This window comes from Anopheles cruzii, chromosome 2, assembly GCF_943734635.1.
Source record: "Anopheles cruzii chromosome 2, idAnoCruzAS_RS32_06, whole genome shotgun sequence".
Classification (NCBI taxonomy): domain Eukaryota; kingdom Metazoa; phylum Arthropoda; class Insecta; order Diptera; family Culicidae; genus Anopheles; species Anopheles cruzii.
The window spans coordinates 12,928,309-12,989,256 of record NC_069144.1 but is presented as its reverse complement, the minus strand read 5'-3'; the positions used below and the strand labels follow the sequence as shown (position 1 = coordinate 12,989,256).

At 48.7% G+C, this 60,948-nt stretch overlaps 4 protein-coding genes across 4 annotated transcripts; 1 reads left to right on the top strand and 3 right to left on the bottom strand.

The window, feature by feature from the left end:
- Nucleotides 1-718: 718 nt before the first annotated feature.
- Nucleotides 719-982, bottom strand: LOC128277297 (uncharacterized). The gene has a single exon (XM_053015740.1). The coding sequence runs from the start codon at nucleotides 980-982 to the stop codon at nucleotides 794-796; it is 189 nt and encodes a 62-aa protein (XP_052871700.1). The 3' UTR covers nucleotides 719-793.
- Nucleotides 983-1,030: 48 nt separating this feature from the next.
- LOC128277295 (uncharacterized) lies at nucleotides 1,031-2,484 on the bottom strand. The gene is made up of 3 exons (XM_053015739.1): nucleotides 2,217-2,484; nucleotides 1,276-1,403; nucleotides 1,031-1,206 (listed from the first exon to the last, which is right to left on the bottom strand). The coding sequence occupies exons 1-3, from the start codon at nucleotides 2,360-2,362 to the stop codon at nucleotides 1,031-1,033; spliced, it is 450 nt and encodes a 149-aa protein (XP_052871699.1). The 5' UTR covers nucleotides 2,363-2,484.
- An 829-nt stretch (nucleotides 2,485-3,313) lies between these two features.
- LOC128277294 (protein argonaute-2) lies at nucleotides 3,314-12,721 on the top strand. Its single transcript, XM_053015738.1, has 12 exons — nucleotides 3,314-3,332; nucleotides 7,002-7,076; nucleotides 8,924-9,533; nucleotides 9,623-9,717; nucleotides 9,804-10,026; nucleotides 10,094-10,339; nucleotides 10,420-10,585; nucleotides 10,801-11,140; nucleotides 11,206-11,372; nucleotides 11,449-11,967; nucleotides 12,065-12,234; nucleotides 12,321-12,721. The coding sequence occupies exons 1-12, from the start codon at nucleotides 3,314-3,316 to the stop codon at nucleotides 12,457-12,459; spliced, it is 2,769 nt and encodes a 922-aa protein (XP_052871698.1). The 3' UTR covers nucleotides 12,460-12,721.
- Nucleotides 12,722-17,752: 5,031 nt separating this feature from the next.
- Nucleotides 17,753-52,795, bottom strand: LOC128278463 (lipase 3-like). The gene is made up of 5 exons (XM_053017193.1): nucleotides 52,463-52,795; nucleotides 20,441-20,611; nucleotides 19,984-20,366; nucleotides 18,109-18,590; nucleotides 17,753-18,042 (listed from the first exon to the last, which is right to left on the bottom strand). Exons 1-5 carry the CDS (start codon nucleotides 52,793-52,795, stop codon nucleotides 17,753-17,755), a joined length of 1,659 nt encoding a protein of 552 aa, XP_052873153.1.
- Between the last annotated feature and the right edge of the window lie 8,153 nt (nucleotides 52,796-60,948).

Genomic DNA, 60,948 nt, shown 5'->3' with positions numbered 1-60,948 from the left:
GTAAAGTTTTAAAAACCATTGTGGCCACTGGATTCACCACAGCCACATTCTTTTGGATGGTGGAAAAATATTCGTAATTTTGCAGCACAATCGCAGCAACCGTGTAGCGTGCGATTGTGGTGTGCGATTCCGCCATCGCCGTCGTCGTGTTGTGATATTGGTCGGGTCGGAAAAAGGTAAAGTTACAACTCTGACGCACCATTAGTTATGCTTTTTGTACACACTTGCCGAAAAACCAGTCCTGCCGGACACCTAGCCTGGTGGGAGTAGGAAAATCGGAAAAAGCATCATCGAGTGTGCTGAGAAAGTGAAAACTAGAAACATTCGAACACTGGACAACAGGGCCTCTGCCTAACCGTATTCGTGAACCGGGAGCGTGTGTGTGTGTTGGGAAATTGAACCAAAGGAAGGAAAAACAATGAAAAGTTTAATCAATAGAAATCAATCGATAGTCTCCAGCCACCGACGCAGGTGTCAGGTAAGATGTGATGCCCAGGTACCATTTTGTTGCACCATTTTCAGGGAAAACTGTGGCTGTGCGCTAAATGTGTCCCTTTTTTGCTGCATGGGTGGTTGCTCCCTTATCGCACCCCCGATAAGGAACTAAGATACGAGTTTCGTTTGCCGATTACCTGGGACTGGGAGACTCACGTCTAATCGACAGGTTTCGGCAGTGGGGGTAACGCATAAAAACACAGAAACAGGGTTTTTCGGGGGGCTCACGTTTCTCTTATTATTCGCATCCTTTCCCCGTTCGGCGTTTGCACTGCATACTTATTTAAAGAAAGAAAGACTAATCCACCGGCTTGAGGGTGATGAACCGCGACAGCACCAGCACGACGGCGATCGTAGCGAGGACGAAACAAACCGCAAACATGTAGAAGCTTTCCTCGGTGAACACGTCGGTAAAGGCCGGTATCTGGTGGTACCAGTTCTCGATGATGGCCATGTGGCCACCCTTTCCCAGCTTCTTGTGTGTCATCGCCTCCGTTTTGTCGCTTGCGTGTGTGCACTCGTGCGCCCGGTTGCCCTATCGCCGCTTGCCGCCGCCACCCGCTCCTGCCTTCTTTTCCGACTTGGTCTTCACGGCGGCCGAGGTATCCTCTTTCGGTGCGAGCGCACTGACGTGCTTATTGCATAGCTTCAGCAACTCGAGTGTCGTCAAATTTTCGCTCTTCAGTTCGATCTTTTTCAGCTTCGCCTCGGCTGCCCATAATGAAAGCAAGAAAAGGTATTAGTATCCATAATATTGTTTGCCGGCGCGCACCTCATTACCTTGTACCGTTGGTATCAGTTGAAACACTATCGAAGGGGGTCGCCGGTCACAGAGTACTTCCGTTTTGAGTAGACAGGTTGGGTTGGTTTGTGAGATTTTGGGCGCCGAAAGGTGGTGCAAAAATTCCCTGCAATCGTGTGGAAAAAAGCAAAACACAAAACATTACAGGTTGGTGGCCAACGAGAAGAACGTTCTCGAACATGTTTATGTTGTTTTCTCTTCGGTCAACGAGGCGGATTCGGGTCCTCTCCAGTGCGATGGGTTAGCCGTTTTATGTGTGTAATATTCAACGTCTCTCTCTCTCTCTTTCTCTCTCTTTTGTGGTGGTTTCAGGCGACGCATGATTGAGAAGCATGTCAACGGAACGCGAACTAACTCCGGGGACAACGCAGCAGCTCTCTCTGGCGTACTCTGATATGGCAACACACCACATCCAACTGAACGGAGTAATAATGGGAAAATCATTCAATGGTAAGCTACTAGCTGCCGAGACTGCTGCCTGCTGTCATATGGATTCGTGCCGCCGATTAGGCGTGCACCCTGCCGTGCTGCCCTTAATTTCCTCACATCCTAAAAATACTTCCACTCCAAATTTTGCACAATTTTCCGAACACCGTTCCGTCCTACGTCCAACGGCAAACCATACCTGAACAGATCGAGATCGATGATTCGAGGAGACCTGCAAAACGGTCTATTTTGGGGCCCAATTTGTGTTCCAACTTGACGGCCAAACCCGATAACAGAACACTTCGAAATGGATGATGGTTCCTGCTCGGACACGCAGCAGTGTGCGCTTTCGGTGCTCAAAAGCATGTCGAAATTCTCTATTTCTGACGCGCGCATGCGCCCCAAACGGTGGGTCCATTTGTGTGAAGCGTGAGGGGTTTGCTTTTTCACCCCGCCGGTCACTGGTGGTGCGCATTCCCAACATCCCGCTTACCTTGTCGGTACGGCGCTGTCATGGAACGGATCGAACGAAACGGTTACCCGTTGGACCGCCTTGAGGTTCACCAGTTTCAGCTGCTTTCCGATGGCGGACACGACGCCTCCCGACCGCCGGAATGCTCCACCGACTTTGATGGACATTTCCTTCCCTTATTCGCTCTGCTTGCTGTGTTGAATATGTTTTACAATCTTTGGAGCGCTTTGTCCAGCTTGTTTCATAACAAGCCACCCGGTCCGGTGCTATGTTGTGTGCACTCTGCCTCACGTTTGCAACCCGTGTGACGTTTGACGGGAGCGGTCCCCCGAAAGGCTGAGTGTTTGCTTCGCCAGCAATTGACAGCTGGCTGCGTACTTTGTGCATCGTACACGTGTGAGTGAGAAGCCGTTCCGCGTGAATCTAGTACTTCGGTTCGGTTCTAGTAAATGTGTTATTGCCGCGCGGGAAAGTAAAATAATGCACCGCACCGATCTTGATTACAATCACAAATAAAACCAACGATAAAAAAGTGTCCTGTGGAAACGGAACATTATTAGCCACTTATGGTTGCAGTTTATTGTGTCGGGTTGAGTGCGCCAGCGTCTGCTCGATGCAATTCAGTGTGCGAGATGACCGAGAACAGCTATACGCGCCCGTTCCATTCCATCAACCACCGAGCCCGGCGTAGTGGTGTGCGTAAGTTCTGCCGCACCGAGGCCATCTTGACTGTGGCTGGTGACCATAGTCTCTGGGTTAGGAGCTGTGACGAGTCGCGCGCTGCGTTTGCGAGATCCGCACAGTTGGCGAAGAGTGAAAAAACAAAAGTTATACCTTACCAGCAGTGCAGAAGGACGCGCTACGTGCAGGATCGACCGCAGGGCACCGTAGAGCAAGTGGGCCGAGTGCGTCTGCTGGTGGTGGCGCGGGTGGCAGCGGACAAAATCGGTTGTTGGCCGTCGTTCCGTCACCGTCTCGTGTGTGAGAGCCAACCATCGTTGCCTACAGAAAAAAAGTGTGCGGTCTAATTGGGGTACAGTAACGAGGCAGCAGCAGCAGCGCAAGAGGCAGAGTAGCAGTAGCGAGTGCGATCAGAACAACCACACGGCCTCAACATCATGTATCCTGTAGGACAACGTAAGTAATGGTGTCGGGGAAACGTTTGGTCGAGTCAACCGCAAAAAGGCGCTCCGAAAGCCTCGCCAGCAGCAACAGCGCAAAGCAGCCTTCGACAGCCTTCGTCGTCCTCGTCGTCATATTGTGCGCGGTGTGTCGTCGCTGGCATGTGGTTATTAGGAACGAGAGTAACGACCACGGCGGAGTAATGTGTGACGACAGTGGTCGTCGCGGTGCTCTCCGCCACCTGTGACCTCTTCCGCGGTCCCGCTCCAATGCGTAGTGCACAAGAACGAATTGGGTGCACACGAATGGGGCGACCAAGTGCAACCAAGAAGAAGACCAAGAGGAAGAAAGACGAGGTGATAGGAAATCTAGTGCGTGATAGCACATCGAGAGGGCGATTCTCTGTGAAGAAAGCTTGTTTCTTCACACGTTTCTCAGAAAGATTAGTTGCGCTTCGACGTTTTTCATCGCCTACTTGTGTGTGTGTGTGTGCCTTAATGGTGCTTTCTTGTGCTCCGCCAGCAGCGAGGGTTCGCTCTTCTGGGGTGGTGCGCGAGTTTTGTGTGGCTGTGTGTGCAAACGTGATGTGGTTTTATTGTTTGCTGTGTGTGCATGTGTGTGAGTGAAAAGGGTAGAGATGGAGCAATTTTCGATCAGAATTTGTGATTTGGCAACGCAAAGGTGTGGGAAATTGAAAACAAAAGGCGCACACTTGTCAGCCGGCCCGAGGTTGTGATGAATTATTAACGCCAAAAAGTGTCACTTGCTTCGTTTGCTGGTGGTGAATTGTTCTACGAAAGGACTGCCTGTTACTTATAATGATGATGGGATTTCCGATGAAGTTGCGTGCTTTGCACAAGCGAGAGCATGCAGACGGCTGCTATGTTGCATGATAGTGTATGTGTGTGTTTGTGCGCGCGTGAAATTCATTATTGAAGGATACGGCGGTGAAGAAAACATCGAATGCACTGTGCATACGCGCGCGCTACTACACTTACTACTACTACGAAAAAGCGAGCTCGCTCGCGCTCTGCTGGGGGTAACGGACCACTACACAGACACACGACCGATGGCGCCGCTTTGACACAAGCACACCACCAGCGAACGAAGGAAGGCAGTTGTGTTCTTTTTGTTTCTTTTTTATGTTGATGGTTTTGTTTCGGTGCCGGATTGCCTTTCGCCGAAAAATGTCAACAACCTTTTCATCTTCTCACCGACGACGACTGGCTAATGGCGCTGGTACTATTTCGCGCCATTCGCCGAACTGTAGTTTCTGGAGAAACAACCTTTAATGGTTGCTTTTATTTGTGAGCAACTCACGATGAAAATGACTTTGCACTTCCTGGGCAATGATGGCCAATTGATTTTTGAACATCAGTTCGTGTTATGCTGGAGCGAAACAATGCACCCATGTGCAGTTTCATTCAATTGCAGTACCTTGAAATCCCAATTTAACTTTATGTGCAACCAGCACTTTTCACCAACACCCCTGGAACACAGGTGTCTAAGCTGTAACAGTTTACAAATGGCGGCATACTTTGTTGCTATTTGAATGTTGAAAAGCATCAACGAGAATCGGACCTATGTGTTTACTAAGCACGAATGCGGCTTTTGGCATTGTTGCTTCGCCTGAACCTGCTGAAAGTCGAATGGTTTGATATGGTGGCGTTAAACAAAAAAAAGGCGGAACGTCGTCACAATCGTCGCACGTCGTAACCTAATTTCGGATTTTTTTCAACGTCGGCAACAGCGACTCCACCCCCCGCGCGGATCGGCGCTCCAAATACGTCCGAAAACGTCGCACACCTGCTGCCACCGTCGGAACGAAGTTGCGCGATGACATTTGACTCCCGCAGCCCCTCCGACAGGCACCGCAGTAGGCGATGTTTTAACAGTTTCTCATCGTTTACAATATACACCATTTGTGCCCCGATACTTCCTTGTTCCTACGAACCTCCTATACTCGCTATATTGCGTTTCTCTTGATCCGCGCGCTCTTTGTTTTCCTTCTTCTACCGTGTCTCCTCTGGGGTGGCGGGAAGCGGAATGCTCGATTTTGTATTGGTTTTCTAGCGGTCCTCTCTTGCGGTGCCTAATGCTTCGTGCTCTCTCTCTCTCTCTGTTTCTCTCCGTTGATACCGTGTTTTTGTAGGTCATCGACATCTATCTTGTGCGGTGGTGGGACCACAGCTAGACGACTGTGGTCGCCGCGGCCGTGTTAGAAGAGAAATGGTTTGTTGGTAGATTGAGCAAAGAAATGGGTGGCTCACCCAGACGTCCGCGCGCGGGGAGGGTTACTGCTCTTCGGAAGGAATTTTCCTCGAAGACAAAACGGACCGAGAGAGCCAGCAGTTTAGCTCCGATAGTTATGTTGCCGCTGCAGAATTGGGCTTCACCTTTCTCGAGCCTTTTGCGCGTGACGATGGTGGAATGTGGGACCAGCGGGAATTCACTGACCCGTTGTCGATTGTGGGTACACGAGAAGAGCGTGTACAGCATATTATAACATCACATCTGTTGCGTTTCGTGGCATGTGTCTGCCTGGTGTGGGGGCGCCCAGTTGCCATGGTTTTATGTGGCGCTTTTCAAGGTTTTCGCGTTTCGGCGCAATTCCTTTAAATATGGGTCCCATATTTCGCACCGAAATAGACGCGCAGATTACTTCGATTACACCAACTTTCAGCATCTTCGGGATTGGAACTTGGTTTTGTATGTCGCGCATGGAGTTGAGAGGATGTGGCTGTGTGCGTGATTGTTTGGCGGAGCAAGTTATGATGTTTAGCATGACTCAACGAAATACACGTTTTCACGGATGTGGAATGTTGTCGCAAGGCGTATCTGTCATGTTTTCGACGTCATCACTTCTTGTTGACACCTTGTACACACCGTTATTTGGGGCAATCGACGACGGTATCAATAACTGATTAATAAAATTAATTGGGCGACGTCGTCGTCCTTTTGTAAGTAAATTTTGTATAATAAGATTAACGATCGGACTACGTCAGAACATTGCAGAATGCGTTCCCTTCGTACTAAGTGCACTTGTACCGCTAAATGACTAATTCGCTAGCATACGCCGCCATGCACTACCGGTATTAGTCATAATACATTTTCGCGACGATACGAGGGGAGGTATTGGCAAGGGCAAGTGCGTCATCGGTTTGTTCGTAAATATTTATGCAAATAGTTCGACGGATAGTGCATAATGTACGAACTCCACTAGATTACAAGCGCCGAGCGGATGCTTTACCCCAACATTAACGTGTACATTTGCTAACAAACGAACGCGTAACATGTTTAATGTGCTCAGTAAATCGCTGCCAGATCGCTTAATAGTATTATCTTCGAGTTTCAGGTCAACGGCGCAAGTGGAACGAGTTCGGAAAATTGTAGTTATTTGTAGTTATATGACCCTCGCCCTATCCTTGCCCAAAAAACTTTGTTTTGTTCCCCCAAAACTTCAGTATCCCAACGCTTTCCCACCGGATGGATGGATTATTCCTCCTACCAACCCAGTGTGTTGTCCCCAGTGTTGGGATTTTCCTTTTGTTTCGCTTGTCGTATGGTTTTCCGTTTTATTGTTGTGTTGTGTGAATCCAATTTGATTTCTCGGTGTTGGTGCATAATTGTGGCGCAAAGAAAATATCGTTTTTCCGTTCTTTTTTTTCTTCTCTTTATTTTTAGAATCACCATGGACTTCTTCGCCGCCAAGGCCTCCAAGTCCGTCTCAGTCGCAGACCAGCTTCGATACACTCTCACGTAAAATACCTGCTTTACTTTGTTTGACAAATTTTCGAATCTATTGTTCATAAATTATCACACAATCAGCACAACATCGATCGATTGGCGTAATAATAGTATTCCCAGATCAGCGAACCGCGACCCATTTCGATTTCGTAGGTTTGATAGGAACAAGTTTCTAAAAGATAGCGAAACAGAAATTGTACCAATTCGAACTGCCAAAAATTAAACTCTCTAGCAGCAACGTAAGCAAACCAAAGAAGAGCCATTGAAAGCAGAATAACACAAAAAACGAGATCGAGGAAATCACTAATTTATGAATCGATAAATTCGAAAATGCCAGAAAACAAGAAATCGAAATTCAACTTCAAAATTGCAAAGTTTTGATCACACTACAAAGTGCCTTACGAAACAAAACGCCCCGTCGGAAACCATGTTAGTTGTTGCCCAGAACGAAGCAGGATTTTGCTCACAAAAACCGTCTTTTGCTTTTGGTTTTGTGTATTATTTGGTTGTGTACAAAAGAGGAGAGAAACGTGGCTTCTTTTCCCGGCCGACGGCGCCGGGTTAGTTTGTTTTTCTTGTCTCATGTCTCACGTTTTATTTTTGTGAACCCTTTTTTGTTCTGTTGTCGTGCAACGAAACCAAACGATCGATCGAGAGGATCGAGAGAGAGAGAGAGAGCCACTCAGTGACTTTTCTCTGTGGCTTTAAGAATTTTTTTTGTCTGCTGTTTTGCGTCGGTGCCTTGCGAAGTATTTTGAATAGGCTTTACCTGTTTTCTAATGTGATGTCAATGTCAGTGGAATAACTATTAACTCAATCAAATCAATCACTTTTGTAAATATACAGTCCTTTTGATCGTATGATTGGGGGCTAACCGTTCGTAACTAACAGCATAATTACGTTAATCATGTTAATGTTTACTAAATTTCTCTGTGCATTATTCGCTTCTGTATCACTTACATGCGTGTATGGCAGGGAAAACTGGTTGAACAGAATATATGGCATCGTGACGGTTCGTTCTGCACACTCAGCTCGTCGACTAACTATACGTTTTCCGATTGCTTCATTGTTCATTTGAACCCCATTTCTTTTCGTTTTCCGTATGTTCTGAATTTTCGTTACATTGTTTGATAAATTTTATCGTTTCGAATGGATTATCCATCGTTGTGTTATTCCACAACTCTTTCATTACGCATATCGATAGAGGGACCAAAGCTAGGAAGGATGTGTTAATAAATGATGAAAAGTAAATTGAAATTTGTTTTAAAGATAATTGGCGCTTAATGGCAGTAAAAGCGACTTCAGATTGACAGAATACGATGTAATTGGCAGGATTGGTAGTTAACACTTCCCGTTCGGAACTTACCGCATAGCCAGGAGCATAAAGTGGCAGCTTTTTTGGTAATCTGCTGCTATCTCAACTGTGTACATAGTTCCAGGTTGCAGCATCACCCGGCAGTGTAGGGATTACGTAGGGAAACATTTCAGGTTTACTTTCAGCGCCATTCACGGGGAAGAGGAGCGCAATCTGCCACGTTCCATCTTTCACCTTCTCATTCCAGCCATAATAGGATGATTAGGAAACCGCGAAGCAAAGAGAGAAACCACAGAGAACTCTATTCTCTCGATTTACATTAATGGCCTTTTTTCTTTCTTTATTTTTTCCACATCTTTTTCATCATATCCCCAAATATTCGACGTTGCACGCGCGCAACACTCGGCTGTGAACGTGTTGGATTTTTTCTGCGCGAACTGCGGAAATTGTCATTTTCTTCCATTGGTTGTTTTTGATCTTTGTACAAAAACGAAACATTATGATCCCCTTGTCGCGCGCGATCGAAACCACGAAACTCAAACAGCACCACCAGCGGGGGCGACGGTTAATCCGACCACCGTGGCGACCACAACCGGTACGCAGGGTGCTCAAGCGCTGGGAGTCGTCCCGGCCACACCACCGGCCCCGCCAGACCTACCAGTCTTCACATGTCCCCGCCGGCCAAATCTTGGCCGCGAGGGGCGGCCGATCGTGCTGCGGGCCAACCACTTCCAGATAACGATGCCACGCGGCTTCGTTCACCACTACGACATCAACATCCAGCCGGACAAGTGCCCGCGCAAAGTGAACCGGGAGATCATCGAGACGATGGTGCACGCGTACAGCAAGCTGTTCGGTGCGCTGAAGCCCGTCTTCGATGGCCGCAACAACCTGTACACCCGCGATCTGCTTCCGATCGGCAACGATCGGCTGGAGCTCGAAGTGACGCTTCCCGGCGAGGGAAAGGATCGGGTGTTTCGTGTCACGATCAAGTGGGTGGCGCAGGTTTCGCTGTTCAATCTCGAGGAAGCACTCGAAGGACGCACCCGCCAGATACCGTACGATGCGATCCTGGCGCTCGATGTTGTGATGCGGCACCTGCCCAGTATGACCTACACGCCCGTTGGCAGAAGTTTCTTCAGCTCGCCGGACGGGTAAGAGAGCTTGTATCTGATTAGTAGAAACGGAAACGGTGGCCCTGAATTTACCGCTCCCTTTTTGTCCTTCGTCCGTTCGTTTTCAGCTATTATCATCCCCTGGGTGGTGGCCGTGAAGTTTGGTTCGGTTTCCATCAGAGCGTTCGACCGTCGCAGTGGAAAATGATGCTCAACATTGACGGTAAGTGCAAACGGCGAAATTATCTGCGCTCTTATCGTGTCACTAACCTTGGGTTTGTTATCCTCTTTTTTGCGCGCCACTGGTAGTGTCGGCAACGGCCTTCTACAAAGCACAACCCGTCATCGAGTTCATGTGCGAGGTACTGGACATCAGAGACATTAACGAGCAGCGCAAACCGCTGACCGACTCGCAGCGCGTCAAGTTTACCAAGGAAATCAAGGGGCTCAAGATCGAGATCACGCACTGCGGAACGATGCGGCGCAAGTATCGCGTCTGTAACGTTACGCGTCGACCAGCACAAATGCAATCGTGAGTAGTTGGTTCGGTCTTCGGTCTTCGGGTTCGATGCTAATCCCAATTACTCCCCGGTCGACAGCTTCCCGTTGCAGCTAGAGAACGGTCAGACGGTGGAGTGTACGGTGGCCAAGTACTTCCTCGACAAGTACAAGATGAAGCTCCGCTATCCGCACCTTCCGTGTCTGCAGGTTGGCCAGGAACACAAGCACACGTACCTGCCGCTTGAGGTGTGCAACATTGTGGCGGGACAGCGGTGCATCAAGAAGCTGACCGATATGCAAACTTCAACGATGATCAAAGCGACCGCACGATCAGCACCCGATCGGTAAGCTGCAGATGCAGTCGCCGGAAGAGAGAGAGACACGTAAACTAATCTTCGATCCATTGCGATCGATTCGTGTTTAGTGAACGTGAAATCAACAACTTGGTGCGGCGTGCCGACTTCAACAACGACGCGTACGTGCAGGAGTTCGGGTTGGCAATTTCCAACAGCATGATGGAGGTCCGTGGCCGGGTGCTGCCCCCGCCGAAGCTTCAGTACGGTGGACGCGTTTCCAGCATGAGCGGGCAAGTAAGTTATCCGAGTTGTGTGGCAGGAACCGAGGGGCGAAGCGCATTCACTTGACCAGTTCTTTTCGGTCTGAATAATTACAAAACGAAAACTATTCTTTCGTTGTAAAAAGATTTAATTGGCATTTGGGTGCAGTTTCGTCCCTCGTTTACCTATTATGTCACTTACCGCCGATCTCGCGTCCGTTGGTAGACGTATTAAAATCAGCAAACAAGTTACTATCTGGTCCACAGAATAAGGTGAGCTTAGCATTACCAAACCAAGGGGTTTGGGACATGCGAGGCAAACAATTTTTTACCGGCGTCGAGATTCGCGTGTGGGCGATCGCCTGCTTCGCGCCGCAGCGCACCGTGCGCGAGGACGCGCTCCGCAACTTTACGCAGCAGCTGCAGAAGATCTCGAACGATGCGGGCATGCCGATCATCGGGCAGCCGTGCTTCTGCAAGTACGCGACCGGTCCGGACCAGGTGGAGCCGATGTTCAGATATCTCAAGAGCACCTTCGGTCATCTCCAGCTCGTCGTTGTAGTGCTTCCCGGCAAGACCCCCGTTTACGGTAGGTGGCGGCCAATTATAGAGTTTCCGTTTTGAAAACGTACTTATCCAACTGCTTTCCGATAGCCGAAGTAAAGCGTGTCGGTGACACAGTGCTGGGCATGGCGACGCAGTGCGTGCAGGCGAAGAACGTGAACAAAACGTCACCGCAGACCCTTTCAAATCTCTGCCTGAAGATCAACGTCAAGCTGGGCGGAATCAATTCGATCCTGGTGCCATCGATCAGACCAAAGGTAAGATGATGGTAATGGAATGAAACAATTGTGTCACAGCCGGCAAAATCAATCAATCAAATGGTCGCGCTTTTAGGTATTCGACGAACCAGTCATCTTCCTCGGAGCGGACGTTACTCACCCACCGGCGGGAGATAACAAGAAGCCCTCGATAGCGGCGGTCGTTGGTTCGATGGATGCGCATCCGTCGCGTTACGCGGCCACCGTGCGAGTGCAGCAGCACCGTCAGGAAATTATCCAGGAGCTGAGCAGCATGGTGCGGGAGCTGCTGATCATGTTCTACAAATCGACCGGTGGCTTCAAACCACACCGCATCATCCTCTACCGGGACGGCGTTTCGGAGGGTCAATTCCCGCACGTGCTGCAGCACGAACTGACGGCCATCCGCGAGGCGTGCATCAAGCTCGAAGCTGACTACAAGCCGGGTATCACGTTCATTGTGGTGCAGAAGCGCCACCACACGCGACTCTTCTGCGCGGACAAGAAAGAACAGAGCGGCAAATCGGGCAACATTCCAGCCGGCACGACGGTGGACGTTGGCATTACGCATCCGACCGAGTTCGACTTTTATCTCTGCAGCCACCAGGGTATTCAGGTACGTACGCTACCGACGGTTGGTTGCGGTTACGGTTGAGCCCTCTGCAGTGGACACCTTTTGAACCCTGATCGAATTGCTGTTTACTTGTGCGCAGGGTACGAGTCGCCCGTCCCACTATCACGTCCTCTGGGATGACAATCACTTCGAGTCGGATGAGCTGCAGTGTCTAACGTATCAGTTGTGCCACACGTACGTCCGTTGTACCCGATCGGTGTCCATTCCAGCCCCAGCATACTACGCACATCTCGTAGCATTCCGGGCAAGGTATGTTTGGGAATCTTCCTGCAAATGGGAGGTCGTCACGCTTTAGACAAAGTTTAATTAATTTCACGCTTCCCACCGCTTTACAGGTACCACCTCGTGGAGAAGGAGCACGATTCAGGCGAAGGATCTCACCAGAGTGGGTGCTCCGAGGATCGGACGCCGGGCGCAATGGCCCGTGCCATCACCGTGCACGCCGACACCAAAAAAGTTATGTACTTTGCTTAAGTCGTCTGCATCTCAAGCCACCCGAATCCGAATGCACACACTACTACAATGACAAAATTTTCTGCCATGATGGAAGAAAAGAAAGAGGAAAAAACGCCAAAACGATCATGAATACGGTTCATCGCCACAGGCCACGGGCAAACGGACACGTAATTGTACAGAGATCTCCTTACCGACACTCTTGCTTTAGTGTGTCAAAATCATCGATGTTCGCAGTATCTCACATCCAGTGCCGATTGCAGTAAATTAGACTCGACATTAGTTTTCACAGCCAAACGGGGCCCTGAGAGCGAAACAAAAGTTACTTCCGACAGAGAAGTAAACTCACGCTTCTCCCCGAGCCCAACGAACGATGTTACTATATCCTCTTTGCTCTACCTCTGTCCACTATCCTTCAACATTTTTTTTTCTTAACAAATCATTATGAAAAATGGTCTCCATTGAAAATAGGCTTAGGCATTGAAGGTTATATTTTGTATTAGGTTTTTTTTATTTAAACCGTTTACAGTTCGGTTTACACAACGATGCGCCACTCGATGTTGTTTAACGTTTTTTATGCTTTAAGCCCGTTTTGGGAACGAACTTTCCATTTTAGTGTCTGCTGTTCTAGTTTCATCATGTTATGAAGTCAATCAACAAAGAAAATATTCCAATGAAGCAAGCTTAAACAGCAAATGTGCCACCGGATGCTGTGTAGCCAGGGCGTAGAGGTGCATTATCTATCAGTGCATATGTAGGTTTAAATGAGCGGCAAGTTACAGGAGGCGTCCGGCACAAGGGTGTTTAGGTGATGATAGTTTAGTACAATTTGGGAAGCAGGCGATTTTTATGTCTTAACAAGGTTAGATCGCGTTCTCAGTGCCCCGACGGTTAATTGGAAACGTGCATCAACCGGCGCCGCGCCTTGCCGTTACTTTTGTAGTCGCAAACATCTATTTGAAACTGTTCGTAATCTAGCACGTAAGAGCTATTGCTTTACTAGAGTTTTTAGTTTACAAAAGGGCCACGAAAGCTTTCATTTTGGACAATATATTTGATTTACAAGATGATCCTTCCACCGGAACGACACACCATGGATTAAATTGTGAGGGCACAGGGATGCTAGCTTCAGGTTTTACGGATTCGAACGGCCGTTACTCACGAGTGTTGGAAAGTAGAAATGGTGATAATCGTTTTCCATGCGTTGGTTTAACAAGATCGGTTCACCTCACATTGTGTCGTCGAACCACGGAATGTAGCTCTTCCACGTACAGGCACACAGACAGTTTACATCAAAAGTGCACTTTTGGTTATAATATGGTTTTTAGTTAAATTCTCCGCACTCTAGTGGCTATGCCCTTCAATGGTGCACCGCATCGTGTGTAATTTTGAGGCAATTAAGGAGGTAGCGCGATAAAAGTTAACCACAAACACTACTTATGACCGGGAACCATTATCATAATCATCATCATTATGTGTACAGCAACAGTAGTGGTCATGATGTTGAACGCGCGCAAGAGAGGGCAGGTGTAAATATTTGCTAATTGTTTGTTATTTCTCGCCATCCCTGACGAAGCTGTGCCCTTTCTAATGGCTCCCAAAACCCCCTCTTTTTGTAAGATCATGAGAACATACATTTAGAGTATAAATCATTGTAACACACAACACTGTGTGTCCACGGAGTGCTGCTGCTCTTTGTAGTATGCACTCGTCAAACGTGCCGGGAACTTTAGCACCGATCGACCGGGACACCACGTCCGGTCGATCGGACAAATGATATATTCAGACAAAACGATCACGACAAGCAAATATCAATGCAAGTTAAGTGTTTTAACTCTATAAGAATCGTAGTGAAAAGAACGTTAGTAATAGGAAACGTGTGCGATCCTCTCTCTCTGACTCTACGAAGGTGACAACATTCGATGTTAGTAGAAACCGCTTGTGAGGTGGCACGCACGCGTGCACCGCGTGTGTCCTGTGGAGTCAAAGTAGGCAGGTAGTGAATCAGTTCCGCACACCACCAGGAGTGCGTCGATAATTGAGTGAAGCAAAATTGTCACTCTAAATCGCAAACTTTCACAACACTTCTATTTCTTAACCGCATGGTACACGCGAGAAGGGTGTGTAACGTTTTTAACAATACATGTTTCAAACACACGGCGGTACTGTATATAAAAAAAGTTGGACAAATGCAAACACTCAGCACAGTTAGTAACGCTTCCTTCCTCGAATCGACGAAACGCTTTTTTAAACTGCAAATGTGTGTCAAAGAAGAGCAGGCCGCGTGAGAGTGAATGGGGTGTAAAAATATACGTATGACGAGAGAGTGGGAAACAAGACATATGCGAATGACAGCTATTATAGACGGCCATGAACGTGTGAGAGGAGTGAATTGGCACCGTGCATCGAGTTGTTGTTGTGTGCAGCTTTTGGTTTTTCCTCCTTTTGCTTTTTATTCACTTTCTATCGTTAGAGTATAGTTAAGCGTAGGGCAAATGTAGGCTGCTTGTAGTTTCCTTTTTTTTTCACCATTTTCACTCGTAACGTTCGTGCAGAACCTTCTCGAACTGAGGTTTCTTGAGGTACTTTTTTCTCCTCATCTCGGTTTTATCGTCGTGTCCTCTGCGCACACGACGCACACAAACACACTGCAACACAGCAACCGAGCAAACAGTCGAAGGCAATACAAGTCTTATCTTATTAAGGTTTCAGTAACACTCGAAGGATCAAAACAGATAAGGTGTAGAGCAAGGCCGCCGCCATGGGCGAAAATGCGCGTGTATTTTGAGTGAAACATGAGTTGGGTTTTTTGGTGCACACACAGAAATGTTGTGCAGCGTTTGTGTAGAACAAGACATTTAGAGTTGTAAGTGGCGAAAGCTGAGCGAAAGCAAAACAATTAATAACCTCTTCTTTAATAATCGTGCTCTTCGAGGCGCTCGTGTTAGCTCTCGCTGAGTTTCATTGGGTATTGTTTCTTCCTTCTCTGATCCAATGCATCTTAATCCTAGGGTTAGTGTTTTGAGTAAAATCATCTTAGCAAGCTGTGCTCTGCTCCTCGTTAAAGTAGGCTGCGAATGTTTAGAACACACGAGTTGTGGGAAGCACCCAACACGGAACAGTACAGGGCGCGCGCGCCGGGGGCCCACAGAGAGGAGCGAGCGAATTTTAAATGTGAGGTGAAGGCAGCAACAGGAGAACTTTCAGCATAAGTTAATGGCGTGTGTGGAACTTAGTAAAACCGAGAAAAAAGGCAACAGGATATCACAGCTCTAACTAATGCGTAAATCTATCTGTTTATTAAATGATACCCTTTACTAACGGTGGGTTGTGTGTGTGTGAGGGGAGGTGCCGTCAAGTAAGTGGAAGCCACTTGAATCCGGGAATTAGATGTTAAGGTAACATATAGGTACACACAGCGACACGCACACATACACACAGACACTTAAACACTACGGACAAACGATGTAAACACACCACATATGTGCACAAACCATGTGCAAGGGAAAACTGAAGGCTTTAAGGTGAGCCAATGGCAAGAAATATGAAAGCAAGCACTAAAATGGGCTTAATACCAAGGATGCTGTGAGCGAGATGGAGCTTGAGAGACCAGCAAAGCACCACGGTGGGCGTCATTTACGTTGTCTCTTCCGTTTAGAATAATTGTACTCTTAGTGCTATTCATTTCCTTTTATTTATTTAAGAATGTTAACGGCGATGAAACGGTTTCTCTGTATGCCGCACGAAACGAATCCGAATCGGGGACAACGATTCTCGTAAAGTTAATATTAAACCCCTCCCCAGTAATCATGAAAACAATTGAAAAGCCCGCGGCGCTCGTTGGATCGGGCGAAGCACCAATCGTGGCACCTAGATCGCGTGGATTTTATCGTATTTATATACGGCCAATGGAAGGCCAAAAATAATCGAATCACGAACCCAAGGACATTTACTCTAATCCACACGGATTGAGGCCGGATTTTTGGTTTTTGTTTTGTTGTTGTAAAACACGCTTCGATTGGTGTCGCTCGAACCGGATCGAACCCGTGGGCGGGAAATGCCCTGCAGCCTAGGGTTGCAATGTTTCTCTTATTTCAACGCAATCTGCTGAAGGTTGGGGACACACTCGTACACTGGCGGAGCACTTCAGAAGGTGTAACCGCAAGGAGGTGACGCAAGCGTCCTCTTCGGACGGGAGCGATCAATACAGAACAAAACGTGACAGCGACCAAAGGAAGCACACAGACACGCCCACACTAATATACATACACACATTTAATGATGGGACGATCTTCGAGACAAAGCGCATAGGTCTATGCAACTTATACAAGGGATTAACGACATATTAAGGATAGTGAAAATGAAGTCCTATAACGTCAGAAGCTAAAACAAACAAGTTTGTTAGAGATTGGGGAAGAGAAAGTAAAGGAAAATAATCTGCGTAATAATAAATAAGGGCGAGCCAAGCCAACACAAAGGCAACAATGTATTTTAGATAAAAACGACACAACAGAACAAGAGTTAAACATAAAAACCGTGCACCGTTCACCGACAAACAAAAACAAACACTTACACAGAGGAGGAAAAATGGAAATCATAACAATAAGCTAGCAAGTAAGGAGACAACAACATTTGCTAGGCATGGCATATAGTCGGTAAGAAATAAAAAACAAACAAAACAAAAAGATTACATTTGATGATGGAGACAAAATCCAAGGGTCGTACATTTGATTACATTTGATAAGGTCGACAAAACAAAAGGCAACAAAGATCGTAAGAAAGTTGAGTTTAAAATGGCCGGCAAAGAGCAACGCAACCTGGTGATGAATATTAACATTATCTTACTTATTATTACTTTCTTATTATTTTTGCCAACGAAACCATGAAACGCGCGCGGAGAAGAGAAACAAAAGATACCAAAACAATTTAAAATTAAATTATGTTCTAAATTGTGGCCAACCGGAGGGGCGGGACGCTTCCGGGCGGGCCGGTTTTCTAACCAGAAAAAAGGACCCGTGACAGCCGCTGGGGCGGAACGGTTACGTACGGGATGCCGTGGAACGGAAGGTTCAAGGTGTCCCGGCGTGTTCTTCCGCCTCGTGCATCGCTTGAACGGTTTATTGTTTTAGTTTTCTTTTTAGTTCCGGTTTGCTTGCACACACACACTCTAGCTTGTGTTTCTCTTATTTTCTTTGTCTCTGAGCCGTGAATAAAAACATAAGTTGTAATAAACAATCTATTAAATGTACCCCCGCCTGTAACGCTTTACTCTGCCACGCGGTTCGTGATGACATGCTTGTAATTCGCCCTTAGTTTAAGTTTGTTTGAATATCTCGATTATCTTGCTCGTCACCTGGCCGTACAGCAGGTCGGAGTACACGAAGTCGATATGGTTCATGTTCGGTACTTCAACGAAATGTTTCACATTCGGTAGCTCGTTTCGCAGCCTTAAAGCGTCCTGGGTGGACGTGATAAAGTCTTTTGCTCCGTGAAACAGCGACACCGGCAGCAACACTCGCGACAGGTTGTATTCTGGTGGTTTGGCTTGTCCGTACTGCTTCGTGTTGAGCATGTAGTTCCGGTAGTCGAATTGTTGGAACTTTTCTGAAAATCGGACAAAAAGATAACGGCGATAAAGTTGGATCTTCATGTGTCCGTCTGTTCGATTACTTGTTTGCATGAGCTGGCCAAAGTGGATCAGCTGCCGGGTCGAGATGCTGCACCACAGATCGTCCACGATGTGGGGTAGCATGTTGCGCGACCGATCGACGGTGGAACCGAGCAATCCGCGCATCATTTCGGTGCACATTTCTCGGGTGTCACCGGAACAGATGGTACCGCTGAGAAGGTGCACGATGTCGGTCGATGGTTTGATCTCGTGCACGTTCAGCGATCGTAGTGTGGCGTACACGCGATCCGTAAGATCGGCGGCACGCCGCAGAATGTGGCTGTCCGTGGTGTCAAGGTACGCGATCGATGCCAGGCCCGCGGCGTGGTGGATTTTGCGATTGTAGCGCGGTTTGGCGGAAAGCAGCACAAACAGTGCCGTCATGCCCTGGTTGTGGCCAACGTAGTAGAGCCGCTGCTCGTTGGTTTCCAGCAGGATGTAGTCGATAATGGCGGCGATGTCGATCGTCCCGATTTCGTGGAAACTGTGGAAGGTGTGTTGTGGTAATCGGTAATTAAATTTTCGGCGCTGAACGGCGTGCCGTGGTGCCGATCTGATTTTCATAACCCGGCAGAGCCCGGCCAGTGGGTTGAAAATCGCATTAAATTCTCATTAATGCCCTGAGGGAGGGCCACCCAAGGGAGAATAATAATACTGTGGCGCGGGGGGGGCGGGGGCCATATTTTCCGGATGCCGCTTATTCGGTGTCGCATCCCGGGAAACCCAGGGCCACATAAATTAGGGAGGTTGGAAAGCTCGGATTAGATTACGCCGTTCCGTTCCACTATTGCTCGGTAATTTTGTGTCAGGTTGTTTTTGTCAAGAAATGCGAATATTATGTTAGCCATTGGAATAAATAAAGGAGGTCCCAAATTTAATTATCCTCGAACAATCCACCCAAACAACGGGTCGGTAGATGTTTGTGTGGCCAAAGCGGAAAGCGAGAGTTATGATTGCTTCGGTTTGCGGTCTGTGTTTCCGATTTAGGAACCTCGGTTTTTAATATTATCGTAACGATGAATTATTGCCCTTGCCAATAAGCGACACGAACAAGGAAAAGCCGATCTTTTACAGTGGAATAATCCACTTTATGGAGCCGTCGACGATTGCCTTCATCGTCTGTCTGGCGCCATGGGGACTCGATTACGACGGGCAATGCTCCAGTATGGAAATGAGACTGGGGCGACACTGCGGGATGTCCCAGCGTCTGATTATCCATCCATTGGAGCGTCTTCGCCGAGCAGAAAATCTCCGCCCATCCGGAGCCAGCAACGTCTTGCTGCTGCGACACCGTTAGGTAGCGAAAATTAATTTTGCTCCTAATGGTACGTTTGTTTAATTCGCATCTTCGCCTGCTCCCGGGGAGCCACACGCCCCGGAGCCGGAATTGCGACGAATGGGTTGCGCTGCTGCGTCGATGGGTCGCTTGGAAAATATGTCGCTTAATGGGAAGTCATTATTGGCCAGCGGTGGGGGGGCGCGTTTCTGATGCGCTGTTATTTATACCTTGTGCCTGAGACTGTTGCTAGCAACCGATGAGGCTCACGTGGCCCACGTAGGTAATGGAGCCATCGGATAACCGGAACACTGTGTCCCCCGGGCTCTGATGAGCTTTTGAAAAATAATTAGCTTAATTACCCGCACTCGGTGAGGGTTTTGCAAATGTGTGGAGAATTTAAGGTAGACCGTGAAGGGTCCTTAAAGTGCCCTTTTGATTCACCAAACCATCTTTAGTGCGAACTTTTTGCGATCAAGCGGATCCCAATTTAAGCGTTTTGCCCTCGAAATTGATGAGTGACCAAATGACCGACGAATCCACAGTACCCGCTTTAGATTGGCATTGGAAAAATAATGAAACCCCAAGTCAGCCCCATTACCTGAAGTCCCAAAACTCGCTCTGCGCCACGGTAAGGTGCACATTTTTGCGCGCGAACCGCGATCCACGCACGCTGGCCATCCACACATCGTAACCGGCGTCGGCCAGCACGAAGGCGAGCCCATTTTCCGGTCCGGTGATGACGAAATCGGCCGCCGTCGAGAAAAGTCCCGGCACTAGCAGCACCGCCCCACGGAACTGCGGTTTCCGGGGTCCGAAACGTAGCAGATTCGGCTCGTCGTGGCCATCCTCCTGCTGGCGGTCTTCGTACTCTTCGGGGAACTGGCGCGGATCGGGAATGCGGTGCAGCTTCAGAATGTAACCGTCGCGCGTCGTAAGGACATGCTTTTCGATCGGATAGTCGGCCGCCTCGACGAGTTCAATCTGTTCCGGTGGGAGAAAACGCGATTCGGGCACTCAGTGTTTGCGCTCCGGTGGCTCCGTTTACGCCGACTTACGACCAAATCTCGATCGTACTGGATTCGGGGCCGTTGCCACCCGTTGTTGGCCGGTGGTGACGGTGCGGTGGTTGGCAAGGGTCCAACCTTGTCTACCGTCGTCCCGTTGTCGGTCATCGCCTGGCCAGGAACGTGGGCCGCCACCACGAGCACCAGCAGCCCACAAACGAGCTGCAAATGGACACAGTGGCACTTGTTTAACATTGGGCGGTCCGTGGTCTTTTTCCGTCCCGGCTTCACTCTCACTTGATCGCCCGGTGCCGGTTGGGAACTTTGGCAGACTGGAACGGCGGAATTATGAAGTCGAATGTTTAATAAAACGTCGAACCGAGCTTTCAACAGCCGGCCCGGGCCAGTCGGCCGCATATCGTTATCTGTTTGTTTCCAGCAGAGTGGGCACCGTAATTAGCATTTCCCGAGCAGCCACCGTGTGCGCCGTATGACCAACGCAAGCCCCCAGGTTGCCCCGGCCAGCTTGGTTCCAAAAACCGACCGACCGCCAACCCGGGCCGGGGCCGGGTGCAAGGTTCTGCAACAGTGACCGACCGATTCTCCCGGAACCAGATGTTTACCCAAATTGGACATCGGGGACTATCATAATGTATGGATTTGTGGCGCTTGGCGTGGCGACGAGATGTTTGGCCGGGGGGCCCTCGAGAACCCCGGGGTTAAATGGTCGCTGAATTAGTAATGGCCTTCTGGGAGGGTGAGATTTGTGTCTGCGCTTTGTCCGCATGGGTCCGGCCGTCCCCGCGTGCGCTGCACGGTGACTGTTTCGCTTTCCTTCGCGTGGTCCTCTAATTGGAAATGGATGGCCCAGCAAAAAGGGTTGCTGGTTGTTTTTTCTCGAAACAATTTATGGGTTTTTAAAGTCCGGTTTTTATTTTAAATTTGTGTCTCAATTATGTAAAGAGTTGTGCTTGTTGTTGCATTAAAATTTAGGGTCCCTGGTGAATCCGTTCATTTATTACCGGCGCAGGGGTTTAATGATACGTCCCTGTTTTATTTGCCTGGTTATCGTCCGTTATCTTTTAGCTGCAGTTGGCGCATATTATAGCTTCATTTTTGTTTGATGATTATTTCCAGCTTTCAACTAACGTTTTAAAGTAATGCAACTTTCGCTATGGCCGGAAGTACGGTGGAGGTTCCCCGGATGCTGACTACTTTTCAACCAGCTGCTGCTAGTTTTTTGGCCAAGTTTCGGTGAAGTTTCGAAGCACCAGGAGCGCGCTCAGTGTAAGGTAAGTTTAATGCACGTTTTGCTCTCGTTTTTGTGAAACAAAGTTTCAGAACTTAGCGCATGCCTTAGCGGTTTGGTTCCTGTAGCATTCGTTTAAGGGTCTCTCGAAACTTTAGCTTTCAAAAATCGAAAGTTCACCGCCGCCGAAAGGAAGATGAAGCACAGTTTATATTAGGCGCCCAGGGCTTCGAACTTGGCACAAAAAGTATGCTAAATTAAGATTGTTTATCGTATAGAAAAATCAATTCGAAGATGCATCGGCAAGAGGATACGACTATTAAGAAGGGAGCCACTTAGGACGATCCTTGCTGCTGGTTTGGGGGATAGGTAATAAGTTCCGTAGAGTCGTTCCCATACGGACCGTGGGGTCGTGGTCAAATTTAATTACAAAACTTTCCGAAGTCCACTTTGGGCCGTGAGGTGACAGTTGACCAGACTGTTGACCTTCTCCCCGTCGAAAGTGCTCGTTTCAAGCAAGAGACACCGTAAGCAAGCCGATGCTGGCGTTCCCGTGGGGCGTTTAGGTCAGCATATTTTCGTCGGCCACTTCCGGTGGCTGAAAGTGCCCTCTACGATTGGCAGAGGTAGCTCTCGGTGGCACCACTTTCACCTCACTAGACTCCGCCGATAAAGGATTCGTTCTTTTCCGTGTTCGTGTGCACTTTGCACGCGAAAAGCGAAGGAAAATTGCTGAAATGGCAGTTCGTACCGACAAAAAGGATGGCCCCTAAATTCGGACAACATTCGGAGTGCGATTGGTTCGCACCGTAGTACAAATGTTCCGGTTTTTGGGGCCTGCTTTTGCTGAACGCATCCAAATTGCGATGAAAGCGACTGATTGATTGATTGATTGGCCGGGCCGGGTCGAACAAAAGTGGTCCGAAAAACCAGTGGCAGTGGCCAGTAAAACCGGAAATCCTATCAGAAAAAAATGAAAGGCGAAAACAAAAAAAAAACACATCGGAAATCAAAGGCGAAACGAAGCAATCTGTAACCCGGCTTTTATGCGATCGGCAGCTCGCGTGACCGTCTGGCTGTCTGGTCCCGGCCCGGTTCGGTAGGGAAAAAAGCCGAACCTACGAGACGATGGTTTGGGCGCACTTTTCATTAGCTTGATTGAACCGTTTACGAAATTTCCACGTCACTGGACTCCGGTTCCATTCCGATTGGCCGGTGCCACCCGAATGGAGAGCCCATGAAAGTAATCGGAAAGGCACCAGAGATCCTTCTATTTGCTATTAAATTAATGCACACGCCACGCTGAGGCCAGGAATCGCCAGCAAGACCCGCAAAAGGCTCACAACTCTTCGGCCGGAGGCTTGATTTGATTAGCGAAGACCGGGAATGGCTGTAATAACAGTGCAAGGGATTTAATTTTTATGTTACAGACTTTAGTTATTCTTTCATTTGAACTAATGGATTGCCGATACAACACGAAATGGCGTGTTTTGTGGCAGACTTTTGAAAGATTTTAAAAGTTCACTAGCCCTTAATGTTTTTTTTTTCTTTTATTTCCACAGCGTACGGAATTAACAATGCAATGTTGAATGGTTGAATAAAGAAAGAGGCGAGAGCGCAAATTGAGTCCCACAGCATAAGCGTGGCGCCATCGTTGAAAGCTCTTGGTCACGTTGCGGAAAATAACAAAAAGTGTTCCCCGAAAGTGTCTAGTGACCGGAATCGGACTCGGAGCACTGTCGGGGGGGGATTGGAAAAGTTTGATCTGATTAGCATAATGGTTGACGAAATTGTTATGCACAGTCATAACATTTCGCTCCGGTCCACTTTGGGTACCACTGCGGCCAGGGCGGTTCAATAATCGGTAACAGTAGGGTTTTTTTTCTCTCTCTCGTTCGATGGTGGCCACACTACAAGGACGCACTTTATTCGAGACTGTCTCGGGTGGTTTTTTCCCCTCGCCGGCGTTCAATTGTGTTCTTTTTTTTTGCTTGGCATCAGTCCGAGGCACTTCTTGGGGCTTTTTGTGGTTCCAAAAGTGTTATGTCTTTGTTTCGGACGGGGGCAAATTATTCAAAGTGGGCGGACAGGAGTCCCGTGTCCCGGCCAGATGGCATGTGCTTGCAGCGGAGCGGATGGCTCCCGGTATCCATCAGCTCCGGGTTCTGAAGCTGCTTCAATTTGGCGTAAAGTTAATCGAAAAGTTTTTCCTTTCAGGGCGTGGGTTGCCTCAAGCGCCAACTAATTAAGTAATTATTTGGAATGAAGTTTAAGGGAAATCATCTTTTTTAAATTGTAAGTAGAAAGCCGATTGTCAATGTTTTGTGTTTAACTGTTTGTTGAAGAACAATATTTTTAGCTAAAATTACAATCGTTCACTGTTTTCATAATACAAAATCGACCTTAACACTGATCCGTTTACAACATAAATTTAGCACGTTTGACAAGCTTTAATTGGGTTGTCATTATTGTCTACTATCCGACCGGTAAATTTGTGGTTCCCCAAAGTGACCGAAAACTTCGCTAACCCGCTTCCCCTGAACGTTGTGACCCACACAAAACCGGATGTATCAATTTGCGTTCGATCGATTCGATTACAACCGGGAATTGGTCGGAAAACCCACTTCGAGAACCAACCTTGATTGGGGTACCGCGATCCGCAGCCTAATGAAGTGCCGCCACCGGCCTGCACGGGGACTGGGCCGGGCTCGACTAACCGACACTTCAAAAAGGCAAATCGTCGGTCCACCCCACCGGCTGTGTCGGTGACTAAACACCACCGGTCGGTGTCGGCCGTGCCGCTAAAACCAATCGAATTGATCCTTTTTCCTCCGTGGTGGCGCTGTAACGGGTGGAACCGAACCCGTTCCCTGACACTCCCTGCCGGGGAGTGTCATAACAGTAAAAACAGGACCATTTGGGCTGGCAAAATATTTAAACTAACTATCGTGGCCGTATCGTTAAAGTGATGCGCGATGCGGGTGCGGGGATGTAAAGCCGACCACGACGACCCTAGCGGGCCACGTTTGATCCAATTTATGTATGCAAATTGTGTTTGTCGGTCCTTATCGGCTCCCGGTTCCGTCCTCGGACGCACCGCTATTGTGTCGTATCATCGCCGAACTATTCTCGTTTCCCGAGAACTGGTTCCGGTGAGCACCGATCTGCGTTGATCCCATTAGTTGAAGCGGACACACACGCACGCACCAGCCTGCGGGAGGATCGTTGGAGGGCATTATTCTGGCGACGTTCCCCGGTCGCCCAGCCCCTGGCCGTCGCATTCCGCGCAGTGGGTGCTTCCCACTGGTGAGTGTCAATTAATTCATCGCTATTGCTTTCCCTCGCCGGCGGGCTCCGAAGGGCTCCCGGCATTACATTATGTATCCCGTTGTAAATTAAAATCAAATTACGGTTTATTATCGTATATAATTGATTTTAATACCCCGGTGCCGGTGGATTTTTGGGGTAAATCGCTTTTCGGTACACCGCGGGCCACAACAGGCGTGACCGTTCTCGCTGGTGCATGAGATGGAAAAGCATGGAAAACGGTGGAAAGCATGACCTTGCCCAATAACGACGTGGCACAGGGTGGTTCCAGTGGAACTTAATACCCAAGAGCTCCACCAGCAGCATAAGAGCCTGTAGAGAATCCCAATAACAATTTCAATGCGATGTGATGTTTTGAATAATTTAAAGGAGCTCCAAAAATGAAGTCACTTCAAATGCTCACTTCACTAAATGTCCCCAAAAAGGTACTAGAATAACTGTCGACCAGTTTGGAATCACCCATTCATGCGGGAGGCTCACTTAGCCTCACGACTGCTACCGAACTTGTACTGTACGCGGATTTACAACCCCAAGCACAGCGGCACCCGGAGCGGCCCCGGGGCCGGGGTGCAATTTGTGCAGCCGTCGAAGGACTATTTATGTAGCGGATAATCGGCCCGCTTGATTTATGTGTTATGACATCTGTCTCCCCCCGCCCGTGGGATTGGGCCGCCAATGGTGGAAGTAGGTCAGTTTGCGGGCTCGCTCGCTCGTGCGCAGGGGTCATTATGTCTCCGCTGGACGGTCGGTGGAATGCGCGGGTCAAGAGTCACCGATTGACATGGAACATGGTGAATTAATTGCTCGTGGATGCCATGTTCGCGTGTGCGGCCGAGCGTGTAGAACGTGTACCAGCTCTCCTGGCGCGGGGCGCTTTCGCCTGTCCGAGAGTAATGGGCTGCGGCGTGCGGCGATTTGAACGAGTCTCTATGTCCTTGTCGGTGCACAAACACCGAGTGCATAATTACGTGTGTGGCGGCCGGTTAATCAGTTCTGTGTTTTGGGTGCCCGTAAAGCCACTGCCCAGTAGGGTGGCAAGTAGAAAATGAATATTTATGTAGCTTGAAATGGCGCGTATTAAGACGTATTACTGTGCGGATACCACGCCGATGCCGACCAGGCGCCTCCATTACGGCGGCCCTTATTGAGACATTTAAACACTGTAAATCGTTTACAGGGCAATGCTTATAAGAATTTACTTATTGGCGCAAATGATTGGTCATAAACGAGCCAAATGCGGGCCAAAACGAGCGGACATAAAAGCCCGATTCGGTAGCATTGAAGGGAGCCTCTCTTTCCCTCTCTAAGGAACCGGAAATAACCGTTTGGCACCGCGGGACTACCAGATGTGAACGCGACTTTGCATTCGAATTTTATGAGCCGGGGTTTTTTTCCACTTCATTACGAGGGTGCTCGCGGGCGTAGAGGAACCATAACCATCGAATGTTATGCTCACGCCATCGAGATGCGCCGCACGTCGGATTCAATAAAAAACGGAAGAGAGGCACCGTTCGAGGCGCCGAGTCGTTCCATTTGCTGGTGCACCCCGGAGTGCATATTGGTCATCATGCCCGCTCGGAGTGCCGCTTGGAACGGCGTTTTACATCGTAATGTAATGCAAAGCACGGTAAGTGGCTCGATGCACGGCGTGGCACTCGCACTCGGGACGGAACCGGAACCGGGCAAACGAAAGTGGAAACGAAAGCGGAACTTGTTAAATTGCATTAACGATCGCGCGTGATTGCATTTTGTGATTGTCAAACGCGCGGCGCTCGATGAAAACCGTGCCCGACTGATGAGTTATTTGTTTTTAATTAAATCTCACAGAATTGGGGAAAACGGTCCATCGGAAATGGATTCTCCGAAGTGTAAACCTGGCTCCCTAGGGTAAATTTTACAATAGTTTTAATGAAAATTTAGAACGAAACCTGAGTGCGAACTGAAACTGACCCCGAAAGGAATCAGTCATAAATCAACCTGACCTGACCACCCGTCCCGGGGGCGTAATAGGGTTCCGAGAGTAAGTCGACAATCCATGAAACGATTTCGTGATTTATTGTGTTTTAAATAGAGCACCGACCACGATGTGTATAATCAAATAAATGACAGAAGCAGAGAAAACCGGCCAACAACATTTGTAGCCCACTCCCGGATTGGGCTCCGACCGGCTCCGGCCCCCAATATTTCGTGTAGGCAGGTCCGTGGGAAGGTCCTGGAAGCTGATAATATAAAATGGCGTGGTAAAATATTGGAACGACGGTGTTTATGGTGGTGTAGGTCATAAACCTCGGCAAAAGGATTAACAACCCGGGGAAAATTTATGACCTGCCAAGGGCTGCTGGTGGTTGTGGAAGATGTTTGTTTATGATGTGGGTGGCTTTTCGGCGTGGGTGGGGAGGGGTGAAAAAAGATACCGCTTTGCTCGGCTAAGCTTAACCCGGTTACCAGCCATCCATCCGTCCGCCCGTCCGCCCGTTGGTGGCCCGCGCTTAATTGCAGCTGCATTGGGAGCCCACGGCGGTCCGAGAGGTTTTCGAGATAATTTTCCAGAAAAAAAGCACCATAAATAACCCGCCGGTTATGAGGGGAATAAATTCTGCTCCACCCCGGCTCGGATGGCCCTCTTTTGGGAATGAATTTCAATTTTTACACACTTTCGGTGCTTAGCGTCTGCGACTTTTGCTTCCAATTCCGGCTCACTGTGCCGGCGGAGGGAGTGGAGAGAGCTCCATTTTTAAGCATTACCAATAGAGGAATCTATCGAGTGCGCCAAGGCTGCCAGCTCATCATCATCATCGTCGTCGTCGGGCGTAGTTTGTGGCGCACCCCTTTCGAAGGTACCACCGCTCGAAGATACCGGCGATCATGCATTATTTATTTCACTTTACATTTATTTACCGAACGCTGGCTAGTGGCTCCGAATGGGTCCGGTAGAGGTTGCTCTGCTCTGCTGCGAAACGAGGTGTTGCTGTTGCCGCCGGCCGAAGCACGGAGAGCTCCAATAACGAGCTGCGAATGGTGAAATGAGGGTTTCTTCTTACGATGGGAGGTAAAGCAAGTAGAAAAAGTAGAAAATAACAAAAATAGGGAGAAAGAAGTTGGGTGGAAGCAGGTTCCGGTGTCTAGAACGGAATCTCCGGACGGATCGTTCGAACCATTTCCTCGTCTTGATGATGCTTGAAGTTTGCTTTCGGCTTTCTCCCAGGACGCTGCGGGTTGCGGCCGCACCGTGGGAGATATTTATGTGTTGACGGTTCGCCTTACCCATTGCCTTTCATTGGCGGTGGTGTAGTGATGATCATATAAATACAGCACGAAGCATACATATGCATGGTGGCTGCCGCCTGGAAACTCCGAAAGTGAGAGCTGCTTCGTAATTCGGCCATGGGAAGAGGTTCTGCGATGAAGTTGGTGGGATGGCCGAGTTTTTGTAGTCAGCACTAACGAAGCCATAATTTCAATCCAGAAACTTGCCTCGGCAAGAAGATACTTGTGTAATTTCCATATGTCACTTACGCTGGGTGAAGGTTGACAGCTTTTGGGAAGGTGTCATAATGCTGCCATTGTTAGAACAACGTCTCCGATCTAAGCTACCCGGAGGAGTGTTTGAAACACTATAGTGTTTGGATTAGAGTGTAACTGGTATGCAATCGTTTCTTGAAGTCAACAGTCTCCAAAAAGTCTAAACAAAATTTATAAAAATGCTGGAATCAGAATACGAAATATATTTCTCGTAAAGCTATGAAAGACATTGGACAATATGCAAAGAAATAATTTAGTTTTGAAGTGCTTTACTGTACAGCCTTGAGTAGTAGTTTAAGGGACGCATAGATGGATGTGGTCCTTTAGTAAGAACACACACGATCAAACGGATTACAGGGCATAAGAACAAAACAGTTCCGTCGTCCATGCACCGGTTGTCCACTTACCACCGTCGAAGGCGCAACGTCCCAAATCGTTATGGTACCCCTGCGGAGTACAACAACGGTGTACAGGGCATGTTTACTTTCCGGCTTGCCAGTTTTTCTTAAAGCGATTTTCTATCTTTATCGCATTGTTATGCGCGGTAACAGTAATAGGGCTATATCGTAGGCTCGCCGAATCCCGACAAGGATCACTCGAGGGGCCGCCACGAGCTTCCGGGATAGGATTTGAAATGAGTGAGTCAGCTAGTGGAAAAAAAAGAACAGCTGCGAGAAACATGAGGCCAACGGGCCAAGTTTTCCAGGCCTGGTCTCAGTACGAAAGGGTTGCGAAATTGCGCCACGAAATCACTTTGCCGGCGACGGCCGGTCCGGCCCAAAACCTTTTCAAGGACCTCAGCTTTTGTTCTCCCCCTATTTTTCCCTCGTAGAGACGGCCGCGGCCCACGCTTCCGGTGCCCGTCGTCGCCGTCATGGTTGATGTCCATAATCGTTTGTTACACTTCAGTGCGTACGGTTCTCGTTATTGAAATTGGATCATCCTTTTCATTACGGTGTGCATGGCGCGAAAAGGGCGAAAGGATTGCAGACAGGACGGAAAACACGGCAGGCCACGGCAGGGTGGGAAAGCGAGCCACACCCCTGGCGCCTTAAGAGCAAACCTCAGCGGTTGCGAAAAATGGAAGAAACAGTACTGGCCCCGTAGGAAGCGTTTCGAACAAGATGTGTTTCGCCGTGAAGCCTGTACAAATAATCTTTAACCGGGTGGGTTGCTGCACGTGAAAGAATTGGCGTGAAAACGCTCCCAAAAACAGATATGGGGGGAAGTTTTGTAGCAAAATATGACAACGTGGCCGTTGATGAATCCGGCGGGAATCGGAGTAGCCGTTAAAACACTACCAATTTTGAAAAACAAAAAATCATCCATCCACGCGCACTTCTTGGCAGCCAATTTAAATGACTGGCCGTCTGGTCGGCGCTTCTTGCTATATTTGCATAAAACACGAAAATGTACTCCGATCAGCAGCGCCATTTGGCCGGTTTTGTAGCACTTTCACTGCGCGAAACTTCATCCACTGCTGAATGCTCTATTATTATTGTTTTGTCTGAAGAAAGCACTTAATGGTATTTGCCGAGTAGAAGTGGAAAATGGCCACCAACGAGGAGCGGCAGCAGCTCGGGCTGTGATTGAGTTGTTCCGAGGGAAATGGATTCTATGCTCGAGGTTCGCGCGCCTGCAAGAAGCATCTCTTTTCGGGATTGAAACAGTCGAGTGGATGGCAAACAGTACAGGGCATAAAAGCAATCGTTTGCCACCTGACTGAGAGTGTTTCCGTTTTGCATTCGGAGCGCGATCTACGAGCATTCTGGAACTTAATTTTTTTTTTCCCCTAGGGCCCAAAACTAAACATGTTGGCGCATGTTAGCGGGAACACGTGTAAGGCGAATATAATGTGCTAATCCGTCGACCATTTTGTCGTGTCGTGTCGGCCATATGCTGTGTTTGACGTGATACACATTAAATGGACGTTGCTTTTTCGGGGTGGCTATCGTTTCGTATTCGTTACCAGCAAGCTGTACGTGCGCCTGAGACTGAACCCCATTTCGGTTCTCTGTCCCCCTGAATGGCTCTAATTAACTTCAGCTACCGAGAACTGCGCTACGGATGCCCGGTTGAACATTATGCAGCGGAGGTAGGGACCGAATAATATGATTAATTAATTGAATGAGCATTTGTTTGGATAGGATCGGTAGCGACGGCCGGCCCGACTGGGCCACGAGGGAAACGGTCACCGGCGCTCCGGAGAGAGCTACCGGGCGTCTCCACTGGGCACGTGCTGGGGTGGTGTTCGAGGCGATGAAAAAGAATGCCATTGATTAGTTTCATCATTGTCACAAATCATCCTGGTACCCGGGACCGGAGGTTCCATGCAGTGTATCGAGAGCATCACCAAGCAACGTGACACGATTTTTCGCATGTCAACACAGCAAACGTTGCCAGTTTCGATGGTGGTTCGAACGAGCGCTTCCACAGAGAGACAGCAGCACTCAATAGGGGTTCGTTTGCGGATGAAATGGTTCCCGATGGTGGTGGCATACCAATAGCTAAACACGGTCGAACTTTTGTTCTATTCTCATCTAGAATATGCTGGGGACGCTTGCTGCAAGCAGATTATGCCCCGAGCCGGGAACATTGTCCTGATTTTCGGTGCTCAACACCCGTGAATGATATAGATTTTGCGACACGCGCTTGCTATGAAGCCAAATAAGGGTACACCCAATCGCCTATTAATTAGAAACAAACAAATATTTGGCAAATGCTGATCAAAATCGTCGTCGCAAATTATCACTCAGAGGGTCGACGGTTTCTTCCACTTTTTCTGTACACAATATTAACTTTTCAATGAACTCCTAGAGAATATGTGAAATAGACGTCACATTTTTTGTGTTTATTTGTTCAAAAGTCCCAAACAATAACCATCCAACGGTAAGTCGAAGAACATCCGCTCGAATGCTTCGAATTCACCACGAACTCCGGTAGCCAGGGAGCCGAAATCTTTGGCTGGGGCATTACCGTACAAAAACAAACCATTTCTCGTGCGTTCAGTTTCGCCGTAGTTTCTCCTCTTTGGTGGGGGAAAAACGGGGAGAAAATGACAAGCAAACACAACCCTTTGGTCGGTGGGGCGCCTGCGCCAACGAACATCTCCTGCTCGTCGCCATCATTCGGCAGCCTTGCTGTCAGATGTTGATGCTGTCAGTTGGGTACACGAGATGTTTCCCAGCTGCGACAGAGCCACTCGCGTCTTTGTTCGCTTTAATGATGGTTGGCGGTTCGTTTGGTTGAACTACTGGACTGATAGTACCACCGATCCGAACGAACACAAAATTCTATTTGATACGCTGAGCCGTTTTGTAACATTTATAAAATAGTTTATTGCACTCAAAAGGCAGGGCATTTTATCAAAATGCAGTCAACTAATGGGTTGTTGATTGTGTGATGATAGGGGTCAGTGATCCAACGACGTTTCTAGTCGTTTGTGCCATTTTGTTCTTTGACGACGCTTGTGTTTGAATTTTTTTTGCTTGATTCTTTTAACTTTCGACCCATTATAGACCCTTGCGTAGACACAGAAACATTGTTTTGTGGTTAACCATTGATGACGCCAATGCCGGCGCTGGGCTTGGCTGTGGGAGATTTTTTTTATCACGATTGATAAATGATAAGAGACAAAAAATCCGTACAACACACCAACCATCGCGCGTCCCCCCGCGATGATGGTGCTCGATCGGCCAACAATCGCCTGGCATGATGATAATTCGATGTGAGTGTGAGAGAGGCTGGTGGGGAATGAAAATTGTTTTGTTTTGGGTTTTTCTTATAGCGTCACGTCCACTGGCCGCTGGCCGCCGGTGGTCAGAAGTAAAAGTCATGCCGTGTTTGTTTGGCTTTTTCTGCCCCGGACAGCTGACGGGAAAGTGTTTCGCCATTTGATGGATAGGATTTTTTCGTCCCGTCCTTAATAGGTGCGACGCTTAGAAAGAAGAAGATAGAAAGAGAGAAGAAGGGAGAGAGCGAGAGAGCAGGAGAGAGTGACAAGGCGAGTAAAATGTTGTAATTGAATTTTGATCTTTGTGGCGGACCAAAAAAGGTGGCCGAATGATAATGGGCTTTGAGTAGAATGCAAAAAATGACAATCTTTTCCTTAGGATGTTCCCTCTTAAACGAGCCAATGTGAGCGAGCTTTTAGCTAACGACGAGTTCTTACGAGCTGCGGCTTTAAAGGATAATAATCTTCACGAAAATGATGGCCCTTCTTCGGTGATCAGCAACTACATTCGCTGCGTCGCTGCGCTCGCCAACGACGTGACGACGGAAGAAGCTGCGAAAATGAACTGTCGGGAGACTTTCTTAGATCCCGGTGGCCGTGGCACTGACTCCGCCGGCACTTAGCGACGGACCACAAAAACAAGAAGTTTATGAAGTCCCGCAGTATTCGCACTTTTACATCAACCTGCGAGCCTCGGTCTGGTTGCCCGTGGGGGGTTGGGAATCCCGTGGACCTGCAACATGCTGCCAGCGCGTCGGCAGAGCACCGCTTTATGGTGTCGTTCTTTGCATTTTCGCTCACCATTTTGTTGCGTCCTGTAGGTTGACCGACGCCCATTCTACTCCGTTCACGCGATATCTTCTCGGACCGTCCGACTCCGGCGCAAAAAGTGCGGAGTTTTCAATCCGCTCAAGCTAGCAATAAAGTGAAAGCTTCCCGACTCTCGGAACCATTAAATTTAAAACCAGATTATGGGGTTGAAATATTCTCATATTTGCGGTGGTGCGAAAGAATGGAACAAAATCGACAAAAAAATGGCGCCCGTTGTAAAACTCTAGCAGGGCCTATGTTTTTTTAGCTGACCAGCCAAACAGAACGCCATAAATCGGTCGCTACTTTGGCTGACAAATTCCACGAAGGCAACCGTAGATTAACATATAATGTGTTTGGGAACTCAGGCACCTCACAAAAACCACGCAGAAAGGGTGCCTACCGAAGATAGAGGAGGATGGCGTTAGAGTTATGGCGAAGAAATTGCTGCAGTCCACAGCACAATGGACACGTTTTTGCCGGTTACCGCGTGGGGAATGGCTGGAATGCCACAGGAACTCCACTTTCCCGTTGGCCCTTTGGACTTGGGCACTTTGGAACATAATTAAATGCTGAAGTGCATGATACGGGAGAATGCTACAATGGTGGTGCCCATGGTGGTTAGCAGCGGCCCATCCCGAAACGGGTGCCACTTTTTTTCCACTGTTTATGGTATAGTAAACTGTGCCAAACTGGCACTCTTTCACAAAAATAGACCCAGTTTCTTCATGCCTCATGACAATGGACAATTTGTATGCAATCAACTTCGGGTTTAATATAGATTTGCTTTAAATTAGTGGAAATAGTTACTTTTACAATGACATACATTCCTCATTTTGAAAAGAAATGCTTTCAAAAAGTAACGTTTAACTATCCGAATGAATCCTAGCGCAGAGCGGCTCATCGCGTCGAACACGAAATCCTTTCGCTTGTTTCTCGTTAAAGCACCATTCAGTAACATAATTTGCTTCAGTTACGATGCCTTTCCTCCTTCGAGGGACCTAATGACTTCTTCAAGCTGGCTCACTGTCTTCGCCGCCACCGTCGAGCCCTTCTCCGGCTGCGGTCGGAACAATAGCCCGGGCCGGATAGTAACTTCTTGTACCAACATCAAAAGGAGCGGGGCGAGAGAAGAATGCAACCTTTCTACCTTCCAAGACCCCAAGTCCCCAAGATGCCGTAGATAGATAGACAGACAGAAAGATGGTGAGCATCACTTCCCGCCCGGTCCGGGCTGGAATGCGAAAGGATCAAATTGGTACGCCTTGGCGTCGCCGTCCGTCGGCGGGTTGTGTCGAACGATGATGAAACGCTTCCGGCGAAACTCTTCACGGCCCCCGCCCGAAAACTAATGAATGTCGAATGGCGGAGTGCCCCGAGGCACTTGCCTTCTTGCGTCAGTCCGATTTGCGTGATAAGAATCGTGGCGCTGCCGGAACATCTGGCACCGACTACAATCCCTTCCAGGCGGCCGTGCGGACCCAAAAAAAGGATCTCATTGAAATGCGGTTGCGGAGTGAAATTTGTTGTTGGTTCAAGAACGCCTGCTCAACGAATGACGCGCCACCGAAACGGTTTGAGTTGGTCACGTCCAAGAATTGCTGCTGATCGTTGGGCGGCCCGCAAATCAAGGACGGAAGTGTTGGAAGCGACGGAAAAACCAGAGTTCGCTCCCCTTTTTCGATGAGCCAACCGAGCCGTGGGTCGTGAAGAACTTCCTTAATGCAATTATCTTGTCCTGGTCACAACAACAACAGGAGCAGCGGCAGCAGCACCACACCGAGCCCGTCACAGTGCGCGCGGCCACCGACATCGAGTAAGTGTATCGGAAGTGATTCAATTGCAACCCTTTTTCGGAGCGCTCCCCGAAGTGGCCGGTATGACAATATTGTCGAGAGGACGAACAAGGACGGCAGTGTAATGGGCGCTGTGAGGTTCTGGGGATGCGATGACATCAGTGTGTCACCGTTGATGGGCCGTTAGATCGGAGATATTGCGGAGTCCATATCGATAAATCAGGCGGGACGTCGGGACGTGTTTATGCTCTTTGGTCGTCAATAACCGATGCATGTGGGAGCGTTACCAGCTGTCTGATGTTCGATCGGACGGTGCATCTCCGGTTCGTGGCCACTCGGCTATTGGGAAGTTGTGTCCGTTGCACACGAACGTGATGGGGCAAGGAATTTAATTGAAAATCGGCCTTTGGGGTGGGACCAAGTTCTCAAATTGTAAAACCATAGTGCAGATCAGTGCCAGTACTTTGCTCATTAATTTCTGTCTCTTGAACGGGAATTAAAATCGGTCAATGTTATGTGACATCTATTTTGAAGAATGTTTCTTAATCATAGAGGAGGCCTTGCTTGTTGTGGGGTGATTTAGGTTTGCTCCACAAGTAGCGATCGAACGGAAATTAAAGCAAACTACGTTCTTGGGGTTCTTAAAAACTTCCTCTGCTACGGTCATGGGTTGGTAAAGTGAAGCTAATTTTCTGGTGCTGGTGATCTACTTACATCAAGTTCTTGTTTATTATTTGGTACTTCGTTCCTGCAAATATTGATCTAAGTTGGAAAAAAATCCCACCTCTCGAAGAAAAGCTTATAAAAATTAATCTAGTTGAACTAAGATGTTTATTTTCAAGGACGGTAAACTCAAAACAGGTTCTAACTGCTCATCTGAACATAAGTACGTGAGTATCTTAGTTATTCTTCAATCTGTTTCATTTACCACTCGAACTCGGAAAATTTATTAAATTTATTCGATTCAATGGATTCTTCGAGTATTGAATTGATTGTATTGGAAACGAGATTTTCCAACTGCTATCCGCTATCCGTACAATCGAGGCCCGCTGAATCAATTGCCATCAAATGTTTAGACTGATGCTGCTTACGATGGGAATAGATTGTTTATTCCATCTCGTCAGAAACGCGTGCAGGAAATCCTTTGCCGCCAGCTGGGAGCCACTCTAATCACTGCACCGTTGTCCATTTGAATCACCGTTTCCGGGCGTAACGGAAGGCCGGACGAACAAAGATCCCAGCAGCCCAGATGATAAGGATGTTAGTTCGAGAAATAAACACAGGCCTCAATAATTACCATCCGTCAAACGCCTCGGGAGCCCTTTTCCGTTCCATTACATCGCATCGCAGGAACCGCCACGACTTCTGAATGGTGCTCGCCCACCAAAAGGCACTCCAGGCTAATGGGCTCCGCGCGGAAAAGGAAAAACAACTCCGGAAAATACACTCTCGGCGCGCCACGGGTTCGGCACAGCGACAACCGTAGGGACAGCTTTATCGCAATCAAGCAATCTTCACCCCGGGCGGTGGCCAAGACCAAGACCACTTCTCTTTTCTCCGACCGGCGCACTCGGAAATAGTGAGACGGAACCGGGCGGAATCGGAAGCAAACCAGGAGCAGCCCAGCGGCACTCGGGCAGACATGGGCCATAAACAATGCAGACAAACATCACCCAGGTGTGCCACACTGGGGCGGTGTCTCTTATTCTTCCAAATAGACCTTTTGGGACCCCCACCGGATCCGGAACTCTCGGTTGGTGTGGATGAGAATTAAGCGCTCCCTTCAGTTGGTGCTACAAATCGACACGGAGGAGGTCCGTTTCGGTTTCGCGCTGTGATCTCCGTTCGGTTAAATGCGGACTTAGCAACGAAGAAAGCGGAATGTCTCGAAGATCCTTAAAGAAAATGACACTACCGGGACTCGTGGCCGGCACCATCTCTCTCCGTTTGTCTCTTTTTTTCTTTTACCCTGAATCGTTCCTCCGCAGGTTATCGTGGTAAGAATTATTTACTGGGCGTTTGGAGACCGCTACTACGGGGACTTCGATAGGCAGGGCACTCGATGTTGAGCCTCTCGATGCGCCGCCTGCCTTCCGTGGGCGTGTATGTGCGCCAAGCGTTCGGGGTCTTCGGTGTTTCCCGGAGCACTTCACAACGCATTTTATTGTGCCCTCGAGCGCCTCGAAGTCGTACGAATGTTGAGCACCCGATTCGCCGATAGTTGGCAGCCGCCGGGTTCGTGCCCGGGCGCCATTCACCGGTTGCGTGCGTGAATATAAACGGCCCCATTCCGGGCGTCGTTCGGGCCTCGGTTCGGTTCCTCCCCAGCAAGCACACGATGGCACAACAATTTACTTTCAATTGTTACTTTACGAGCGCATAAGTGGATGGGCGCAGCAGCAGCAGCAGGCAAGTTGTTGGGCCGCGGAACGAAGTCGCCCTCCCAACCGGTTGGCGTATTATTAGCTCATTTATGAGTTCTCGATTTTCCACTCGTGTTTCGCGAGGCCAAGGACGTTGGCGCAGGAATTTTCGTGCAACGGATCCACGCACGACCACCGACGGTGCCATTTGCTCAATGTTTGGCCTGTGGCCGCACATCGGCGACGGCGATGGCGATGGCTTTCTTTGAATATTTTAACAAATGGCCCCGACCGACAATGTCGTCGGGTGGCGTGTGGGAAAACAATTTTCCAATGCTTGATGCTTGACGGTAGAATGGTGTAGCGCGCAAATTAATGACTCCAACCAACCTGTTGCGTGTGCCGAGCCGAGCGAAAGGAATTGGTTTTTCATGCCGTTTTGTTAAATAAAATATTATGCACCCATTAGGTTGTGTACCTTTCGAAGGGGCCAAACATTCCATTTGTCCTCTTTTTATAGGGAAATTAAACGATTGTGGCATTTAGTTAATTCAAATAAATTAGGCGCAAACAGTAAAAAATGAAGCACTCAGCTGTTTTTTTAAACTCTAAACCGTAGTTTGCTTCAATCGGGGAACGTTTTAAAGTCCTTGGTTCCTGCTCGAACTGTAACGTGAACCATTTTGCCGGACTGGGTCGTTTCGTGCGCCGTTTGACAAGCAGTTTTCGACTGCGTGCCATCTTGAAGCGATGGCCACGGCCGATGGCACTTTTTTTTACATCGTAAGCGTTAGTGCTCGGCTCGGGAGTGTCCTCGTTTAAAACGCAATTTCGCGAGGCCCTTGTTGTCATTTCGTCGGATTTGCTGTGGCCATAAACCCCACCGCTCGGCGGCAATCATCTTTATCTCTTTCCCACGATTGCCAGGCGGTACCAGCTTTGCTTATCATGCCATTTTGTTAAGCATTTAAAGACTAGTCCACTGTTAGTGGGGGCTTGAAATGAACGCGTCAATATTTTACGCGCAGCATAAAGCTCCAAGCGACCAACGCCTGAAGAGTGAATTTAAAGAACTTTACCGAATTAAATGATGCCGCCGTTCTTGGGAACTATCCTGGTTCGGCTACTTAATTCTGGTAGTGATTTTCTGTTTCGCTTCCATTTCAAACCGAAGCACCCGCAGCACTTAACTGAAGTTGCTCGCAGTTCGGACCGAGACGGACGGACGGACAATGGTCAACATCTTGGCGAATGCCGGGTCCTCGCGAATTACCGGATGGGGCCAATAATCGGGAGCCAAGCGGGCTGTTCGGTTCGCTCTGCTCAACCGACGACTGACTGTTTGGTTTTATGCCGTTTTCATGCTTTTTATCGGTGGGTGGGCGGTTAGTGATAGAGCCGCCGGAGCACGACGACGACGGAACAGCAAAACGTGAATAAGTTTCGGATAATGAGCACTGCCGCAGGATCGGGTGGGGAGGACCGTGGCGCTCCCGTGTTCCGGTCCGCTCGGTTAGCCCGGGAAGTGGCGGGTGTTTTGTTTCAAGAAAAGGAAAGAGGAGGTCGCTAAAGTTTGCTTCCTTCTCGGCCTCGGCATTCTTTGGCGCCATTCTTTCTGTCATCCAACACGGGCCGGCACCGAAATGTTTGCTTCTTTCATCAAATGGAAAAGTGGGCCCGTGTTGAAAGTGGTTTTAAGTTTCGTTTCCCTCTGGCTTTGTGCCGTCGATGGAACTTTCTGCGGTTTGACGGGGCCGGAAAACGTCTCGACCACACTTTTCCCGACCCGGCTTGGCTCGGCCCCGTGGCTTTTCGGGTCCTTCGGGGCGCGGCCGGGCGCATCTTAATTGTCGCCCCATCGGCCCCGCCATCGGCTGGTGTTTTGAATTTATTTGCGCAAGACAAATATTATTTTCGCTGCAAATGGGTTTCGCAACATTCGGTGGTGGATTTAATTGCACCAAATTAGGCTGCCGGAAGTGGCGAAAACGGGGCCAGAAAATTGAGGCATAAACGTTAGGGCTTGTTGTGGTTTTATTGTTTTTCAACCCCATTTTAAGGGGTGGCTTCGTGCTTTTATTTGCCATTCGCTTACAGTACTAAACAAGAAAAGTTATGATTTTATATTTAAATGTCTAAGTTAGAGGTTGCAAAAGTATTGTATATTGATGATGGTTGTGTTTCATGCAGAATAATCTTCAATCTTTTATCTTGTTTCGTCTGTATTCGCTTAATTGGCCAACAACGGCTCGTTCAGTCAGAATTGGTTTCAAAGGAAAAATATTATAAAATAATATCAAAAGAATGTTTCTTGTCAATTCATTTAATTATGGGTGGAACCACAGGTCCTTGAGACATACAGCCCTATTATGGTTCTCGATTCGAGTCGTCGAACGGTCATCTGTATTCATCTGTGTTCATTTGGTTATCCACTCGCCCGTTCGAGCTCTCGAACGGAAATCTTCAACTGGATGAACGCTTTCTGTTGAAAGCTTTCAACTGAATGAACTTTTCCGTTCGACAATCGGTATTATGGTTCTCGAACGGAAACTCGAATTCGACAATCCGGCTTCCGACAACTTTTTGCAACGGAAAGAGCCGTTCCGTTAGGAAGTCTTTGATTTTATCAATTATTTTGTATTGTTTATGCTGCGCCGTGCAAAGATAGTGATATTTTCAAAGATAGTTTGTATTTTGGTGATGAAAAATTCAATTTGTCAAATTTACATCGCAATATTTTGCGAAGAATCTTAGTATTTTCAGTTCTTTTACTGGCACTGTCGCTAGTCCAAAGTAGGTCTGCCTAACTAAGAGCCTGCTCTACAGCAGATAGGATAAGTGATAGGGAACTCAGTAGCTCACACATTGGTGTACATCAAGAACAAATAATCATGTACACCGAGAACGCGTAAACGTTGAACCAACAACTGTCTCGTTATTATGGCCGGCGACAGAGCCGCACCGAATCCGAACGTTGCTTGCCGATCACCGATCACTTTCATCGCGTTGGAGAACGGGACCAGCTAGCAGCCGAATTCGCTGTGCGACCCGGGACTAACCGCACAAGCCGTCGCGCATTTCGTTCGCTATTTCGTGCGCGAACTTGTACTCGTGATCTCGGTGATCCGCCAGCTTACAATATTTCGAGTTACAACCTTTTACACATCTAAAAATTTCAAAAATATAATAGCAAGAATCGCACGCACAGCTGATCTGCTATCTGTGTATGTGTATCTGTGTGTGCAATGTTTACAAAAATGCACAAGAAATGACAGTTCGTACTCAAAGAGCTTGAAAAGCTTTCACATTTAAGCTTTTTAGCACATTTTAGCACATTTAGCACTCGGAGCTTCTCGATTCGACAACCATAATAGCGTCGTTCGTGTTCGACATTCGCGTTCGAGACTCGGATGAATTTTTCCGTTCGAGAACGCGGATCGGGGGGATAACCCCCTATTATGGATCTCGAACGGAAATGCTACCGTTCGAGTGAACACAACAAGAGAGAAAGCCGAATACAGCAAGAGAGAGGGCAGAAAGAGAAAGCTATAGCAAAATGAACTCCAAATGAACGGAATGAACGTTCGAGGACTCGAATCGAGTTCTATGATAGGGGGGATAGTGTCTCGAAATCAATCTAGCTGCTGCAGAAACATCAACGTTGTCATGGCAACAAATGATCTAGTACTCTTATCGCCGTAGTCTCGGCAATTCACATCCAAAGAAAGCTGTCACCTGTTTTAGTATTGTTTTATCCCAACCACCCTACGGTGGCACGTATGTACCCTTAATTACTACACGATTTAATACAACATTTATTAACGCTCGTTTTATAGCTTGGCCTTGTGGGACATCTCACCAAAATGGCTTCCTATCGCTCAGTCAACAACAATCTAACGACAAAATGATGTCCCGCCATCATAGGCAGCCTCTTTAAAGTGTCTCCACTCCACTCGTTGTAGGACTCTGAATGGAGCTTTCGACACACACACACACACAAACTCCTTATCTGCACACCTAGAAGCGGAGGACTCGCAGCTCACCGCCGGTTTACGACCCCGCATATGTGCGTCGACCCCACAGGGGGCTCCATCACCCCACGTAAGTAAGGTGTCGAGTGTTTATGCCGCCTGCATTTGACAGCTGAGAGACAGCCGCCTACGGGATAATGTTCGCACTTGGCGCCCCTGCCGGTAGAAAAAAGCGACAAAAAGTAAGCCACCATCTTTTCCGCCTCCGACGGGGGCCAAGTGGATGAAAATGAATAATTACCAGAACGGCCGTAAACTGTCGTTCGTTCGGAGGCCGCCCCATCGTCTGTTGATGCGAAAGTAGCTTTCGGAATGGGGCCGCTGCCCGGAATGACTTTGGTCTAGGGAGAGCGCCAGATCAGCTGACGGGCCAGGAGTGGTCCCCGCTGGTGTCATCCGTGTGTCATTTCCACTCGCATCCCAAACAGCTGGAGATGATGATTTATATAGAGGGCCGCCGGGTGTTTGCTTAACCGCACCGACCCAGACCCCAGGCTCCACGGGAGGGGCCCGGTCTCGGGTAGGCATATTAATGGGGTATAATAATACGATCTTTAATTTACCCATTTTGGAGCCACTTGATGTGAAACGTGTCTGCAACCGAAACCTGGCACCCGAAACTGCTAATTAAATAACAGACCCCGCTATCTAATGCTGCCGTTTTGCGAAAGAACGGATAAATACCATTTCTCGGCTTGGTGATTTCATTTGCGCTATATAACGGAAGGCACTGCCACCGTAACACACATCCGAGCGCTACGGTGAGCGTGCTTCCTTCCAACAGCTCCAGGATGCTCAATATTTGATTAATCGTTTCATCTTCTTGCAGACCGTGTTGGGGTTATCACAAAAGGATTTATCGCTCTCGGGCTACTGGGCGCTGGAAGATGAAAATCTTAATTAGACTCCAGCAGCCTTAGCAGGAACCTTAAGCACACCGTAAGTCGGTTCGTCGTCGTCGTGACTAAAGCTCCAAACACAACCAGCAGGGCAGGTGAGAGCTATTTTAACGGGTGCAAGGTACGGGAGACTGGCGAGGCTAATGAAAGTGGAAGCTTCAACACCTTCCAGGTTCCGGGTCTTCCGTGTGGCCATCGTTGGCATCGGGCGGAAATGATTGCGTTTTATCGTTTCGAATAGTTTATGAGCTTGCATTTGGTGATGAAAATGGCACTTCAACGTCCGGGCTGGTGCATAAGAGAACCGACCGGTCCGGAGGTTGCTGCCGGGTGATAACTCATCATAAACGTGCCTATTGAATGTTTTCGCCCAACACACTGGAATGGAAAATGATAAATTGATTCTCCAGTAGACCCCACTGAAGCGGGGCGATACAAGGCCCTCCGACGAAAATCTGAATTTTCTTCAATTGAAACCATAATTGAGTTGCCAGCTGCCAGGGAAAGCGGTAAGAAATGTAATTTACAATGACTCCATTATCTCCGGACGATTATATTTAGCCCAGGGCCTTAGGAGTGGATTTATTTCTCAATTTTCGTACCCATCGAACGATCGTACCCTTCGATCCGAATCGTTTCGTTCCGAACCGGTTTCGTTTCGTTGCATCCGGTTCAAGAAGGATCTGCTCGGTCCGTTGTCGATGTCCTCGGTCGGCAGCGTGATGCGTCGGCCGATGAGAAGGTGCTTCGATACGGGCCGATACGCTCCGGCGAGTCCCGGGCCAATCCTATGTAGGATATAAAATAAATAAATGCGAGCCGGGCGTTCATTTCGCATTCAACCCGATTGGGTCACTGGGCGAGCGGCAAGAGCTGTTGATGGACACGGGACCTCCTACGGGAACCCTTCGGCTGCTCCCCGTACGTTACACAGCGGTCTCAGCCAATAGATTCTTCCCCGTGGGGGAGGGAGCCCGTGAATCCCGGGAAAAAGTCCATTAGGAAAAATGGATTAAAAATAATGCGTGTTTTTGCTGATGCAAAGGGAAGTAGGATTGACAATGATGACCCGGACGACAACCGAAGCTTTGATGCGGCTTTCGGGTATGTTCGCTAGGCGGTGAGCATAAAGTATGCGGCCAGAGTCCAAGTGGAATCCAATATGTCACCGTTAATGCTTCGCTTTCGTCGAAACATATTTCTCACCGTGAGCATCAGTTCCGATTCGAGTGAATTTCGACAAAGTATGTCCTTCGGGGTCTGTGTCTATGTTTGGCCACTGCGAAGCATCCCGAATCCCGCTGTGCGCTGTGATGAAATGCAACTCAGCGCTCTTCGGTTCAATCAGAGATTGCAATCCGATGCAGAGCCCAGCCCGATGGGACACCGGGGGTGTAAATTGATTCAAAATCAATACTCATTTCAATGCTCTGCTCGCTGCGGCTCTGCTCCACTCCGTTCTACATAATCTCCGACGCACCGATGAAATGCATCGAATTGCTGCTCGGATGTGTGACCCCCGCCGGCGTTTCGGTGTGATAACAAAGCGGCAGTGGGTTGAGCATAAATGCACAGGCGACGCATAGGTGTGTGGGGGGAAAGAATGCGACGGCGTCAAACGGGCACCAGTGGGTGAGATGGGGCAGCACGATTTACTTTGTTTAAATAAAACAGATCGCTCATCGAGAAGGGCAGATCGATAGGCAGATACTAATTGAAGCATTAGATTGTATTGACAGATAATCAAAATTTGTATTCACAATTGGATTGGAAGTTTATTTCGAGACGAAGTTTGCTTTTAGCGTTAACGCTCGGGCAGTCGGGCTCTCTATCAGGGCCACGCACTTGGCACCGGGATGAGCTGGGATGGGATGCCATTAAAACCACTCCAAACAATGCTTTGAACTTTGCATGTTTTTCTTAATGAACACGCTTGCCGCGCTTGCAGTGTTCGTTGCAATTTAATGTAAATTAGTGTTTATTGTTTCTCTCTGAAGATAATTAAATTAACGAAGCTTGAGCTTCGGTGGTTGGTTCATCATTCTAAACGATGGCAATGCGAATGCGTCTTCTATCGACAGGTTGACAGCCTGGGGTCGCTTTAATTAGTTTCTATCGGTTGCTGGGGCAACTACAAAAATGTTGGGAACAGCAAAATGATCAAAAAATTTGTTTAAATTCAATTTTCGGAATATTTGCATCTATCCCGCAGCTTTTCCAAATCTTATAGTAAAACTTGGTTTCTTGGACGCAAACTTATTTGATTATTTATCAGCGTAAGTTAAGATTATTAGTGAAAATTCTCTATGTTACGTACTAGCGGAGGTGCTGAAAGTCGAATAAAACTGACCCAAAAGAAACACAGGTTCGCGTACATTAAACTATTTCAACCTTCTTGCAAACTAATACCCCCATAAATTACATTTTACTCCCTCCTCGGTGCAGTCGCTTAAGTTGAGCTTCTGCAGAAAAAGCCACATAAGATATTCAATCAAGCGGCGGCACTAATTCCCAAAGACCGACCGAGCAGCAGCAGCACCCGACGAGGATTAGAGCGTCGCAGGGTGCTGGATCCCGTCTCTGCCACCGTGCTAGGTTCGCTAGGTCATGGTGCGTCACTTCCGGCACCGGGGCTTTCGATTGAACGTTGACACAGATGCACAGATTTCGGCCCGCCCCGTAGGCAGGCCGCAGCCACAGACATCCTTCCCCGATGGGGGGCTCCAAGCCATGGACATAAATTTGAATTCCTCACCGCAGGAAAGCCGCCCTAGCGAGCCCAAGGGAGGCCGGCACCGAAGGCTCATTCAAATTCTACACCATCCCCGTCAAACGTGGTGATGCCGCTGCCACTGCTGCTGCTGATATCTTTTTATGGTCCTTTTTTTTACCACACAGCCGTTAGCTGTTTCTTGGAGTGTCGGACCATCGCAAAAAATCGGCCACATTCGCCGGCTTGGCCACCGCTGTTCCGGGGATCCCCGGTTGGCGGTGTTTTGTTGGTGTCTCTAAATCATTTGGCACACGCACGTGACCGGAATGGCTTATGGGTCTGGACGGGACGGGACGGGCCGCGGCCACGCCACGTGGGCGCCACGGAACACAACTGTTGTGGTCGTAAAAAGTTGTCCCCACAATCGCCGCCCGGTCGACCGTTGCGCCGGCGGTTCGGTGGTGAAGATAGTTTTCGTGGCCACGTGGTCCACGCTTTTTTTCTCACGAGAGTTTCTCGGTGACGCTTAAGGTTTTGGGTGGTTGGCAAAGGAAGGCAAAACCACGTACCGGAAGTACGTCGTCAGGACGTGCTGTGCGGGGACCGGGACGGAGACTGCGTTTTATTTCGAGTCATTCATTAGACGGACGCCTCGCTGGTGATGATCATTTCCTGTTCTTCTCCGGTCCCGGTCCGGTCGGCCTGTGGGCCAGATTGTCGACTGATGAGTGGTGTGGCCCTTCCCATGGGGTTTCCGGTCCGGTTGATGAGGCCGTGAGCGCGTACTAGGAAACATGTGTGCGATTTTTTGTCTCGCTTTTGCTGCCACCGGGGGAACAGCCTTTTTTCGCAGGATCCGCACGGCATCCGTGATGGTTGCGGATGTTTGCGGCGTATAACGACACGTCGTAATTCTTTCGATGATGCCACGTTCCGTGCGGGCATAATTCGGTGTCCCCGTCGGGTGTACGTCAGTACTTCGTTCTGTTTCTTCGGCTCCCGTATCGCTTCTATTTATTTGCGTCTATTTGCGATCGGCACCGAGCCGTGTGATGAGCGAACCGCGTGGCCGACGATTTATTGTCCGAACGGCTGGAAATTAATTCCCGTTTGATGATGGTGATCTATTAGATTAGCGTTGGAGTTCGAGCGAGAAAAAATTCAAGTCCACTGAGTTTCGTTTCAGTAATTTAAAGGCCATTTGTTCTCTGATTACACTGTCCGCGAAAACGCGTCAGCTTCTGTCGCTCTTTGGTGGTCCAATTCTGAGAATAGCACTTTGTGCGCCGTTTTCGAGATGGCCATTAATTTTTCTCCCAAGTTCGCCAATACAAGGCGTCAAACGTTTCTTTTTTTCTTTCGGCGCCAAATTGTGAAACTTTAGTGTCCACCAAAAAAAGTGAAAGCGCGTGCCCTACTGTTCGTGGAAAGTTAATTTATCGCCCGAAATTGCGTTCTGCCAATTTGCTGCGTCCGTAGGGCCATGCACCATTTTTCGTGCAATTTGCAGTAACTCATCGGACTCATACTCAGCTCATTTTTTGTTCCGTTGTTCCGCTTACCCGCTCCGAGGAGTGTTTGGTGGGGACCGGAAAAGATTCCTTTCTACGGCGTAACATGGAAATTACGAGCTAAATTACGCGTACGTGTTGGTCCACCGTGGCGCGTGTCGAACGTAAGGACGCGGGCACGAGCGTGCGCGTGATGAAGATGAATAATCGACGGCGTTCCGGTGGCCAGAATTGTCTTTTCGATGGTGTTGTTGGTGGTGGGTCGAAGCATATTACTGGCGAAGTGGAAATCGATGTCACCCTGACGACGGTCGGGACGAAAATTGGGACGTAGTGAAATGGTTCAATACATCGACCAGCTTTTTTTGCTGCCGCTTCTTTTTCCAATTTTGCCATATTTGCGCACGTTGTCTTTTGCGGCGATTGGGCCTGGGCTGGAGAAAGGCAGAAAAAGCTGAGCCCGTGAGCCAAAAATTGATTGATACGCGATGATGACTTTCCGGATGCCCGGACACGCAACCCGTTGCCCGAGCTGCCCACGAACCATTAACTCATCGGCACACTGCTGGCTGTCGGCTGCCGAAAGGCTTAATGAAGCGTTCACCGGGTACCCCTTACCGGCGGCTGATAACGACAGTCAGCGCGGGACTTACTCTTCCCGTGCTGATGTTACATGGGGTTTTTTGTTCCGGGTGATCCATTTTCCCCCAGCCCGTTCACATCCGTTTCGTGAGGAGCTCGAGACAGCACAGGACAGCAAAACACGCCAGCCATCGATGCTGGGCCAACGTAACGAAACGATGGCCAGGAAATGGCGGAGATGCGCCACGACACCACGTGGTGTTCGGAGCGAACGGATGCTACCGTGATTAGCGGAAATTGTTGGTACGAAGATTAAACGAACTGGAATCAAACTGATGGGTGGAACTGAAGGATGGGTGAGGAACTCAAGTTCAGCAAATACAGTCTGCCATCCGACTGGGTAGTTGGAGCAACATGGAGCCCACCATCGGAGGCGGTAATTTGAGGCGTGCTCCTTGGTTTGGTTATTTTTTATGCCTGTCCTTTTAATTAAAGAACCTCGCCAATAAATACCCCGTAATGTAGTTGAAAAACGGGTTCTATGGTTAGTTGTGTATCGCGGTGACACTCGAGGGATACTAGTGCTTCGTAGTGGTTTCGAAATGATGGAATCAAAATATCTGGCAAATAGAAACGTTGGCTCTTGAGGTGAATTGAGGGTTGGCTCCACGAGGACCACTCAGAAAAGTTATGAAGTTTTTAATTATTTGCGATATGAAAAGTCACTTAAACGTTCTGTCGAATGGTGTGCACCTCAACAATGCTACGGAACCGGAATCTGGAATCGGTTGCATCTTCCAATACCGCATCCTGGACTCGAACTTGAGAGCTGTTAAATGAATCATTCTTCCCGAGCCCGAAGTCGATAAATGCACGCTCCCCGGAACGCTCGCAAAAGAAAGGACTTGGCCAAAGCGTTGTGTAACTTTCTTCCTACGGGACGGGGGCCACCGGGACCGAGTGTGTGTTGGGTCGGGGCCAGAAACAAAGACATTGCTCATATCGGGCGCCCCGAATCTCACCGCAATAAAGAGTCCCATAAAATGGAATTACATCGTCTAAGCTACTGTACGGAAATGGCGATGGCCAAGCTCAGACCGCCCGGGAAAGGGCTCGGAGGGAGCCCGAGATGGACCCGAGAGTCCCGATGACAGGATGGGCATTCCGTTGGACAGATGGTCCACGGTCCGTTGCACCGTTGGGCCAGGGACGCCGTTTTACCCGGAAGTGGCAGAGCAAAAGGGGGAGTCCAAATTTTATGTAACTCCGGGTGCGGGGCTGCTTCGGGGACTGTGTTGGAAAGCCGCAAGGACGGACGGAATCCTCCCAAGTGATATAAAGCGTCGGACCCCGAGGAGGAGCCGTGGCCACACAAAGCTTTTTATCGGAACGCATTCCCCCATCGCCACAGGGTCCGAGGGTTTCCGCGTGATGTCCTTGTGGTTTCCGTTCCATTTGATTGTATCGGGTCGGGTGGGGGGCCATAAAATAAAACAAAGATTACCATCTTGCCGCCGTCGAGGGGAGGTAAAACAAAACGAAAAGTGGACAAGGTCTTCGGTGAGAAACCCCGGAAGGAGTCGGCGTCCCATCGGCGGCGAAGGCTTTTTGGACAATTAAATTTTCGCATCGATTTTTCCCGGGGCTCTTTCCGACATTGACTCCCGTTGGCCCATTTCCCCTGGGGTTTGCTGGAATCTAGTTTTGTGCTTATTGATTTCGTTCTTTTCTATTTTCTCCGCAGTTTGTGACTTGATTTGTTGATCGGTTACATAAATTAACTAAACATTGAAAACCGTTTAGAAATCTCAGTAAGTGAAAGATTTAGGTCACATCGAGCTTTTCAAATGTTTTCCTTTTTTTAGGATGGAACTGTTAACCTTGTATAATGCTACTACTCATTACTTATTATTTTTCATGTTGGCTTTATAAACTATATTACAATTGATTTGCTTTGTATGTATTTCCCGGTTCATACTTTACAAAACATAGTTTGTTCTCCTTTCTATGTTATGTCTATCAAAATGAGTTACTAGCTTATTTTATACTTTCATCCAATTAAAACAAAGCTCCCTTTAGCAAATATTTGTTTTTCCTATGACAAGCCAGTTTGCAAGATCGAATCATTTCACTTTTGCTTTTCTTCAGCAAGTAATCCAAATCCAACCGGTACAGCGCTTTTACCATCCGTGGAATCGATTTTCTCAGTCGTCTTTCACCGATCGCTCGGGTGCCAAAAAACTATCTAGCAATAAAGGAGAAAAACAAATCGCAGGAGTTTTTCCCGGTCCCCGGAAAACATTTCCCTTCGCTGACGAGATATCTGTTCCACTGGCACTGGGTATCCATTTTTTATTTGCACATAAAATATGCAGCATAATCAAACGGCTGCTGTCGCGATGTCCCTGAACCGGTGCGGTGTTGCTACGGAATTCGCCTCCGTGGGCTTCTATCGGCGCGTTGCCAGGTGATTCGACATGCGACATAAAGAGATTTGGGCCACAGATCGGGCGATCGCGGAATTGTCAATCGAACGCGGCCGATTCGGCGTGGAAAGAAATCCTATCATCCTCCGAAGCGAAGCGATTCGACGGGCGACAGGCATCGTTTTCTCGCCATCACCATTGACAGGGCGCAGAAAATGTCTTTAAGATCCTGCCAAGCCGCGCGTGTCACGCGGAGAGCAGAGCGAGGAGACGAATAAATCAGGCCGCACGCAGCAAAAGACTGTTGACATTGAGGTTATGGATGAAATATTCAGCACAAATTGTGCGCGAAATGTTGCCACACTCGGCACGTGATGCGAATGCGGGAATCAGTACGGTCGGCTGTCGGTGTCTGCTGAAACATGTTTTCCCCAAGGCCGATGTCCTTGCTCACCCCGTTGGGGGTCTCCAGAGGGGCCGGCACAACAATAGTCAGCCATTGTTTCGGGAAGGGGTTTCTTTTTCATACGTTAGACTTTGTTGCGGAAAGTCGCTTCTGTATTTCAATCGAAAGAGTGGGATGTACCTTGAATTGGTTTCCGTCTGTATTTAAAAAGAAAGAAAGAAAGAAAGATAAGTGCATAAATGAATGTTTTATCACACTTTTTTACCCCTTGAACACGAAGCACAATGTAGGCCACAGGCTGAGGGAGATAAAAAGAGGGACACGAATCGTTGATAGTATCACTTTCTTCCAATATATCCTTGACACTGAAGTGATTGCCCAATTTTTTTGCAGCCTCCGAGGCCAGGGCCGAGAAGACACACGAAATTATTATCTCATCCCAAGTCTCGTTCTTCTTCGTGAGGTTCTGCTAATCGAATAGTGCCACCGTTTAGTGTGCCTTATCCGCTTCGGACCACTGCCGTATCCATTTCTTCGGCCAACGGTTGCTTTCCGAGGAGAGGGCGTCCGTGCGTTCTTCCTGATGTGGGCCATCCATTCGCTGGTGGTGCAATTTTGGTGCTGCTGTGTGAAGAGAAATGGCTCCAATTTTCAGTGAACCCGTTCGCAGGAATGCGGAAGCGTTCTCTAGGGGGCGTGAAATACAAATTAAGGCGCGCTGTCGAGGTTCGCTGTGTTATCGAAGAGGAAGCAAAAGAACCCCGGAGGAAGTTGGTCTAGGGATCTAATCGCAACCGAAACCGAGAAGATCTTCGAACAATTTATTCGACTCGTGAGCAGCCTCGTTTAGCGTGAAATTGGTTTCTGGTGAGCGTTAATCACAGTCAGTTTCTAATTCTACTTCAAGGGTGTCCTTTATTGTGTGCCATTCGTAGTAAGATAAGAATCTTTTTATTCGTTTAAACTTAAAATTTAATCGCTTTCCCTCTATCGTAATCTTTGTATAAAATTTTCAATCTCCCAAGCAAAGTCCTGCCACAAAAACGCTTTAATTTTCGTAAATCCTTTAAATAACCGGGTCTTTAATTAACGTCGCGTTCGGTTGCGGGCTTTTGGGGTTCCATTTATAATTAACGAACATCGAACCACACGCCTGCGGCCGGCATTCGCACCGGCAGCCGGCAGCCACCGGAAACCTCGAGCGGTTGCCACAACGCAACGCTCCGGAAAACTGTCACAAGCCATTTCATCAGTCATCGGGACTCGGGCCCTGGCCTGGTACGCCGCCGGAAAGTCCGCTTAAACCGACGCAACGAAAGACAATCATAAATTAAAATGACCGACCTCCGGGATACGCTGACACGGAAAGCGGGCTTCGTTCGCGAAAACGTCAGTCAGGCGAACGCATACTTGACGTGTCTGACGTCAAATTTATCACAACCCGAACACAGCGAAAGCCTACTGTGACGCGACCGCACCGATGCACCACCGACAATCGACCGAATCGGTTGACAGAAATATTTCTGAGCCGGAGACTTCGACATCCCGAATCTGGTCAGTTTCCCCCGTCCGCGAAAAAGTACGTGTTGCGTACTAGCCGTGATGGCCGCGAATTGTTTTCGGGGGCCGAACCTCGAAACCACTATAGGGCGTGAACCATCTTGTGGGAACCAACACCAAGACACACGGACAAAGTGCTGAGTTGCCAAATTGGCGCCGAGGCTGAAAAAATTCCTCCGGAAACGGCATAAATCATTGTCGAAATGACACAATAACCGTTTTCGGTAAACTTTCCGGTCGGCCCTTTTTGTTGGCCGGTGACCCGGTTGCGCCCATCACGAACGAAACGAGGCGAACGGCGAGGCGGTCCCAATAATGGGGACGACCTTTTGCACTTCGGGCCTCTGACATTTCGGGCTGACCCGGAACCAGTCCTGGGTCCTTCTGCATATATGGTAGGAAGATACTAGGACATTTGGGTGAACCGAAAGTGAGTGGATGCACCAGACCACGACGTGGACGCCCGGTATCGATCCGGCTGATGGTGTGCTGAACGTCGTTACGAACCGGCAACTTTTGACTTCCTGACCTGGCCTCCAACTAACCGTTGGCCTGTTGGTTGGTGAAGTTTTTTGGTGCTCCGGCCTCGGCCCTCGCGTGTGTTCCTTCCCGTGTTTAATATTAGCCAAATTTAGTCGCAAACATGCAGCCCTTCGTGTGTCTGGGTTTTTTTTGCGCCAAAATAAAGGAAGCCCGAAGTTCAGCCGGAAGCCTCCAAACGACGCCGCTCGTACGGTTGTGGTCTACCTCATACGACGACCTACTGTGGTCGTTTACAGCAGTGCACCTGCAGAAAGTTTGCAGCGCCCAAGTGGTCACTTGCGGGTCTTCCGATGTTGCTGTGGCCCCGGCTCGATGCTTGACATTGATTTGGGAAGTTTTGCTCGTACGGGAACTGCACTGCAGCGCTATCTTTACCCGGGTGGCCAGAGACAGGTGATTCGTTACGCTGCGGCATGGTGAGACATTTCCAATTTTGCGGCTCAAGTTTCGTGCAACTGATCGCCAATTTATTCGAGGATCTTCTTCGAACGGGGAAACTTGCACCAAGCTGGAGTCCGGCACCGGCACGATTCGATCACTTTATTTAAACGATTTCGAATACACACTGCCGGCGCCTTTAATTACACTTTCGAATGGTTGACTTTCGAGGCGCTTCGTTCCGGGTTCAGTCGACCGACAAAGTGCTCCAGTGCCCGCCGCTTGACGGCCCCCTTTTGGTCCGGTGTCAGGTCCGACCGATCGATCGTCTTCTCGAACGACTGCACCGCCAACCGGAGAAACTTTAGCTGCTTTGCATCGAGCCCGTGGAGCGGTTCCAGCTTCGAAAAGCGATCGGCCAGTGGCGCATCGTTGTCGACGGTGCCGTGGTGGTGTGTTTTCACATCCCGATGAGGGTGCACTTTGGATGCTTGCGCAACATGCAGGCTCAGGCCAAGGGCAACGAGCAGCGTGGCGAACCAAACGAACGATTTCATGCTCGGAAATTGAGTGGTGACCAATTTTTCGACGACCCGGCCCCGAACAGTCGCAATTCACGGCCGGCTATCTGGCCGACTGGCTGGCCGCACAAAGCTTCGTCGTATATTGATTGGCGCCCGAGAATTGGCTCGATGGCCTCCGGTATATCTTATCGGATGTCGGAAGGTTGCTATGGACGGGGCCATAAAGTGCGCAACCGATTGCGATAAGTCTGCCGTGCCGAGGTGTTGGGCGGGCCACTAAAACCAGTAGCTTAGGGGCGACCGGACCGGTGAGTTAATGAGAGATTTATTGAGTCTGACTGACGAATGAGTCACATTACAACGTACCGTACGCTAAGTTGGCGGGGACCGGTAGATCGGTGTCCTAAATACTGCAAAGTTGGTCGCCGACTCACGACGAATTGATGAACTCACTATGTGTGTTGGGAGATTATGGGACGCATACTCCGTTTGAGGTTCGGGAAATTTGTTGCAATTTCGATAACATTCCGGAAGGACAAAGTAATGGTTCTAGCAAGTTGGTCAATGGGCAACGAAACGAATAAGAAAAATCTTTTTTAAATAACATCCGTTGACATTTTACGTTGCTTTGAATGAACGTCTGTCTGATTATCTGCTTTTAAGATGTTTTTGATTAAAGCTTTCTTTCTTTTCCAACATTCGTTAGTAATTCCTAACCGGAAATTTCACTTGGTAATAAGATGAGTTCTTGAAGAGCGGCCTTCATCAAATCAAGCCATTGAACCATATCATAGAAAACTTTCCTCCAGAATGTCGTCGTAAACACCGCGAAACTTTCACAATTTGACCTTGCTATTACCTTGCCATGCTGAGTACTACACGGGACGGCCTTATAAACCTAGAACCGAGATTCTTTGTTCTAGTCGATGGCGGCTGATACCAGGGCCCGCGCCCGCCTGCCGAAATTTCGATCGAACCCAAAAGTAGACCCCAAAAATCCCATCATCCAGTGATTTCGGACGAAACTTTTTTCCCGGAATCCGGCCCGGAGTCGGCCCGAACTGCGATACAATAAATTTGCCGACTATCCTTTTCCGACCGGCCCGAAGTCCCGGTCCCTGATAAAGCCCTCCGATACAATCGCGATGAGCCTCGACAAATAAAACTAGATACACTCCCGAGACTCACGATTGAGGAAGTCTCCCAAGAAGGGGCGCCTCACCCCTAGGAAGTGCCCCGGATTCGGGTTGGGCGAAAAAGTTGGCCTCAAATCGCCGTCGTGATTGTGACGCAGAGTTTTTCCTTTGTGCTCGGGTGGCAATCCCGAACGGCCGACTCGGAGGAGGTGTCAGGCCTCGGGACTGTGTCACAGATTGTTGGTGCGACGGGTGGCATGCGAAAGTTTGGCGAAAACCGCTTCTTCCGCTTCATGGCAGCCCCCGGCACGGCACTCTCTCTCTGTGTGGGGGTCGGAAAAAGCCTCCCTTTCGGAAAATCGGCACCGGGGGTTGACAAAGTTTTGTGAAAAGGGGGTACCGCCAGTACTGTGGGCTTTCGAAAGTGGCACTGGAGTGACACTTACCACGGCACCACCATCACGTCGTCGGAGCATAAAAATCCCTCGTAAAACCTCCGAAACTCCGGTACTAGGCTGGCACTCGGGGCTGTTTGTCACTTCCGGCGAGTGTTGTTTCTTCTGCCCCAGCAGCCACAGTGCCTCCTAGCGGGATCCTGGCCCTGCTCTGCGATACAAACTTGCCCCCCCCAAATACTGTTCCGTATGTGACGGGTTGCACCGTGTACCGTCACATCTGTAAACTGTTAAGCGATTGGACAAAAAAAAACGGGACTCAGTTATCGATACCGGCCGTCCGTCGATGATGGAAAAGTTTAAACCGTCCTGCTGCAACTCGGGCATCCTTTCTGTCATCTGGCCGGAGCTGGTCGGTCCGTGACAATTGTATGTCGAGGCATCAATGAAGAGCTGGAAATCTGTTGCGCGTGTGTGGGTTCGGCAGAAAAGTTGGTCGTTTCGTTCGATTGGCGACACAATTGCCCAGAGTGTCACATGTACCGCGATCCGGGCCACTGTGTGTCCTTTCGTCTGTGAACGCGAGGCAATCGGGAGCCTGCGGTGTCGAGCCCGACGTATCCCACCGCCGGGTGGGGCGAAAAACAGAACGAAACAACGCCACAAAATGTATGCAAAATGGATGCAATAATGCACCAAAAGTGCAAGAAGGTGAATGGCGGTGGAAAAAAAGGACGCAGACGAAAACATAACCCCGACTGGTTACAAATAGCAGCAGGAGCAGCAGTTCCAGTCCCGTGGGCGAAAGTTTTCTGTCAAGTGGCAACCGCTTGCGTCGGCGATAGCGAGCGAAGGAAGTGATCGATTGTGGGGAACTAATAGGCCACAACCGCACGGATGACTTCCTACCCATCGCGTAGCATCTCGCAGTGCAGCATCCGTCTGCTTCGACGTACAAGCGCCCCCGAGGAGGACTTCGGTAACAACGGTGAACAGATGAGTCGAATATCTTGGGGGTTGTTATCGTTTGTTAGCGCACCTTTTTTGTTGTACCATTTTTACTTTCGTTCTATTTGCACATTTTACGTCTACCAAACAACCTACTAGTATGTTCCTTAATGTTATAACATTGTTTGTAAACTTTTGGAGTTATAATAATTACAAAAAATACATGAAATTTGGTTGACGGGTCAAAAGGTAACCATCAACCTGCAATCGTTTCGGAACACAAGTTACAACTTTCTTGGTAATAATCGATTAGGTATTAAATTTCCACAGCTTTAAATCAATATACGAGTTGCTGCGAGTCTGTGAAACACAATGCAAAGTAAATGGTTACTGCTCCATATTGCTACTTATTGATCGTTTCGTATATTAATCTAAAAACCATCCATTCCATTTGTCAATATTATTATTGTGTTAAAACGATGCTTCCATTTCGGTGGAAAGTTTACAATCACATTGCGTATACTCGTACCATGGGTTATGTTCCCGTTTACCGCTCTCTAATTGCCAGCGACTTTTAACAGTGTCGCTTTCTCCGCTACAAGGAAGCAACATCCTGGCCGTGGTCCATTTCATGTAACCAAAATATACATTCGGCCAAAAAACCATTTAAAACCAGCGTCCCATAAAACCTTCGATCGAATGACGGCCATTCGTCGTCCGTCCGTCAGCGGCGAGGTGAACTTTGCAAGCGCTCACGTTTCTCGCCTGGCGCGTGCTTTTATTGTTCTGAAGTTTAGCAATCTTTGGTCATAATTTTTGGTGGCCAGGAACCGGTGCTCCCGCCGGGCGCCATAAGTCGTCCCGTACGCGAAATCATAGAAAGGGCAATAAATTTTATGTCTTTGGGGCAGCGCTTTAACTTTGATTTCTGCCAACGGCCGTCGGATGATGTTTGTTTTAACAACCCGCGGTTGTTTGGTTTGGTGGTGGCTGTGTTTGTGTACCTCGCATAAAGTGGAATGCTGATTTGAGCCATTATGAAACTACCATTTTGTCATAAAGTTTCGCCCCGGTACGCGGTGCCATCTCGTTCCGAATCGATCTTCGTTCAACAACAACAGGCAAACACGCGCAATAGAACCGTGCTGAGTGCTTTACGTGGAAAGTAATTTGTTCTCCGCTTCTTGGCGCTTTACTACCATTTTATGTCGCCCGCTTGCCGCAGGGACAATCACTTCAACCTCGACGGTCGACGCTGGCAGGATGATGGCACTTGGCTGGGATCCACTCGCTTTCGCTATCGAAAGAGAGAGCGCGCGCGCCCATCACGGTGGAACGGTACATGAAACTAACGACAGGTAAACCCATCATCTTCGGTATCCCCTGGTGTCCCGTAACATGTCCTCCACGAGCGTGACCTGGAGAGCAGAGAAAGAGAGAGAGAGACAGCGAGTGCTTTGCATTATTTATGTCCTTAAGAGTATCGGCGCTGTAGTTAAGGCGGTGGATCACCGCCCGGCGCCACGATGATCTTTTGGCGCGTTTCGCCTTTCGAAGGTTTCGGTGTCGGTTTTCCTTTTTGGCGCTCCCGATTCATCCTTCAAACGTATTTGATCCTTCGAAAATCGAAAAGCGCAAGGAGCCAAGATGACTTAACGCCGCTTGCGGTAGTTAGCTTCCAAGTGGCGTCGTCGTCGACGTGAAAGTCGAATTCACGACGTTTCACGGTGGTGAATTTCTTTTCGGCGATCCGATTGTTGATACGATCAAGTTTTACACCAGACACCGTGGAAGAAGGAACGGAATTTCAATCAATCCGCACCCGAAAGGATGTTCCCTGCTCTCGCTAGGGCCATAGAAAATAGTTCGATGTTCGATCGAAAGTCACGCCTTTTGGCCGTTGACGACATCCTTTCCAGTGGCGAAGGAAAACGGAAACCCAATCGACAACCGGATTTTTGGTCCTCGGTGGTACTCGAACGAAGGAATTAGTGAGCAGCAAGTAGGGTAGGGATTCGCAGTCTGTGCCATGAAAACTCTTATGATCTTTGTAAAAGAGCTTCGGGCGGGTGGTGGTGCAAATCCGGGGATTCAGGACATTCAGTTAAAAAAAAAGGGGGTCACACAAAAAGCGAAAATATTTCCGCTCCATTCCGGCCATCGAGGCGCAGTCAAAAGGACGACTTTCTTTGAAGGGCACACAGAAGTATGGAACGAAAGCACTCTTCAACGGACTGCTCCGGCAAAGGACGCGTACACGAATCGATCGGCGTGGTCCTCAGGCTCAGGCTCAGTATGCAGAAAGCTCTCTTTCTTACTGATCACAATGACGTTTGGCTTCCGGTTTACTGCTGCACCCACGGTTTCGGTCCCCGGTGGTTTCACTTTTCGAATCGATTTAATTCAATATTGAAGCACCGTTCATGCGCCACCGTTCGGGAACTAGAACTGATTATAATACGTCGACATACACACACACACACACGCGGGCTGCAGAGGCAATCGATGCGCCTGCCGCAGGTCAAACGGTCCTTCTCCTACTTCGGATAGTTGTATCGGAGTGCGGCACTGTGCCATCTTACGGAGCGGATTTGCCTCGTTTCGTGCTGCGGTGGTTTTTGGGAAGAGTTTTTTTTATCCTTCGCTTCACTTGCCTCGTGCGGGTATGAATATTTGAGCATCGCCAAGTGATTATGAGCCCCATATGCTGGTTTCGGTCGATTGGCTTCCGTTGGCTGCTGAATAAACGAAGTCAAACATGTGCAGCGAAGAACGTCTTGGAATCGATCGACGAAATGAATACGAATCCACAGCTTCATGTTTACAAATTAAGTTTCGAGTTGTGTGAAAGAAAAGTCTGAAAAGTACTTCGAAAACGCTGAGGAACCATTCGGTTCAAAGCCGGTTCCTCACGAAGTAACATACTAACTTTCCAAACTATCATCTTCGTCCGATTTCTTCGAGGCTCGGTATCACCGAATCCAACCCCCGCAAGAACAGAGCTTCGTAATCGAAAAGGAACCGACCCAATGCCACTGCTAATCCTTTTCGAAGACTTCATCATTACGACAGGATCGACGGGAACATGGTCCCGGTGGCCCATTTGTCAGACCCTGATTTGGCTGCCTCATAAACGAGTCGGGCGTTTCCTTTTCTTTTCAGCTTAGGCGGCCCTTTCGCCGCATCCTGCTCGATGCTGATGATGATGGGTCGTTCGCATATTAATACGCCTGACGGTGGGGGTTGAGGCGAACGAACGTATGTGTGTTTTCCTTAAGCCCCTTAGGGGGAAACGTTATTAAATTCAGAAGGGGACGGAACACGAAATGAATGTAGGTCGCAGGACGAACCTCGGGCCGCATCGCAACCAGAAGGAACATAAATCTGGGCAAGAAAGTTGCGGATGATGGCTTAAGACGTTCATCGATGGGACAGATTTCTGGTTGCCGAAGAATTGTACTTGTCAGCATCAGTGGGGTTTGCGCGGTGCTGTGAGTCCTGTTCCCGTTGAAAGGTTAATTGGATTAGGGCACTCGATGTGCTGTTAATGATTCCTACTTTGTCAACATCATTCTACGGATCAACGATTCTATTCGATTCGATCCGTTTTGATTCAACATTCTCGAACGCTTCTTCGTCGTAGTGAACGGGAGTTTACATAAAACTGTTTCGAAAGCAAAACCGTTCGCTTCCATACAATGAAAAGCATCGGCCACCCCGATCGCAAATGGAGTAATTTTTCGTTATGGCTCCGAAATCCATTAAATTAAGTGCGTCAATAAAGCCAGCCTGTAATGGGAAAACATTTAGCTGCCACCGAGAGTCCCAATCTTGCCCGGAAAACCTTGCCCGCTGGTTGAAAAGTTTCCTCGCTTTACAATGTCTGTTTTCCATGCTTCGAGCACGATTTGATGGTTTGCTCCATGAGCGGTGGGGCCTCTCGTCAGACGCCCCTCGGACCGGAGACAGCCGGCAGAGCGTGAGTACAGAGCCTGCAACATCTGGGCTGCATTTTATTGATTTTGCTCTGCGTGTGTTTGCAACATCATCTGTTCCATAAGCTTTTATGTGAAGGCCACCGGGATCAGGGGTCCAGGATGGACGGGTTGGGCGATCCAGACAAGTTCGCATGTAAGAATCGGCTAATCGATGTCGATAAAATGGTTCCTGGACAAATGGAATGACTCCATTAGCACCGGTCAAACAGTTTGCTGGGCGGGTGTTTGTGATCAACTCAATTTGCAGGAGTGAGTTATAATTGTCCTGGAAGGTTCACACACACACGAGCCGCTTAATAATTCAAAACGGATTAATTTGTTGAAACGGTCGCCTGAAGGAGACGCCTGGTGGCTCATGCAAAATGAATCGGATTTTCCACGACCCCGGTTCAACGTTGCGTTCAAGGTCCAATCGTTCTTTTGATCGATTAGCAAAAGACCAACAAAGGACGGTACAACCCAGTTACTTAAATCTGTGTGAATGTTTTGAATATTTAAACGTATCAAACCGGGGGAAATTATTCCGAAAAGTCCGGACGGAACATCCGGTGGAACCAGACTGTTTCAGAATTCCAGCTCCGAAGCTAAACACCAACCAACCGTACCGTGTGTCGATTGCAAGATGTTGCGCCGTTGAAAGACAAATTGTGGTTTGAAATTTATCTCCCACAGCCCCGGCTCAAAACCGACATCAGCCTTCCCCCCAGGGGGCCGCAACGGCACGGCAGCGGCAGATGTTCGGCGGAGAAAAAGTTTGACAGCCCACAGCAATAAATATATAATTTAACGTTTTCTCCTTCTTTTTCCGCCACACAGCGGCGGCGGCTGCCGACTTGTTAGTTGCCCGCCCCGGGAACGTGCAAAAGCAAACTCATCCAATCCATCATGCCGTTTGCATGCACAGGGCTGCATGTACAGCTCATAAAATGGCGAATCGAAAAAAACGAACCGAGAGGATGAAGATGAAATGTGTTGCTCATATTACTACGTCCGTCAGAAGGGATTGGTCCCCCCACCGGGACCACTGTCTAGGGGGAAAGCACAGCAACTTCCGTTGCTCATCGTCCCAGTTGTCTCACCGACAGTGTGTGTCTTGTTGGGGCCTGCCAAACTTCACTGGTGGAAAGAATGTTCTGCGAGAATCGGGAGAAAATGCGTTATGATGAACACGGCTTCTCAGCCCTCAGGACTTCCTGGGCCAGGGAAGGTCAAACAATTTGTTGGGAAGGAAATGAGAAACAAACAGCAAAGAAAAACTCCGGAACTTTGCAGCAGCAAAAGATCGTTCATACACATGGTGCAGGGGGTTGGAATTAAACATGGGACATGCCAGGAAGGTGTGGGCCGGGCGTCAACCCGGTTCGCTGTAAAGTGTCGAATTGCTGTTGGGAGTTGGTTTTGTTTCTTTGCGAAAAGAAGGAACAATTTCTGACATCCTGCGCACCCTGAACCAACCCTCTGTTGTTGAGTCGACCCTTGACATAGGAATTAAAAAAATAATACTTTTCTCAACTACCAGGTTTAAAACATGAAAATGGACATTTTTCAAAATACTCAATATTTATTACATTGAAACGAAACATTGTATTTTATTCCAAAGTATGTGCCATCGCTAAACAAATTCTTCGTCTTTTGAAGCAAACCAATTAGTCATCCAATTTCGACATCCTCGTAGGAAACGCGGAAGTGCTGCTCAGGCAATACGTGTC

Bases quoted from the DNA above. Each gene is read 5' to 3' on its own strand.
- LOC128277297 (XM_053015740.1), bottom strand. From the start codon at position 982: ATGACACACAAGAAGCTGGGAAAGGGTGGCCACATGGCCATCATCGAG.
- LOC128277295 (XM_053015739.1), bottom strand. From the start codon at position 2,362: ATGTCCATCAAAGTCGGTGGAGCATTCCGGCGGTCGGGAGGCGTCGTG. The intron at 1,404-2,216 runs GTAAGCGGGATG...ACACGATTGCAG, and splicing joins GACAGCGCCGTACCGACAAG to GGAATTTTTGCACCACCTTT. The intron at 1,207-1,275 runs GTAATGAGGTGC...CATTATGGGCAG, and splicing joins ACTGATACCAACGGTACAAG to CCGAGGCGAAGCTGAAAAAG.
- LOC128277294 (XM_053015738.1), top strand. The intron at 9,718-9,803 runs GTAAGTGCAAAC...CGCCACTGGTAG, and splicing joins AATGATGCTCAACATTGACG to TGTCGGCAACGGCCTTCTAC. The intron at 10,340-10,419 runs GTAAGCTGCAGA...ATTCGTGTTTAG, and splicing joins GCACGATCAGCACCCGATCG to TGAACGTGAAATCAACAACT.
- LOC128278463 (XM_053017193.1), bottom strand. From the start codon at position 52,795: ATGAAATCGTTCGTTTGGTTCGCCACGCTGCTCGTTGCCCTTGGCCTG. The intron at 18,591-19,983 runs GTAATGGGGCTG...CACCTTCCACAG, and splicing joins AGCGAGTTTTGGGACTTCAG to TTTCCACGAAATCGGGACGA. The intron at 18,043-18,108 runs GTAATCGAACAG...TCCGATTTTCAG, and splicing joins TGGCCAGCTCATGCAAACAA to AAAAGTTCCAACAATTCGAC.